Source organism: Sander lucioperca, chromosome 18 (assembly GCF_008315115.2).
Source record: "Sander lucioperca isolate FBNREF2018 chromosome 18, SLUC_FBN_1.2, whole genome shotgun sequence".
In the NCBI taxonomy this organism is placed as follows: domain Eukaryota; kingdom Metazoa; phylum Chordata; class Actinopteri; order Perciformes; family Percidae; genus Sander; species Sander lucioperca.
In genome coordinates, this window is record NC_050190.1 from 4,544,122 (window position 1) to 4,614,006 (window position 69,885).

The following is a 69,885-nucleotide window of genomic DNA, read 5'->3' on the forward strand; positions in this document are numbered from 1 at the left end:
TCCGATCCGCAGCCCTTCCGCAGTTGGTGGAAATTGCGGGTTACTGGGAATATATTGCTTTCATTTGTAGATAAGTAACACTGTTTAGGCCAAATTCCTACAGTACCTATGTCATGTAACTTAAAAAACAGAAACATCAGAGCATTTTTGCCTCGTTTGAGGTTGCAGGAGTAAAATAAGTCTTATTTGTTGTGTTCTGCTTTCAGAATGATAAAAAGACACTTAGAGAACAGTTAGATATAAAACAGGATGTCGGCTCTTTTATATTAACGACCATCCTTTACATTCAAACCATTGGCAAATTAGTTAATACAAAGCTAATTAGGCCTAGTGGCTCCACACAACTCTCTGTATTTCTCAGTCTGGCTATGTTTAGAACATGGTGTAGTTCAGCGACATTCGTGCGCAGAATCTCGATTGATGCGTTTTATGTCCGACCGATAGTATATATCCACGACGTTCCATTTCCGGGATTGCTCCAGTGCCGCCGGATGTCCCTCATTTCTTCCGGATGTCCGTTACCTTCCTCTTTCTTATTATTAACAATAATTTGGAGGCCCCTCTGCAATGACTCTGAGGACCCACTAGGGGTCCCGGACCCCCTGTTGAAGATCTCTTATACAAATGCAATCAATGAGCATGTTATGGGTTAAATAAACAAGCTGCTGTAACTGGTACATGAGCATCCTGCAGGTTATAGTTTGACTGTGTCCTCACAGGAGCAACAACACCGACATTTAGAACTCACTAATTTGTTTCCTTGTTTATCGCTTAATTAACTTCCAGCATTTCAGCCGCAAGTCTTGACGATCAATATAAATCACTACTGCGGACGGAGACCCGCTAATGAGATCAGATTAAGGAACGGAATTACACCCGCTGCCGCCACGAATGATTAGGAATCACTAAGTAGCCCTCTGTGCTATTAAAAGGCCATTTAAACAGCGTATTTCTGTCTGTGGCAGTGCCGTAATTACAGTATGTCGGACACGGATGAATGGCTGCCTCCCCCTATCTCCTCCTGCCCTCTCGCTTTCTGCTCTTCTACTTACTGTGTAGTTCATCCTAACACAGTGTGTGATGATTTTTTGTTTGCAAGTTTTACACGTACAACAGCAGCCAGTCGGAGTTCATAACATGTACAATGCTGATTGTGTTTCTATTAGAGGCTGAAACCTGTAGTGGTGTTACAGATGGCTTTAAGCTTGTTTTAGCTACAGGTGGATTTAAAAGACAGCACAATCACTACATTTACACAATCATTAGCTAAATAAAGCAAATAGAAACATATATTGATAACATTAACATCCCCCTCACCAGTTTAGTGCCAAAGGAAAGCTGCTATAAACAGATAAACCTTTAATACTGGGAGGATAACAAACAACTATCCGAAAAAGTAAAGTGGACAACAATCTGCTCAACATGCTGGACTGTCAGTGGGCTGTGGTTGTTGAAATGACACAAGAGAGCAGTTGTAGAACAGAGAGGCAATGAAGAAAGAGTCATCCAAACAGACTCTAGGGCTCCATTTGCATGGACATATAAAATACCTGAAACAATAGGCAACTACGGGCCATGTTTCTGAAGCTGGACTGGAGTTATCTCTCCGTATTGCCAGTTGCAGTGATCCATTTGTTTCTCTTTGCTTCTCTGTAAAAATGTATGCCTGAATCTATAATATTTTGCACATTACATTTTCACCATTTTACCCTGTTTTATGTTTTTCTTCCCACCATGCCGATGCGATGCCTTACTTTCTATTGGTAAAGATGTTACAGTTATAGTAAGTGTAAGAGCCAATTTGTGCCCTTGGTATAAATAGGAACCAATCTTTGGTTCCTCGGGTGCAAGCCAGAAGCACGTACAGTTTTTGACCACACGCACACACACCAACACACCACTACACAGGCATACATACAAGCAGTGATTTGTCTGGAAACCCAACTAAGATCTCATGGAAATAAATGGAACCAAAGGTTTCAATTACAAATATGACTTGGACTTTCATTGATCAAAAAGGTAAAAAGTGTGTCAATTACTCTAGAGTAGAAGAGAGAGTAGAAGAGTCCTTTTGTCTGACACCCTTATCAACAGGACGACATCATGTGTCAGTGCCTCCAAAAAACTTTACGGATCGCTATTGGCCACAGCAGGAAAAGCACAGGTGTGAAAAAGGAATGATGGCTGAATTCCATGTAGCTGCTTGGATTTCAGGTCCCTCTCACTGGAGCACTTGAATAGAACAGAGCCGTCGTTAGTGTTATTAGTAACACCTGTGCTTTCCCCACTAGGACAAGTCAAAAGGTCTGCTGGGAGGAAGGCAAATAATCTGGAGATATAACACTGTTTTCTGAACTGACACCACTGCACTCTGTTTTCTGGCTCGTTAACACTGTCACACTGTTTCCTCCTTCGGTCCAGACAGACAAGAGTCTCACAGGGCTTTGTCACTTGAACGTGAACATGATTTGGGGGTATTTGCAAAAAATGACTGATGCTGCTGGCTTTATTGGGAGAACAGTTTCCTGGAAGGCTGTGTGGAAGCATATTGGGAATGTGTAATGAACAGGCTGCAGCTTAATGTAAGTTCTGGCACTTGCAATCTTCCAGTTCTCTTTATCATCCTCCTAGCACAGGAGTACATTCAAAATGCAAAATCAGACCAACTAAACGGAGCATTTAAGCAAAAGATATTTGAGCTCTCCTCCCACAGTTTATGATCTTACAGCAGAGATCCATACGGAGTCAAAGCAACCTGCCAATGCAAACTTGTAGATATATATCACTACAGTAAGGTGTGAAGTCATGTGTAATATTACTGTGAGCTTGTGTTTGGTTTTAATGTGAGAAAATGTAAAGATGGTGTGAAACGCATCTCTTCCAGTGTTTTGAATAGACTTTATTGGCATTGGGGTCCAAGACGAGATAAAGTCAGCAGAGAGCAGAGAGGAAAATGTGCCAGTATGTGTGTTTACTGAATTCTACATAAATGTGAGATATTTTAATGCTGTTAGGATTGCATTACTCTACTCTTGATAGCAACAGTATTAGTTACTGTCACTGATCCACGAGATCTCGTTAGTTTTATGGTCTTTTTTTCCCACCGAGGCCTTTTATACTTTGGACCTGAGAGCTCAATGCACTTCAGCTTAAGAAAACATCCACAAAAAGCTACAAATTATAGCTACAAAACTGTCTTTTCTTTAGTTGCACTGTCTGCACTCCTGGTATGTCATGTTTGACAAATCTTGTCATGATGCATTATGTTACGTATCAATGTGTTCTCATGATCGGGTCTGTATGATATAGTACGAAAATGTATGCACACCAATACATATGATATCCTACGAAACTTGTCTGCCGGCTGGTCACGTGACGCCAACTACAAGGCTCCGTGACGCCGAGCGGCAGTTGCTAGCCGAGCAGCAGTTGCTGGCTGTGTTTAGCCGCCATAGAGCTCCATGACGCAGGCTACAGAGCTCCGTCATATCAGTGGCAGTCAGTAGTTGAGTAACCTGAGAATAGGGGGCTTTGAGCCAGGTACAGAGCACCGCGGGCTGCCGGTCGTTTCGGCGAACATTATGGTTAAGTTCAGGCGATAAAAAGTATGCGATCGACGACAGTTTAGTCACCAAAACAACTAGTTAAGTTTAGAAAAAAAGATTGTGTTTTGGGTTAAAACACTTTGAAGAAACACGCATTTTACCTGGGTGAAAGTCCTTTGTTTTACCCAGGAATGAACTCCCCAACTTGGAAGCCCTGTGTTTTATGATCCACCCATCCACTGTGACCTCCTCCTTACACGGCTCACAGCGTTCCTATACAGCAGCAATGGAAAACATGGAATACTTACGAATTTCAGTGCTTAACTTTTTGTAGCTATGTGTACATATGATTCATGAGAACAGCCTGTACGTGTAGTTTTATCACGTTATTTTCTGACGTTATGCAAGTCTACATGAAAGCAGTCAGAGTCAGAAATTGGTACAGTGTTAGACCTGTGAGGACCTTCAGAAGGTGATTTACACCCAGCCAGGGAGTGGGAGAGGTGGAGATACATATCTGTTGAGCAGGAAGCGCGGCTGCCCTCTAAACATCCTGCTCCCACATTATTAGAGATCACCTCGTACACATTGTCTCCGCTTTTATCACCCTCACGCCACACCGAGGCCTCTCTGACCTTGTGTCTCTGTCAGCCTCCTTTTCCGGCTCCAGGTAAGGAGAGCAGTTGTGAACTGACGCCAGGAAATGAGAGAGAAAGTTCTCACATAGATAACAAAGTTTACTCTGGGAAGAAATGTTTTCATTGACATCAAAACGGGAAAGATGGGGCTATCGGCTGTGATTAAAAAGAGTGAAAACAAACACAGCTATGCGGCCTGAGATGCTGCAGAGGTTAAGGGCCGTGTTTCTGAAACCACATCACTTGATATTCCCCTACAGCCCTCTGTCTGTCCAAAATCACACCCAAACATTCATACGCTTAGTATCTATGAATCTCATTGTTTTTAGGCTTGTAACGATTAATAAAAGAACACATAAAAGTAGACTGCGGGAAACAAACTATGGGCTTCACACTCAACCCAGCTGGACACCAATGGGAGATTTTGGAGTGATGTAGAGTTCCATCTTCACAGCGCTAAGCTCTGGACGCAGCGACGGTGGCTCTCCAGTAGTCTCAGGAAGAAACTTGTTTAGGTGGAACATTTACACCCCGCAAAAGAAAATGGCGCCACCAATCGGTCCCAAAACGTCCCAGTTAGATAGTAGATGCCGTAAACATATTCTTGGTAAATGTTTACAATCATTCCCCAAAAGAACCAAGCAGACCTGCCTTGTTGCACAGTCCAAATTTTCTTCAAAACTTTCCATTTTCAGCGTGTAGCTTGCTAGCTCGGAGTTTGTTGTTGTTTCCCGTAGTGAAAGGATTTTGAGAACGGCAACACACGGGTGGTGGGCTTTATTCTGCAAATGTAATCCCGTTGATCTAGACTATAGAGTTCCACAGACTTGGATAATCTATACCAAGGAGCAGTAAAGCTGCTCTGGAAGCTTGTGGTGGCAGCACACCTTAATAAGATTATTCTCGTTGTTTGTCACCCACGTGAAAAATTGTTTCACTTACAAAACTTGTTTACAGTAAATGGTGTAAAAGGTCTTAACAGAAGACGTAGACAATCATTGCTAATTGAATGCAGGTGAAGGTCCAGCCTTGCAGGTGCAGTGAAGTTGCATTTATTAATAACTTGCCCTATTTTAAAAAGCTTCCTCACAGAGCGCTCTACATCAGGGGTCATTAACGTTTTTAGGCCTAGGACCCCTTAGCTGAGAAAGATACTGAGTAGGGACCCCCTACTACACATAGGCTACTGTATAAAATTGAGTTGCATTAAACTGGGCCAGATGGATGAATATAAATTGCGGTAAATCCTTAGACTTAACCATAGTGGCTATCCTACCTATAGTAAGCTTATATTCATTGTGTAAATTAAATGTTATTTTTTTCACAAAAAGGCCAAGTTATCTTTGCTATTAAAGTGTAAGATTCATTTTAATGTATATTTTCAGACATATTCAAATTTTTGGAAAAAGAAACTTCCTAAACATTTTTTAAACATCATTTGGCGGCCCCCCTGCACTAACTCTCAGGACCCCTGTTGAATATCTCTCTACAGTGCAACAAAAAACATGAAGCTCATTGGCTTTGTGCGAGAAGTCACAGATGAGTCCTGATCCATCACAGAGCTTCCTGCCAAAGTGTTGGAGGGTAGAAGGAGGGAAACACGGCTTGGCTGTAAGGACTAAAGAAACCCTGCAGTATCTCAGCTCCTCTCTGGCGTCCGAGCCCAGAGACAGCTCCATCCCTGGCATCCGGACTCAGTACCTGGCTTTATAAGGCCTTGAGCCATGCCAGAATCTGGCTATTCCTGGAGACGGTTCCTCAGTGCTACATACCCAGAGAGCTTTGTTTGGACTGAGACAGAGTAGGAGGTGTATTGCCGCTGCTGCCACACAGAACCCCACCCCCCCCACCCCCCCCACACACACTTCAACTGTTAAATCTTTATTATCCACACAGTCCAGTGCAGGGGGTGGGAAGAGGACACACTTTTCATTTTGATTTATTTTCCTGTGATGGGGACAAAGTCAGTGTGGAAGATTACCAGTACAGAACGTTCCCGTTCTCTGAGTTTGGAAAGTAGTTGTAAATAATTTGGATGGTTTGTTTAAATCAGCAAGGAGTACCACATGGCAACTAGGGGTGGGAATCACCAGAGGCCTCATGATACGATATCATCACCATAATGTCAAAATACGATATTATTGTGATTTTAAACATGTTTCAAAATTCTGCGATATATTGCAATTTATTACCTTTTTTCCCAAATTCAAATGTTGTCCCAATTTCAAATGATGTCCCCAAAAAGAAACTTTATTAACATCTGTTTCATCTAAAAAGATACATTTCTCTGTTTGTTCATCTCACCTCAATTGTATTGCTGCAAAATGGGATTGTCAAGCAGACAAACTGACCAACACATATATAATAATAGATCAATACTTGGCGTCCGTGTATCGATACAGTATCGCCACAGAAAATATCGCGATACTATGCTGTATCGATTTTTTTTCCCCCACCCCTAATGGGTACAGTTTACTAAATCTGCTAAGTCCAGATGGATATAGTCCCTAAAAGGCTGAATATTTTCAGTTGAGGTTCTTTGCTGCTAAATATGACTAACACAACATGTCAGACACGCTCATAGACACACATTAGACTTAGACAACGCATCAATTGTAAATTAGGAAACAGTGCTTTTAACTTTTACGCTCCTGACAGATTTGGGTGACCAGACGTCCCGAAATCCAAGCAGTTGTCCCGAATCCTGAATCCTGTCCTAATTGTCCCGAAAATTAGAGCAAAGTCTCAAGAGCAGACTCTCGAGTAGTTATAGTCTGATAGAACATTAAAAACTGTTCATGGTGATTGAGTCGTCCTGCAGCCAGCTCCCGGTCCGGCAGATGGTCAGGGGCGCTCTGCCTGTGACCCGCTTCCAAAACGTTCCGAAAGTCCTCCTCGTCTCCAAAATAAAAGCCCCCATCCCCGTTGGGAGACAACGGGGTGGCATCACAGCTGAGGGACACCACAGTCTGGGGTTGAAATACTTAACCAAAGGTTAATAACAAAAAATACAACCTTTTTGTCCCCTTTTTATGTTATAGAGTAGATGAAGTTGCAGCCATGAGGCCAGGGAAAGTGCACGTGCAGGCAGCCACGAGAAGAAGGGATTGGATTGGATGTTGCTGATGTTAAAGCGTAGTCATTGTTTGTTTTATTTGTATGTATATGTACTGTCATTTTGTGATTGTTTCTTCATGAATTTTTTACATGTTGATATGATCATGATCATATTATTTATTTGCACTAAAATTGAGATTAGTAATTGGGAGTTTTTTTCATTTGTGTTGTAATCGGGGCGTCATTGGAAAAGAGAGTCTGCTCTCAATGGCCCTCCCTGAGAAAATAAAGGTTATAATATAATAAGGTTATTGTTTTTTTACCCAGCTTTTGTAAAAGAGCACACCATTTTAACTCTTCATCCAGATTGTATGTTGCCTCACATCCAATAGTTTTCTCCTGCAAGAAGAAACTCCCTGCAGTGTAGAGTAAATAATGTGCACCTCAACATAGTGAAAAAAAAAAAACTGCATTCCTCATAATTGCACATATCAGTTGTATTTTCATGATCTAATTGGTTATTGGTTTGTTTGTTTTATCAGATTTTACATTTTTATTGAATTAAAAATAAATACAGATACATTCCTGAATATGTTTTGCTTTGAAAAACTAAATACATTCACAAGTGTGTACATATTATATTAAAAAAAATTGACCTAAAGATACATTTTACCTTTTGTTCTTTAGTTTAATACTTATTTCTCATTCTTTTTAATCTCATTAATGTGGTTCATACTGCATGTAGAATACAAGTAAACCCATGAAAAGTACTTGAAAACGGGACAAAATAATCGTAACCAGTTTGTGGTCCTTGAGTTGAGATTTAAAATGTTGTCAAATTACTATTTCCAAGATCAATGAATGAAGAATGAAAGTTAATCATATTATTTTTTGTTTGTGTCTCTGTTTTTAATTGTCAAAATCAAAGCAGCAGAGGCTGAGAGATCCTGACTTTAGTCTCGAATGGGTCAAGCTCCAAACTCACTGCACCCTACAATTCCCATCATGCAATTTCAATATTTAGACCCCCTGGTAGCCTGTTAAATGCCCACATCTTTCAAACTCCATATGCAATGTTTGCAACAAAGGCTTTTGGTTAAAACTTAACTTCTTAAACCCAGTCCGAGATAACTGTTGATATTACCAGGGTCATTTTTTCAAACTTTAAAAAGCTCCCTGGAACCACAAAAGCCCCTAACCCTAAAGACTAACCCCTAACCCTCAAAGGCTGTTTGAGACTATTTTGCAGAGGCACCGTGGCTCCGTCCAGCTCTTAGCGCCGCCCAAGACGATTGTGATTGGTTTAAATAAATGCCAGTAAACCAGAGCACATTTTTCTCCCATCCCGGAATGCTGTGTGGACTAGCCAGACCTACAAGGATAAAAATGGACAGCAAAAATAATCTCAAGACTTGTTACAGTTAAGCCACCAAACATCCTGTCTAACCCAGCCTTTAAAATATTTGCTTCATCGTTATCACGATAAACCTGTTAGCTTCCCATTCGCAACATTTACCAAATGAACATTTTTTAAGGCTCCACATCTCCAGTTGCCCATCGCAGATCTTTGTGATGACACTCCAGCTAAAGGGGGGAGAAGTGATTTCCCCGTTCATGACAAAATATGATTTGCATACACATGTCTGTGTCTGATCCGATAGAAGAACTGTGATGGATTCTCCATCAGGCTCATAGAAGCTTGTTTCTGGAGGACATCTCCAATGTGGGATGGGATGGGATGGGACGGGCCTGGGCTCAGCTTCTGTTCAGCCTCAGCTGTTGGATGGCAGGATGGTATGGCCGCCCGCCAAACAAAATGTTTACACTAACACGCACAACTGTTTGGCACGTAGTCACGGCGGAATAACGATCCTGAGAGCAGGCGCTGTGCGCTGCTGTGATTTTAGCGAGACAGGTGCTTGGTGCAGCAGTGGGAAACAGGGAGGTGGGAAGACGGTGGGGGGGGGGGAGGCAGGATGGGACCTGATCTACATTGGGTTGCCACGATTGTAATAAAAACACACACAGTCACCTCAGGCCCTGGTGAATACATTTTACAGCGGCGCTCTGCTCTGTCAGGCCCAATAAAGAGTCTTACATGGAGCTTTCTTTACTTGGTTTCAATCAAGGGTGTAACTTTGGGTTCAACATTGGGGGGGGGGGGGGTTGAGAGCTCCATCTTGCTAGGGCGGTCCCGGGACATGTCTGCATGTGTTGAGAAAAGCGACAAAAACATTTAAAAAAAATGTCGAAAAACACTCAAAAAAGCGACAAAAACTTTGAAAAATGTGTCAAAAGAAAACCTTGAAAAGGCAACAAAAATGTTGAAAAAGCCCAGTTTTGATTTTTGGGGGGGTGGGATTTGTCCCTCTCTAGCTTGCTCAACCACGTACCACGCTCACAGTAACATCAAAACATGAAATGGATTATGGATCATATATTCTATAGTTTGTAGCTGACTTTACAAGCTGACATCGCTATCTATTGGCTGTTGAAACAGGAGACGTCCCTTACGTTCTAAAACCAGCCACTGGAGACTTGACAAACTGAGTCGCAGCGACACCATCAGCTGGTTTGAGTCGAGCTGAGACGGGCCGGTTCTGCAACTTTTCCCTGCAACGCTCTAAAATAGTTTAGTCTCGTCATGAATCTTTGGTCTGATCTGGGCTTAAAGGGAGACTTTTGCTTCGGTGTTTGACGCTGAGAGCCACTGACCAAGGGTCAATATTTGACGAGTTGGCAAGGAGAACGGGTTGGCACTGTACTCATGACTCATGTACAACAACATTTATGTACTCATGAGACAACAGTACATACAAAAGTAAAAAGGTGATGAATGTCAATGTTCTGCTCCACTGCCAAAAATCAGTTATTGCTACATTTTCTTAACCCTTGTGTTGTCTTCCTGTCGACCTGCAACTTTGTGTTTTTCTGGGTCGAAATTTCAACATTTTGTAGTTCTTTTTCTAGACTTTTGTCGATTTTATTCCAATTGTTTTTGTCACTTTTTTAACAAGTTTTTCCAATGTTTTTCCCAATTTTTTGTCACCTATGGTGATGTTTTTCATGGTTTTTTCAAGTCTCAGAATTAGAAACTTGATAGGGCACATGTTTGTGGACATGTGTTAAGATTGTGTGCTCTGAACTCTGACTCATGCTGCAGGTGAGAAACCGTGCAAAACATCGCTGTGAAACAGACGTGGTTGAAATATGAAAAAGGTTTTGTTTTTTTTCCCATGGTGCCGCAGCAGGGATGCTGGCTCCCGGTGACGTGTGTCTGCTCTCTGTCACAGCCACCTAAAAGCTTATGAGAGAGAGAACGGCAAACAGGACCACAGAGCTCTGCCCCGCAGCGACTTCCTCTCTTTTGCTTTGAGCTGGATTTTATTCTCTTTCTCTGCACAGGTGTTCAATTAAATGTCAAAATGAATGTATGCAGGTCTGTCTCAGGCAGACATTTACATCGCTACGTTTCAGTTTTCAAGCGGAGTTTTGAGCCAAAAGCGATCTCCGTGCACACAAGTGTTTTTTAGCTTCAGTAGAAGAACTAATCTCCGTTTAAACTAACACATCCAAACCGCATATCTCATTGACATTCATGTATACTGGGCATGTGTGTGCCGGGGTAAACAGGAGGCAGCATGTATACTCCGCTGTTGCTGGTAGTTGCCATGGTAACCCTAACCCTAACCCTGACCTAACCCTCATGACCGAGAAGACCCAATCAGGCGGTGAAACGTTGGCGTCAGTGTCGGTGTTGCAGAAGGTCTCCGTTTGCGGCCGTTGAGACTGCAACACAACCCCGCAGATTCCAAAACGGGGTCAGAAGTGTTTTCAAATGTCTCCGGTTTAGGGGCTCAGAAACACCAGAGCAGTGTGAATGCAAGGTGTAAATGTAGCAAAAGATATTCGTTTTTTAAACCAAAACGTAGCAATGTAGATGTAGCCTCAGAAGCCGCACTGACAACAATCTCTGAGATATGAGGCTGCAGCAGCAGCGTCTCCAGCCCGTCTACTGTATCGATCCGCATGAGGAGAAAGCCGCTAATGAGCACAGGGCCGTTGTTTCAGGTCTCCAGGGAGCCCCCGCCGCTGTAATACATTCAGCACTTAACCTAAATCTTAACCTCAACTGCCTCATTAAACATCCAGCTGTACAAACGGGAAAAAAGGGGTTGAGAATGTTTGCAGTTCTGGGATTTTCTTTTTAGGAAAGTGCCTGCAAAAAAGGAATCGGTTCCTGTGATTTTGGGGAGTTCAGGTGAGGTCAGTGCTGCAGGACCAATCTGGCTTTCATCTCTCCTCGCTCTCTTCCACAGGCAAGTGCTTTCGTATTGGAGATCCCTCTTTTCAGCGTAATGTGAATGATTTTGTCAGTGTCGAGGCGTCGCCGTTGCGCTTGACAACAGCCACAGAAAAGAGCAACAAACGCTACCTTTAACGGTTCATTTAGCATGACATATTTAACTTAACTTTCCAGATATTTTCTTTTGGAGTTTGCATATGACATTTGCTTCCCAATTGTAGGCCAAAGAATCATTCATTACAGTTGGAGCAGAAACAATGTAGCAGCTCTGTGCTTTGCAGAAAATGTTTCTCCAGGTTGGAGGCAGACCAGATAAGCTTATGAAAAGGGAAATGAAAAGAAGAAGATAGCCACACTTTCTGTAGTCCCTCCACTAAAAAACAAAACATGTGTAGGAGCCCAGTTTGTGACCTTTATCACAGAAAAAGAAAAGACTCGCCCACTTTTCGCTGACCCTGCCTTCAAAGGTCAGCGCTTGTTTTTCATAGATAAACTCTGAACAGAGCTTTATTGTGCAGTAACAAATGAAAAAAAAACCTTACGCTTGGAAAACAGAAGCTAATTAAAAAAGTGCAGCAGCGGCAGCCTGTTTTCTCCACCCTGCCCAAAACCATCTCCCCACCAATCCACAACAACCGCTCTCTGTTGGCTTTTACTCCTCACCGTGAAGTGGAGATTGTGTGTTTTTAGCCTTTATCGATTTAACTCTTGTGTTGTCCGCGTCAAATTTGACCCCTTTTCGAAGTTTTTTTATATCAGAAATATGGGTTTCTTACAACCAAATTGCCCCAAAATAACATGGATGCATGTTGTATGGATATACAACGTTCTTCGCAGGTAAAATGAATGATTACTTCCATTGAATCTTTGGGTGTTTTATTCAATTTTATGGCATTTGAAAAAAAAAAATGTAAATGGTTTCAGAACAGTCTCCTGACTAAACTTTGACATAAACCTGGGATCCACTCAACATCCTCTGATCTTAACTATTAGTCAAAATAATTCATCATTTCTGCCCTTAAAACTAATAAATGAGGTATAATTTCATATTAATTAGGTCTATTGACCATGAAAAAAAAAAATGTTGAAAAAAGTGACAAAAAACTTTCAAAAAAGCGTCAAAACAACATATTTCCTCTGAACGGTGTGCAGCGGCTTTGAGATAGAGCTGTAATCGGGCCTTAAAAGTTAGGCCCGACAAGGCCCGAGCCTGACAAGTACATTTTGATTGACAGCTTTTTAACCCTTGGGTTGTCTTTGGGTCAAATTTGACCCGTTCTCAAAATGTCTATCTCAGAAATATGGGTTTCTTTTTAACAACCTAATTTTAATTACTCAGAAATAACACGGATGGTTGATCCCACACAACGTGCTTCGCGAGTAAAACAAAAGATCGGATCTCTACTTTCATTGAATTTTGGCTGTTTAATTACATTTTTTAGCATTTGAAAAAAACAATTGAAATGTTGTTGAATGTTGACCCTTCTGTGGTTATCCTTCCTTTAATATTTGTCTAAATAATTCATCATTTCTGCTTCTTTAACTCAAGAATTAGGTATAGTTTCCTATAAATGAGGTTTTTAATTGACCATGAATTCCCAAAATAAGTGTGAAACTATAGTGGTAGTACGTTGGTGTAAGTGATGTTTATACATGGTAGTGAAAGCGCTAAATATAAAAAAAAAGCGCCAAAAACATTGAAAAAGGCGCCAAAAGTGTCGAAGAAAAGAGACCAAAAATCAGAAAAAGTGTTGATTTTCAGACAACACAAGGGTTAAAAGCCTAAACCTGTTTACAGCCCGACATTATTCAAATGTGCGCACGCACACAGCTTTTGCCTTTTGTCAAGAATGAGTCATTTATAAATTTTTTAACATCATTTATTCATGACTAACGTCGGCTATAGGCCACTTGGAAGTTGGAACAAAGAAATAAAATAAGTCCTCCAGAGGCCAGCCTCCGTTACACCTCCTCAGCATCCATTTTCTCGCTAATCGGAACGCATCACCTGACCGCTCATTTACCCGTCGGATCTCGTCGGGTTCGGGCAAAGATCTTCAGCTCTACTTTGAGATATGTTTTCTCTAGTTGGGTGGGTGTGTCTCTCATTAATTGGCTGTGTCCCAGGTGATACCCAATCAGCAGAGACATGTCCGACTCGTGGTAATGAAAAGGCAGAGCGCACACAACAGGGTGTTCAACGCACCCCCGTTTCACTTTAAAAAAAGGTGTTGCTACGTTTTGTCAGGGCTGAACATGGCAAAGGGTTAAGGAAAGTTCACTATTGTTCTTTTTGAGCATTTCACTCCTCATTCATCTGTGGAACTGACTCTTATCCTGCTCTTATACAGTATACAGATAGCTAACCTGAATCTAAAAAGCCCAACGTTTTTCTTTTTTCACATTATTTCTTGTCATAATTTGAATAGTTTCACGTCCAAAATTCTAGGAATGTAATAGTGTTTTTTTACATTAACAACTGAGAGAAGATTGTGTGAGGAAGCACCAACTCTTGTTCACTCAGCCCCCCACACATGGAACATGTTGCAAAAAGACTGGAAATTGACTGAATTACTTTCATTGAACGCTTTTAAGTCCAGATTGAGAGCACTTGAGTCGATCCTTTGTAATTGTTTTTCATAATGTATATGTAATCGTATTGTATGCTTATAACTTTTTTGCTGCTTCTTGGCCAGGACTCCCTTGAAAAAGAGGTTTTTAATCTCAATGGGATTTTTCCTGGTTAAATAAAGGTTAAATAAAAAATTAAAAAAACTCGGTCACTATTTTGTTAATAAATGTAGACACTAGGTTTTCTTTATTCTCTTAATTTATAGTTCCTACATCAATAAACTAAGACAAATAGTTGATTTGTTTGGATGAGTGTTAATTATTGAATGATGTACAGCACCTGATTACTGACTTGAGTAGTGACCTGATTGGCCAGTTTGAACTGGAGGGGGCGGGCTCTCATCCTATATATCTTAGAGGAGTGAGAGAGCATGCACCAGAACTGTTTGAGTGGTGGAAGGAGGAGTTCCCCTCTTTGTTTTCTCTGCTTCATGGTTTTTAAAAGACTGAAAATACAAGTCTACCAATTCTTCCCAGCAAACCTTCCTGCCAGTGTGATGTTTTGCCCCCCTTATGTTTCCTCTGAGCTACAACATACCCTATCTTACTACAGACCAAAAAGATAGTAAATGACTTTGAGGTATAAGTCAGATACAAAATAATTAAAGTTGAAATTGCGAAGAACTACAGTTGAGGACAAAATGATTAACCTCCCAGGAATTATGGAACATTTTCCTAAAATTCCTCCCAATGTTTGCAGCATTGATAAAACTTGATATAATCAAACATTCACCCGTGCTATTTAGTAGCTTTTGGTACATTTTGGAATATAAAATACATTTTTAGGCTTGCTTTATATCAAATATAGTGGAAAATGGGATGGTCAAAAATATTAGCCCCCATGTGAATATTGCTTTCAAAACACACCTCAGCATTCAATCAGCATAAAAGGACTCCAAGGAACAGGGCAACTGAACACATTATTGAGAGGGACTACTTTTACTCACTGTGCCAAAGACAAAGGAAATCAGTCTTAAGCTCAGAAAGAAGATAGTGGAGGCTCACGATAAGGGCAATGGAAGAATGGGCCAAAATCCCTCAGGAGACCTGTGCCAACCTAGTAAATAACTGCTCTAAGAGGTTGTTGTCAGTTGTGGCTCAGAAAGGGTACACTATTGACTATTAATGGCCAGGGGCCTACTCATTTTGGACGTCTCATTTTTGCCCTTTCTTGTTTCAACTCAGGGTATCAATAAAATATCCTAATCAAACTTAGTGGACATTTTGTCTTTGTTATTTTGGAAACAAATACACTATAAACACTTGTTAATGGTCATTTCCATGAAGAAATGAAAAGTTTTTTTCTAATTTCATAAGGGGGGCTAATAATGTTGGCCTCAACTGTATTTTCAACTAGGTGTTGATGATCTAACACAATCCTGTTGCCAAAAAGTTCTGTTTATATAGTATACGACCAATATGCAACCACAAATGTATGTTTTAAGAAATGTAACTATTCCATTTGTTTTGTTCGGCTTCTACATTGTCCACTCTTTGGAAAATAAAGCATGATATTGTTAGACAGTCACAGCACTTGGTTAAAATTATGGAAACAATAAGAGAAGTCAACAGTGACTTGAAGCACAAAACAGGACATTTTGACTTTATTAACATTTAACCGAAATCACAATCTTTATCCAACCAAAGTGCTGTTGTTGCCTCAAGATGCAAGCCCCGTCTCTGTTATCGAAGTCCCTTGCTATTTATTCTCACCATCCATCCTGATCACCTCCCTATAACACTGTTTTCTGTGAAACCGGTAAAAAATAAATAAAAAATCATATATATTTTCACTTTGAACTGAGAGCCAACTCGCTGCCTCTGTTTTCCAGAACCCTTTCAACGACTCTTTGAATTAGGTGTTGCAGACCTACAGTTCAGCACAATGCAGCAACGCCTTAGAGCCCTTGCACACTGGCTGCGTGGCGTGAATGTGGCGTTTCCGTTGCGTGGCGGCTGTGTGGCGTTTTCTATGTCTTTGCACGCCAGAAACGTGTCTAACGCGGCGCTGCTGCTGCTAGCCTTGTCTGTACACATGGATGTTTCCCATTGATTGTAAATTTACTGCACTCAAGCAGTAGTATACTTCATGTTAAATATATACTGATTTGATTACAGCACAGACGTCGGCAGTATTGACGGCAAAATAGGCTACAGAATATTTTGTTCTGTATTGACAGGTGAAATATTTGAAAATCGATAATTATTATTTTTTTAAATTACATTTATATCTGCATTTATGTCAAAACCTAGAGACTCTCAAACATCAAAATGTAATTTATTAAATGTATTTGTGTCAAAATGACATATAAACTTTTTCTCCTATTCTATTTTGCCTGGAAACGCTTCCAACACGCTTGCGTGTCACGTGAAAAATAGGCGTAGGTCCTATTTCTATCATGCACTTAGAGCACCATCTTAGAGTTTAGCAAATGAGGCAAAACAATTATTTTTTAAAGCAGGCTACCACGCAGCCAACTCACAGCAACCTGTTTCACAGCCTGAATATAAAAACTCTCTGCTTCTGGGGGAATTTGTAAATCTCAAAATGAGAAAATCTGCCAAATTCTGCTCTGAGTGTCGCGTAATTGCAGGTTGAAAAACATTTTCCCATCTTTTTGGGTTTGGCGCACAACTTGATTATTTATTGTGAACCGGATTGAAACCTGCTAGGGGCCGAGTTCGTCCCGCGGGCCTTGAGTTTGACACGTGTGTAAGGACTAAGTGCCTTGCTCAGGGGCACTTCTGCGGCACTGAAGTTGCTGCAGTGGGTGACCCAAGTAATTTACTGGGGGGTCGATGTGCTCGGCCAATGCCCCCCGCTCTCTGCAGCTGTCCATGCTGGCAGCGGATGCCACCAGGCCCTGCCAGTCAACAGCACTGTCAGATCAAGTCAGTAACGATCTCCTGGAAGCTGTTCAACAAGCCAAAGCCATCAGTCAGGGAAACAAAGGCCCGCCCACAGCATGCTCTGGCCCAGAATGCAGCCATTCATCGCGAGGGAGAAGCCAGAGAGCTGGCCAAGCCTTTCATGGACAGGGGAAAAAGGGATCTGTAACAAAACCATGCTCAATTAAGGCTCTGATTCGCCAGGGTAGATAAGGTGTAATCAATCATCGGTGGCCAGGCCTTGTGCAAACAACGTCAGGATGTGTCAGTCCGGCCAGAGCTGGGCCAAAGTCAGCTGACGACTCTCAGACAAAACGTGTGAGGGCTTGGCCTGTCAGACACTTTCACACAGAGCTGCTGTGTCAGAAAACAGCTCTTCGGAACAATAGCGCTCTGTGCCGACCCCGGTGGGTGAGTGTAGGCTTATCATCGGCTCATTTGTACAAGTGGTCATGAATATACAGTAGACTGACATTTTAGTTATTATCTAGATAAAACTATCCAGCGCTCTTACCTCATGTGTGCAGACATGGGAACAGTTTCCATCAGCAGAAGCAGCCACTGATGTTTTCTAAAATCCCTCGCTGACAACTTCAAACTGTAATCTAGCTGAGATATGTATTGTTTATTGAATAGGTCCACCCCTGGAGAGCTTTATGATAAAGTGACGGTGAGCTAATTCTATTTCTAAAGAGAATGAGACAGCTCTATACCTGCACGATTAGAACTTATCAGCAGGTTTGGAAAAAAAAAACCATTTGGATATTAAATGAATGCGTCACAATCAATTATTTCTCCCTTCTTCTATCTGAAATCATGTTCTATCCGTTGCACCATATAACTGCTCGGCTGAGTTCAAGTACTTTAAGGTACAGAAACAAAAGAATATATATATATATATATATATATATATATATATATATATATATATATATATATATATATATATATATATATCTGTGTGTGTGTGTGTGTGTGTGTATAACTTCTGGTGTTTGACTCTTGGAGCGGTGTTCCATATAAACCAGTCTCATCTGATCCCTATGTGGGCGAGTGAAGAGCTTGAAACAAGTAGGCTACATACTGTCGAGAGGAAATGCAAATAACTTGACATAGGGCTTGAGAAAGTCTCAACAAAGCTCAACAACCATAAAAGCAAAGACTAAAATATAACAAAGTAAGAACAACACCAATAAACATTTATTCATGTATTTCTAATTGACTGGTTTGTATCAGGATTATCTAAAATCTTAAAACTAAACTTGAGCCTTGGAAAGCGTATCCAATGGCGAAGTATTTGCATTGAAGGTTTCGAAGAGGCTTGTGTTGATGCAAATGATACATAAAAACAACTGCTTCACTGTTATTGATGCAAGTACAGTGAAGCATCATAGAAACCTTTCTATTGTAGATTTAGTGGTGTGATATATTATCACCTTTATACTTAAATAGATACAGTAGATAGACTTTTTGTTAATCCCAAATTGGAAAATTTCTCCATTACAGCAGCAAGTTACAAGGATATACACACATACTCCCTCACACACATACAGAAAATACTGGAATATACTAGAAATAATAGATAACATAAATAAAATAAGATAGCAAAGATAAAAATGCCAGAACTACTGAAAAAATATATATAATTAGAGGAATGAAAAGAATGTACATGTATATACAAGTGTAGAATAAAATGTACAACCTACATACATAGTATATATAACAAAATAAAATATGTATAATATTCAATATTATACCACTTAATCACTTCAGTGTTTTTCTAAATGTTGGGTTTTAACAGGGTGAAAAAACAAAAAAAGTCATTTTTTACTTTATTTTTTAAACTTGGAACAAAGGAAAATCACTTTTCAATGGGAGAATCTCTCAATCAACACAGGTGCAACATTTCACTAGTGACACGTGTGTTGATTGAGAGATACTCCCATTGAAAAGTGATTTGTCTATTGTCCTACAACTTGGGGACACAGAATGGGAGAGGCGAAATGTATTTAAGCCTGGTTGCGTTTGTTGTTTAAAGTACTCTTGATGAAGGAACCGGAGGGACTGAAACGTTAGTTTTCTGTTAGTCCATATCCCCGACGTTCCACTTTCGGGATTGCTCCGTTGCCGCCGGAAATTCAGCCGGATGTCCTTCTTTCCGGCCGGATGTCCGTCACCTTCTGCTTTCTTTGTTTTAGCGTTCTAAACTCCGGTGGATTTCTGAGGACTATGGTTAACTGCTCCTCAGATCTCTGCAGGGTAAATCCAGACAGCTAGCTAGACTATTTGTCCAATCTGAGTTTTCTGTTGCACGACTAAAACAACCTTTGAACGTAGACACGTTCCACCAAGTTCCTTCCCAAGGCTATTTTGCAGAGGCACCGTGGCAATTGTGATTGGTTTAAAGAAATGGCAATAAACCAGAGCATGTTTTTGTGTGGACTAGCCAGACCCACGGTCTGGCAAAGCGAGACTAGTTTTCTGTAAATAAACGGTGATGCTATTAGTAAGAACAGAGTGCAGGATAATTTTCCAACACACCTGCACAGAAGAATTTTTGGATGTGCGAGTTGTTTCTTCAAAAAAATGACTATTTTTTTACAAATACAGCTAATTTCCCAACTTTCTTATATCACTCCAGTGGATGCAGCTCAGCAAAAGCTTGTCTCCATCGTTGCTGGTATTGCTCATTGCTGTGGTGTTATTAGGCTGTGCTGTGATGTCTCTTTCAGCGAGGCGTGACTCTCCGTGGATGGTGCTCTTTTCCCGTTTTCCTTTCTTCTTACTCTTGGTTGCTATCACTTCTCATGCAAACTTCTTCTTCTCTTTATTCCGAGTAAACCAGACACGTTAAGTGTCTCATGTTCGGGGCAACAGAAGGATTTTCCTGGGAAAGAGCTACCAGACGTTGCGTGTTCAGACCACAAATGTAAAAAGCTTTCATGAACTGGCTGCAGGTTGAATCACTGGAAACTTTATTTATATAAACCTGTCGTGCATTATTACTTTTACTGTTATAAAGTTGAAAAAAAAAATGTCACTGCTCCTTCTTATTCTATTCACATGGGCATGCTTTCCAACCCAACAGACGCGTAGGCGCAGTATGTTTTAAATGAGTCACCGGCAGTTGGGCACCTTTTCAACCGTTGCCTGCTGGTTAAAATATCCACCGTTTGTTTCTGTCACATGGATGAGATCTCAGAGGAGACCACAGAGAGCGAGCAGAAGGCGGCGTCTTCTCTCTGTGAATCATCATCCACCATCTGCCTGCTGATTCTGACACCTAACTCAACTCTGAGAGTTTGTTTCCTCCACCTCTCTTTTCCAGCACACACAGTCAGGGTGCGATTTTTCTGGGGCGGGTGTGTGGGATTTCCCCCTTTTCCGGTCTACATATCCCTGCCTCTGCTGAATAATTTTCATCCCCTGGGGCCAAAATGTACCCCCCCCCCTCCCTCTCAAAGTGATCAATGCCACTTCACACATAAGCGTAATTTGCACACATGCACATAGTCATATACGTCTGCACACATACAGCAAAACAAATCATAGAAATCAATTCACTGACTGAGGCCACAGCCTACAGAGGGAGGTCAGGGCTGCATTCAGGGTCAGATCAGTTCCTGTGGTTGTCGGGTACACTGTGTTATGAGTTGTCTTGGCTGATTGGCCCGGAGCAGGAAGTCTGCACAGGGGACCAAGAAGCCTTTTCACATCAGCCATCATCCCATGCTGCTAGCTGCTCTGAGTCTTACTGGCCAGAGAACTCATTGGCTTGTCATCTGAGTTTCAGAAATGACAACTCTACAGTAGCTGGCTTTTTTCTTCTTCTCTTTTCTCTTCACGTCTCCTCTTAGAGAAATTCTTAGCTGGGAAAAAAAGATCCAGAGGAATGGAAGAACGGAATCAGCTTGCACAGATAAGAAGAAGCTGTTACTTTTACTGTTGCTGACTGTGGGCTTGCTGCCACTACTGCTGCATGTCTGAGAAGACATTTGGGGAATATCTAGTTATGCTTGTAAACAAAAAGCATCCGAAAATATTCATAATTTAGATCTAGCTGTTTTCTAGTGTTAGCGCTCCATCACAGCAGGATTTAAAATGGAACAGTTTTGGACTAAAATCAAATCATATCAACTGAATTGCTGCTGCAATCAGAGGACAGAGAAGACGTTTAGATTTGGTGAACTTTGACACAAATATGCACGGTTGACCAACTGCAAACTTTATGACTGATTATGACTTTTATGCTGATATTTGAGGGAATGAAAAACTGGAGAGTTAAAATGTAGAGTAAGCTATTACATAACTCATTTTTGGTATGTGGCAAGTTGAAATCCTGTCCACCCAAACACTAAAATTCAAAATATGTTGATGTTGGAACTTGGGGCAAACCTCTTGTTTACAGTTCGGTTATGAATTAGGCCTTTAAAATATATAATATATACATTTTATTTATTTATTTTCCACTGTAAGAAATATCTCCCCTATCCTATGTCAGATAGGGACGGGATGAATTTATGCCAGGAGACCCAGTCCTTTGTGCAGAGGATGAAAATCACATCCCAGTTTACAAGTCCGTTGATAGAAGCCTGATTGGCTTTAAGTGGACAAACTCCTACTTGTTTAAAGGTCCCATATCATGATCATTTTCAGGTTCATACTTGTATTTGGGATTTCTACTAGAACATGTTTTCATGCTTTAATGTTAAAGAAAACACATTATTTTTCCTATACTGTGTGTCTGAATATACCTGTCTTCCCCCTCTGTCTAAGACACTCCGTTTAAGCGCCTGTCTCTTTAAGACCCCCCTCCCGAAAAAGCCCAGTCTGCTCTGATTGGTCAGCGTTTCCGGGTCTTCAGTATCTGCGCTCTCGGAGTCTCTGCACCATCATTGCAGCCGGGGAATGACTGTAACAACACTGTAGCGCCACTTTCTACCTATATATAGTATAGTTGTGACATCACAACAGTACGGTGTCCTGATGGCTCGTGTAAAGGCAGAATACAGGCTGTGTGCATTTCTCTGTGGATTGTTTTTTTTAATACTTTCACAGTATTTATATAGCACCTCGACTGGCTTTATAATAAAAACAGACATGGAAATCTCACTTTTTGCTTTTTCACCTCTACTTTACTTGTGCCATTGTTCTCATTTTGGTATCTAAACTGTAATTATGCACGGTGTGCCACCACTACAGTAATAAGGTAGATGTGAACTCTGCCCCCAGCCACCCCTCCAACTATCCTCTGCCCACTGCGCCAACCAGTCACCATGGCAACTGGCACAAAACAAATTTTCCTGAAATTTGACGATGGCTTTTTTGAAAAGAGCAACAACGAAAAAAGAACAGTTGTATTTGCTGTACACGCTGTGAAAACACATCTTTCATACGGTGCCAGAGAGCCTGCATGGCTTTGTCCTCTGTACAAATATGAGTGGCAGCTTCTTTGCTAGCCCTGAGTAAACATCCCAGGCCTCATCCTCCTCCTCATCGCTCGCTGGGCTGAAGGTACCGTGGGACTGCTCTCTGTATACGCAGGGTAAAGAAAGGGCCGGTGGCACTGGGATTGATCTGGCTTTAATTAACCATTGTACGATGATCCATGACTTCTGCCAAACAGCCGGCATGATTTACGGCCCGCTTGTGGTTGAATGTGGTGTAGGAGGTGGCTTCAGCTGGGCCTGTTGTGCTCTAGGCTCAGTTAGCACCACAGACATTGATCTGATATCTAAGACACCAAATAGAGACATTTTCATTCCCCTAAAATCTGCAAGATATTTTCTCCAAAACAATGTTATTTTTTTATCAAACAACAAATAAACTTTACCTGGTACCTTTCAAACTGCCTTCCACTCTGTGATAAGTCATACTTTATTGTTGGATATAATGGACTTAGTGATGTTAATTAATGATTAATTAACATTTAATGATACTTTGTAGTTGAGTAATAAGAGTTGGGACAAAATCATTGTTTTGCAAGTCTAAGATGAATTATGAAGTCCTGGGTGAAGTTTCAAGTCAAGTCCAAGTCCCAACATTTAGTTTTGATTCCTAAACCAGTCATTATGTACCCTTCATTCATTTTAAACCTTTTAAACGAAGTAGCAGTTAGTATAATACATTTACAGAAATAGTGCATCTTTTTTAAACTCTGTAGCCTATATATTACTTCCAAATAACATTTTTATCAGTGATGTACTTTCTGATAAATGCCATTCACAAGAGTGATGAGTTTCTCACTAACTAATATGCCATCAAGGAGAGGGGATACACACTTTCACAACCTGGCAACTAAAATGTTTGATATTTGAACCTTTATGAAATTATTTATTAACCCTCAGGGGCATCAGACTGGGGGGAAAGGTGACTGAGTACACAGGGCCACCATGTGAGGAGGGCCCAAAAAGATGCTAGAATGAATAGCTGTGGATGTGGGGAGGGGCCTATAGACAATGCCTTTCTACAGGGCCCAGAATTCTGTGTTCTGTTAACGCCCTGTTAACCCTTAATAGTGTGACCTTGAGTCACTCATGTGTCTTGTTGTGTCTTTAAACACTCACTTTTATGTGTACTTACCTTGAGCCTTTGTAAAAAGGGACAACTCTCTCCTGAGTGCACTGTGACTGTCCGTCTGTCAGCCGGTTAACCAATCCCCTGTCACTACCACAGATTCCTAAGTGGTTTCTTCTTTCAGGCCATGGTGAAGGAAGGAGAGTGCAAATCACTGACTAAGCAGAACGCTCTAAACAACATCTCCTCCGTCTCTCAGCGTACCAGGCCGAGGATCACGCTGCACTCGCATTGCTTCCAGTCGATACATTAAAAAGGCATGTAAAAGAGGACGGTATTAGCATATCAAAGGCCAACATTAGAAACAGCCCTGCCTGTCTGCTTGAACCTACAGTAAGTGGGGGTGCAGAAGAAGGGGAAGGTTTGACTGTAGGAGGAGGAGGAGGAGATGGGAAAAGTGAATGTCCGCCGGTCGAAGCTCAGCAAGGGTTTTACCGCTGCTCGTCAGTCACACAAGGAGAGGTAGTCTGCACCCACAAGGACGGGATTAGGAGGGAGCCGACGTTAGAGATGAGAGCTCTGCTTTCTGCCTCGGGCTCTGATTAAACCCACCACACTCACACACACCTACTAGAGTTTTAGTGTGAACAGTCAGAGGTCAAAAGTGTAAGGGTGAGAGGGAGGGTGGTCATTAGAGTGGGAAGAATAAAAGGAAGAAATGAAGAGAGAGAAGGGAAATGTCCAACCCAGTCTCACTGCAGTTCATGAAATGTTCACGTAATTTAATCTATTGATTCGTGTACACGGACACATTTATCTTTTTTTTTTGTGATGTTCAGCACGTTTTTTAAACTAATGTATTTCAATGGGAAGCTGATCACAGCACGATTCTTTCTGCCAGTCGGGCTGCAGCAGAGAAGCTGTACACAGCTTTGCTATTACTGGTATTTTTAGCCCTATAACGGCTGTTTTAATCAACATTTATTCACCAGATCTTATCATGATTTATATGTATTTCTTTTAATGTTATTATTTCGGTCTTATTGCCAGAGAAGCTGGATTGCTTTGTTTATTGATATTTATCAAACTATAACGCTACATCATCATTAATTTCTTTATTTAAATAATATTATTTCTGTCTTATTACCGGTGAAATATTACAGTATGCTTTAAGACAGAACACTACGATATGAGCCGAGCTGGCCGCATTCAAAGCCGATATCCCACAATGCAATGTGGACATTCATATCAGAGAATCGGACAGCGATCAGCGGGTCTTTAACGACAGTATCGCTTCAATGAACGTATTTAATCAGTGGTTTTGTCACCAGCAACAACACGTTGCTCAGCTTTGTTCCAGTAAGTTATGCACCGTAAAAACGTTTAAAATGTATTGTGATATTTGATAATTTTAATGTGATATTGTTATATATTGTTTTATTTCCCAGTATGATCCCAGGTATAAACTTACCATTAGATACAAAAAGCACTTTGATTTCAAACATGAGAAACAGCTAGCTTGCAAGACAAAACAAGGAAATGGATTGTATATGCGAAGGGGAGTTATTAAATCAAAATAAATCTGTTATGTACCCTAGCAACAAGTCCTGCAAACCATAACACTATAAAGGTTGTTTATTTCTACCCTTTAATCCTTTAATAAGACCAATATGAGCGTTTCATGACTCAGTGCCCCCTAGCGGTGGCAGAAAATACAACCCAAAGTAGCGTTTTCTGCCTTCATCTTCTCATGAACCCTCCGCATAGCTACAAAAAATAATGCACTGGAACTCGTATGTATTTCACATATTTTTTACTGTATGCAGCATACTGACTGCTGATGTGTAAGAGCGCAAAGCGCCATGAAGAGAGGTCGGGGACGATAGGTGGGTCCTATAACACATGGCTTTCAAGTGAGGGAGCGGAGTTTGTGTCCTGGAAAAAGTTAAGGGGAAATCCCAAGACTTTCACCCAGGAAACAGGTGTTTGTGTCCCGGGAGTACTACTTAAGGGGGTCAGTGTTTTAACCCAAACCACAATCTTTTTTCTAATCTTAACTAGTCGTTTTGTTGCCTAAACTTAAATCTCGTCGTCGCATGATGGTCACCTTCTGTCAGCTAAACTTAACTTAACGACTGCTGAAATGACCGGGTCCTCACAGTGCCCTGTACCAGGCTCACAGTCACCTTTTGTTGAATAAATTTAACTATAAAGACCGCCAAACACCGGCTGGTTTGTCGTAATTGAGTAGGATGTCATACAAATTGTTGTGCATACGTTTTTATACAACATCATACGAACCTGTTCATGAGAATGCGTTGGGTTTTAAACACGTCATCAAGGTTGTTTGGTTAGGTTTAGGCACAAAAAATACTAGGTTAGGTTTAGAAAAAGATTTGTGGTTTGGGTTTAATTAGTACATCTGTTACGTTAGCTCACTTTATGCAATCAACGCAGAAGTGACATAGTTCTGTTCGTCCCCTTAAAATTTTTTCTCCTATCCAGGAGTGTATGCTCCTGTAGCCAGACCTTCCTCCGCAGCGCTGTGGAGATACGCCTGGCAATGCGAGACTAGGTGCTCTTACGCTTTGGCTACATTGAATGCGGACTGTTCACGGAGCGTATGTCCCGCGTAATGTATCTTTTAACTGGCTACACCTGCTGGGCACACACGGCGTAGGATTGTGTGAGTTACAGGAGACACTGTGAGCTTTTGCTTTGGGATTGTTGTTGTTTTTTGTTTTTTTGGGCCGGCACAGCGCTGTGAAAACATCAATCTACTGTCAGCTGTTATCAGAATACGCAGGGGAGGGAAACTCAAAATGAATCATTAAGTCGTTTCCTGTATATCGGTAGTTTAATTTATAAGACAGACACTTTATGAACCACTTCTCTGTAAAATGGCCGCACACACCTCGGTTAAAAAATAATAAATAAAAGACTGTCCTATTTTTACGCTTGTATAGCAGATCTCCACGGAGCATACGCACAACGACACGCTGATCCCGTGCCCAGTGTAGCCAGTTTTATTGACTATAGTGAAAGCATAGGGTTGGAACGTCCACTCCGAATACGTTACGCGTGGAATGTAGCCAGCCTGTTTCACTTCATTACCTTACTTCCTGCTTTGCTTCCGTCATAATCACTAAGGCCATTAGAGGGCACCACCACTCTAAATGTTGCTGACAAAGCTATGGGAGCGTTTTTCAGGGGAGAACAGTCTCTTATGTAGAGACTACAAGTATACAGTCTTAAGTGCACCACTTGCACCAATGTGGCTTATTCTAGTGCTCTGAGAGAGAAATGAATGAAAAGAGGGAAAGCAAACGGTAGGCCTATACAATGCCGAGAGGCTGGGTGAAGCAGCGGGCAGGTGACGGCATATATGGCATGCAGTTCAACAGGTGCTGTTGTAAAAGGCAGCGCTGACAGACAGGAAGAGAGATGAATGTTTGGTGTCAAATCCCTCCTCTGGCTTCTGTCCGCTGTCAATGAGGTGAAGACAACCAGAAGAGAGCAGAACACTGAAGAGAAAATACAGAGAGAGAAAAAAACTAAAGAAGAAAAAAAGATTCTTGGCCGGGGATGCAGGACTTAGTGTATTACATCTGTATTTAATAAAAGGCTCAGCAGCATTGATCTGAGTGTGGGGAATTTCTCCAAACATCCTGCAGAGCTAAAAGGCCAGTGGGATCCCTGTGCTGGTCTGATTGAGGACTTCCTGTTTTAAGCACTTAATGAGGACCTGGGGAGAAATTTAACTTCCAGGTCTCCCAGCTTGGATGCTTTCCTGCAAATAATTTATCCGGTTCACTTTGTCTGATATTACCAATGTTCACCTGCCACTACCACAGTACATTTGTGCAAGTGTATTAGATTTTTAAAGCTGCTATGATAGATGTTGGCCTCTAGGGGGCAGAGGAACTCTGAAACAAGCTGACAGGCAAACAGCCGTGACATATTACATTATCAAGTTGTTATAAGCAGATTGTAGCCTATACTGTACTTTCAGCACCATATTAATATATCACCCAACTCTATTTATGACCCTCAACCAAGTCAATCAAGTTTATTAATCATTTAGTGTAATTTGTATTTAAGCAATAATCTGATTATATTTAAACCAAAATAACATTTCATCCCTGTAAAAACATAGATATTAGATTAAGTGTTGAATTTATTAAAAGTTTTTTTTTTCTGCATTTAAAGTAGTCTATATCCACGACATTCCCCTTCTGGGATTGTTCGAGTGCCGCCAGAAATTCCGCCGGATGTCACTCTTTTCGCCTGGATGTCCGTCACCTTCTGCTTTCTTTGTGTTGCAATCCGGTGGATTTCTGAGGACTATGGATAACTGCTCCTCAGATCTCTGCAGGGTAAATCCAGACAGCTAGCTAGACTATCTGTCCAATCTGAGTTTTCTCTTGCACGATTAAAACAACTTTGAACGTACACACGTTCCACCAAAACAAGTTCCTTCTCGAGGCTATTTTGCAGAGGCACCGTTGCTCTGCCCGGCGCTTAGCACCGCCCAAGACGATTGTGATTGGTTAAAAGACATGCCAATAAACCAGAGCACGTTTTTCTCCCATCCAGGACTGCTGTGTGGACTAGCCAGACCCTCCTAGGCAGTGCTGTGGAGGAAGGTCTGGCAATGCGAAACTACTAAACTAATGAGATTCATAGATACTAAGTGTTTGAATGTTAGAGTGTGTCAGAGAGATTTTGGACAGACAGAGGGTTTTAGGGGAAAATTAAGTTATTGTTTTTATTTTATTTACCTTTATTTAACCTGGAAGACACTCTTTTTCAAGAGTGTCCGGTCCAAGACCTGAGTGAAGCTGGCCCCCCATGTCATCCAAAAATTATTAAAAACACTGCTATTCATTTGTGCCGGTTTGTGCCGTAAAAATTATCGTTTGTGCTGTTAAGGGTTTTCAGTAATTAAACTTTACATTTTCTGGCCAGTGACGTCACCCAGCCCCCCATTAATGTCCAAATCTCCCCAAAATGGTCTCAATCATGCTGATTTGTGCTGTTAAAAAAACATTTGTGCTACTATGTTTTTTAAGTTATAACGCTTTATAGGTTACACGCGTGACATCACCAAGCCCGTATTAATATCCAAATTTTCCAAATATTCAATCGTTCATTATCGTTCGTTACATTATCAGGCTTTATTTCATCAATTCAATGTTATGTTACATGTTCCATGAAAGCAAATTTGTCATTAAAATGTATTTTCCTACACAAAGCCTTTTCACACCTGATGTTTCTTTTAACGCCACAAATCAGCACAAACGTAGCACAAACGAGACCAGTGATGAACCTCAGAGATCCACGGTATACAGTGTCCAGTGCATGTAAAACGTGTGAGGAGTATCAGAATTAAGTAAGTTATTTGCAAAGCCATGTTGCCTTGTTTGCCCTGAAGTGATTGTGAGCCATCTCATTTCACTTCAGTAGGACGTTTCATTAACTAACCTGTCCATCTTTGACTCTGTATCAGCGAAAGGGCAATAGGGTGAAGATCTCTGCCTCTAAAAATCTAAAGAAAATAATCTGCAGATTTTAACAATGACCCGATTAGATATGCTTTTAACATACAGATCAGGTCACTGCAAAAACTTTACAGAAACTTTAACACAGTAGCATTTTATGTTTCTATTTATTTCCCAGGGAGGGGCAGTGCACATACCTGTAATTAAAATTTAAATATGAATGTGTCATGTGAGAGTTAGTCATCCCTGGGCAGGTCTCTAGAATAACTATGATGTGGATGACTAAGAACATTCACAGCAATGTTATAAATACAGTACACCACAATACAATATGATACATTACAAAACAGCAAAATACATTAACAGGGGCGGAGTGGGACCACAAAATCTACCGGGAAATTTCGTAGGCCACTATTTCTAAAGCAACACGACAATGTCTAAAAGGCTCCATTACCTTGTACCTCATGTTATGGCTCCGTAGCAGACGTTTTTATAAAAATAGGCTAACAATTTTGTCATAACCACGCGACTTACTGTCGCATAGTAGAGGAATTACCGTATAGTACAGGAGAAGCTCGCAGGCAATTTCGACTTACATTAGCTGTTTAAGTTTAATTACTAATGTTAACTAGCATTTTAGTTCGCAATAATTAGCCTGTGCCTATGTTATCTCCTTACATATACCTACGCTCTCCGTCTCTGCAAGATTGGGAATGATTGAGATTTCTCTTGGCACAGCTACCAGAAGACTTATAACTTTCAGACAGGTTGCTCACGTCACGTTTGCGTCGTCTCTCTCAGTTGGAGGCTGCGCAGTAACGCTCTGCGCTCACCGGAAAAGTGCTTCTAATATCCTTCACTGGTCTCCGTCCAGAGCAACGGGATCTGTTGGTCCATTATATAATGTCTATGGTTGCCCTGTGTGCGTTGATGCGCTCATCTGTTGACATTTCCGAATGCCTTCCTACAGTTTCTTAACAAAAGTGGGCTTTCCACACAAACAAACGTATGTCATTAGTATGAGAAAAAAATGAGATTTTAACTGTGTCGGGCTCGGACATGAATATCTTAATGCCTGTCGGGCTCGGGCCGGGCTCGGTTACTGCTCTGTCGGACGCGGGCCTGGCTCGGACAGAAAAATGCGGCCCGATCCGCACTCTACAAACAACGGTCTATTTTTTACAGCGCACACAGACCAGCTGCCTCCAGCCCCTCCCCTTTGTGAAATTGCGTGCCGCGTGCATAAGAGCGTCAATGTTGCACTTGCTCAGAGAGCCTATTGTTATGTTAGTAGTAGCATGCTGCTGGTGGACTTGCAAAAATGCAATGGGATTAACTGTACTAATAAAGCCGTAGAAACAACGCAGCCGCGCTGCTGTGAAAGCTCCCCAAACGTCATTTATCAGAGTCTGGTTGTTACCCCTCTCCCCCGGCAGTCTCCTCTGCTCCATATCTATAGCTATAGTCAGCTAGTTAGTCGGAGCTGACTATAGCTAACTGCTAATCAGAGCTAATCGTTGCTAACCGAGCCTTCAGTTCTCCGTGCCTGTATCCATTAACTGTATTTATGGACCCGACCCAGAATAAAACCCTTAAGTTTATTAAGTTGGCTGTAAAAGTTTTAAACTACAACTCAGAGTTGTTTGAATGACAGTAATCTGCTCAGATGAGATATAAATGAGTGTAACAGGACATGTATAGAACAGAACAGCGTGTTTAGGATCCCCAAATCACGGATTAATACACTTCAAAAATAATCTAACCAACAGAATGAACAAGAATTAACTTTAGATAGCCCTAGTCATATATGGTTTAACAGGAGTTAGGAGGGAACAGTGTTAATAATATGTAACTTTCTGTATGGATCATAGTATAGAATTACAGGTATTTTATCTGCTGAACCATTAACATTTGGCAAAAAAAAAAAAAAGATTTAATTGACAAAGCACATCATGGTTACACTTTTTTGTCATTTGTTTAAAATGTAACGAGCAATTTGTTGTATTTTAGCAAAATACTGAAAGCAGCAGAAATGCAGAACTGAGTAGGCTACATTTTAAAATGTTATCACAAGTTATATAATTATCACAATATTCAACGTTAGGGCATATCGCATATTTTCCTCATATTGTACAGCCTTAATAAATACCCTGAAATTGTGTCAGATGCCGCATAGTGTATTTTCATTTTCACGCATATTTTCATCTATCATCTTTTAGTCTAATTTGTTTAATATGTAAATAGTTATTTCTTTCTAAATGATCTGATAATGTTATGTAGTCATTGTTTTCACCTTCGTTTGACTAGTTTATAACTGAACCCATTATTACTAAACCCAGCCATTACGCGCTGCACCGTCACATCCCACGCCACACACCACCACAAATACATTCTTAACCTGTGGGAAACACTGACTGTATATTGTGTTGCTATTTTTGGAAACTGTTCATTGTAAGTAAGAAAGACTTTACAGAGAAATGAATATGTTTAAATAATGTTTTGTTTATTTAAAGCATATTTAAGAGTGTATATGTAAGCTTTTGTTTATACTATTTTTGTTAATGTTCACCTGAAAGCGAGTAATTGTTGTAATTGTGCATTCAAATATCTTTTTGCATTTATTTTAAATACAACAATTCTTGGTGGAGCTACCGGAGAGAAAACATCGTTTTCTGAGTGATCATTTCTATCTCGCATTTCCAGGCTGTTACATTTGCATTAGGCCATCTCTTAAGTTTCTGTGTCAAGGTTAGGTAGTTAAAGCTTTATCTTAAACCAACTGGGAGACTTTTCCAGCAGTAGCTGGCTCTGACTGAGAAGATTGTTTGCTCAACTTTGCTTTGTCATGCAAAGGCCTGAGTGCACCTACTGACCAGCTCACGAGAAATGAAACTTAGTCTTTGCTGCTTTATTGCACTTAGCACCGCCTAACAACGCCTGGTACAACTGGTACAACTGGTTACATAATGTGTACTTTGTGCTTATAATTTGTCTTTGCATCTTGTGTTTGACACCTGTTATCAGGTGAGCACTTTCGTTTCTGAGACGTAAGCACACTTAGGTTTCAGTCTCTGGCAGCATAAATTGGCTGCAGGTCCCCGCTACTCTTATTGATAGATGAAGAACTGAAGAGATGGCTCCAACAAGGGTAAGTCTCCTGCTACTGAGCTCTGCCGTCAATGATGTTCAAAATAATAGCAGTCCAATATCATTAACCTCATAAATAATTTTTTTGGTAGAAGTGGTATTTCTATATGGCAAATAATTTACTAGTAAGTGTTGTAGAGTCAGAAAACCAACAGACCCAACAGTCATGACATGCATGCTGCTCATTCTGTGTAATTGAATCTGTAATTGAAAGGGGCATGTTCAAAATAATAGCAGTGTTGTGTTCAATTAGTGAGGTGATTGATTCTGTGAAGAAACAGGTGTCAGTTATGGCCCATATTTAATATTTTTGCATGCTGGTTATAGTGCATTTCACACTGAAATACTCAACAAAATGGGTCGTTCCAGACATTGCTCTGAGGAACAGCAGACTTTGATTAAAAAGTTGATTGGAGAGGGGAAAACATATAAAGAAGTGCAGAATATTATAGGCTGCTCAGCCAAAATGATTTCAAATGCCTTGAAATGGCACCCGAAGCCTGAACGACGTGGGAAAAAAACGGTCAACTACCATTCGAATGGATCGAAGAATAGCCAAATTGGCAAAGGCTCAACCAATGATCAGCTCCAGGAAAATCAAAGAAGTTACCTGTGAGTACTGTTACGATCAGAAGAAGGCTATGTGAAGCAAAGCTATCAGCTAGAAGCCCCCGCAAAGTCCCATTGCTGAAAAAAAGACATGTACTGAATAGGTTGAAATTTGCCAAAGCAGAAATGGGGCAACATTCTGTGGACTGATGAGAGCAAAACTGTTCTTTTTGGGTCTAGGGGCCGCAGACAGTTTGTCCGACGACCCCCATGCACTGAATTGAAGCCACAGTACACTGTGAAGACAGTAAAGCATGATGGTGCAAAAATCATATTATGGGGATGTTTCTCATACTGTGGTGTTGGGCCTATTTATCACATACCAGGGATCATGGATCAGTTTCAATACATCAAAATACTTGAAGAGGTCATGTTGCCTTATGCTGAAGAGGAAATGCCTTTGAAATGAGTCTTTCAACAAGACAATGACCCAAAACACACCAGTAAGCGAGCAAAAAATGATGTTATGGAGCCCAATCCCCAGACCTCAATCCCATAGAAAACTTGTGGGGTGACATCAAAAATGCTGTTTCTGAGGCAAAACCTAGTAATGCAGAGGAATTGAGGAATGTAGTTCAATTGTCCTGAGCTGGAATACCTGTTCACAGGTGCCAGAAGTTGGTCGACTCCATGCAACACAGATGTGAAGCAGTTCTCAGCAATAATGGTTATGCAACTAAATATTAGTGCAGTGATTCAAAGTAAAGCAGACCCTTGAGACATTTTTCAGTTCATACAGTAAATGTTTGAGTTTGTCTGCTATTTTTTTGAACAGCCTAACATTCATTTTTCTTCACTTTCTGTAAAGGTATAACAAAAACTTGATCAATTTTGGTCATGTTTTGATTTGGAATTGAATGTGCAGTGTTCCCAATGCAATGATATTATGGAATTAAAAGCTATTCTAAGGATTTTGAGCATTATAGCATAATTGAGCAAATAATAGCAATGATTCTCTGCTGAGGTCATTGATACCTCACACAAGGGTCTACCTGAAACGGTACAAATGTTATGAAAGGGGCGTGGTTTAGGCATAGGGGGCGGGCCAAACCATAACCAATGAATAAGGAACGCTCTGCTGAGTTCAATGATACCTCACACAAGGGTATACCTTAAATGGTTCAAATATGAAAATGGGCGTGGCCTGAGTAAGTGGGCGTGGTTAAAGTATAGGGGGCGGCTCATTACCACATGTAGACCACACATAAGTTTCATGTAAATCAGATGATGTTTGTCATATAAGGCACATTTCCTGTTGCCAGCGGGGGGCGCTATGACCAAAAGTCAATATTGGCATGTAGATGTCCTCAGGCCTGGACCCTTGTCAATCCTGAGAAATTTCGGGCAGATACGACAACGTACACTCAAGTTACAACAATTTCTTTGTTCATCACTAAACACTCAAAATGGCCGCCACGCCCACAGAAAAGTTTTTCTTTTAATAACTTTTCATCTTTAAGGTGTTGGGATGATACAGACCAAGTCCATCCGATGAAATCTCTAGGAGGAGTTTGTTAAAGTGTAGCACCTTGACTTTTAGGCCTACTTCCTGTTTCCACTAGGGGGCGCTATGACTTTAAGTAAATATCGGCCTTTATTTGTCCTCAGGGTTGGACTCTTACAAATCCTGAAAAGTTTCGAGCCAGTTGGACACTGTACACTCAAGTTACAGCCACTTCCTGTTTTGATGGCGAAATGCACAAAATGGCCGCCCCACCACGGCCACGTCCTATGACGAAAGTTTTTCTTTTAACAACTTTTCATCTTTAATGTCTTAAGATGGCACAGACCGAATTTGAAGTTGATCGGATGAAATCTCTAGGAGGAGTTTGTTAAAGTACGACGTGGAAATGGCCAAAATCGCACTAATTTCGAACGTTGAATTCAAAATGGCGGACTTTCTGTTGGGTTTAGGGTATGGTTCTAATGACATCTTTTGTATGCCTTGACATGATACATAAGTGTACCAAGTTTCGTGAGTATACGATAAACGCACTGCAGGGGCTCAATTTTTTTAACTTTGTAGGGGGCGCTAGAGAGCCATTATTGGGCACCTATTCCCGAAACCCTTAAAATACGTAAATTTTCAGCAGACTTGATGCGACCGCCAAATTTGGTGAGTTTTTGAATATGTTAAGCCCTTCAAAAAGCCAATTTACTTGAAGAAAATAATAATTCCTTCAGTTTCAATAGGGCCTTCGCCGCTGTCGGCGCTCGGGCCCTAACTAGCATTTTAGTTAGCAATAATTAGCCTGCGTCCATATTATGTCCTTACATATACCTACGCTCTCCGTCTCTGCAATATTCGGAATGATTGAGATTTCTCTTGGCACAGCTACCAGAAGACTTACAACTTTCAGACAGGTTGCTCACGTCACATTTACGTCGTCTCTCTCAGTTGGAGGCTGCGCAGTAACGCTCGGCACTCACCGGAAAAGTGCTTCTAATATCCTTCACTGGTCTCCGTCCAGAGCAACAGGATCTGTTGGTCCATTCTATATACAGTCTATGGTTGAAACACGCCCCATAATCACAGCCCAATGGAGCAGTATCAGACTCATATTCTGACTAGAATCTGAGTATGACAACGTCAGGCTATGTTAAAGTAATAATCCTGAAGATTTTCATTTAAATAAATGTCTGTTAAGCCACTATATCGCCGAATTTGGTAGCACAATGTTAATTGAGCCTAAGGTCAACTGATGAAAGCCCTTTCATTTGCAGTATTACGAACTGGGTGTCTGTGTTGACATTCAAAAGCAGCGCACATTTAGCGACGCATTTTCCATCACCCAGCAGCAATTGGTCCTCCAGAGAGTGTATCAACCGCCTCGCTCATCAACTTACAACTGACTGAAGTCACACTGTTTGTATGTCTGGGAAGCGAGACCCAACATTTTGAGTTTGCAGTTTTGTCCACTGTATCAGAAAGCTGTAGCAGAAAAAGTTAACACCTGTTTTCTGGCACGTTCCTGATTCAAAAACAGACAGGGATACTCGTCTACTGGCAATAGGAAAGGAGTCTATTGGCTATTTTCGTGGGTTTACCTGTTTGGAAAACCTTCCTATAGAAGCTAATTTTGCTGAAATAATGGGTATAACTGTCAATCACCCACATGATCGTACACATGGTCAAAAACTCCAGGGGGTACCTGCGGTACTGACTACACGTGAAGTTTATTATTTTTATGATTTATGTATTATAATTGTTTTTCTTATGATTTTAGTTTAATGCAAAGCCCGGAGACCTGATCGAGATCGACCGTGGGATGTATCAGCACTGGGCCCTCTACATCGGTGGAATGGAAGTTGTTCATTTGACTACTCCAAGTGAGTGAAATGTTGCATTTACTACCTTCATCTTGGAAGACCATCTATAACCTTTTGCCTGTCACTCTCGTTTTGTTGGTAATTATGTTGTATTATTATGTTATGCTCAGATTGACATTATCAACCAATTACATGCATGTAAATGTAAAATAATAGACAAAGACAGAGACTTGATGAATAGCAATTTATCGTTTGTCCCTCTAAATCCTTTTCTCTATACCTCTTTTCTTTTTATTCTAACTTCTTTCCTATTTGTCTCTTCTATAAAACACACATAGATGAGGATTCAGGCTCTTCTGGTTTTGCGTTGATGGTCCTGGACAGCCCCATAGGAAAGGTGAAGCGTGAGAAGATCTGGGAAGTGGTCAGCAACGATAGTTTCAAGGTCAACAACCTCCTAGATTACAAGCACCAGCCTCATGAGAGTTACATCATCGTGAAGGAGGCCTGTAGCATGGTGGGTCTGGAGCTGCCGTACTCTATCTTCACTAAGAACTGCGAGCACTTTGTCACAGACCTACGCTACGGCAAGCCAGAGTCTAGACAGGTGGGTATCCTGTGGCTTTTATACTTCTGTTTGCAGGACTGCTTAAAGGGACAGTTTACCCTAAAATCAAAAATACATATTTTTCCTCTAATCTGTAGTAGAGCTGTAATCGGGCCTTAAAAGTTCGGCTCGACAAGGCCCGAGCCCGACAGAATTCGGCCCGAGCCCGACAAGTACATTTTGATTGACAAATTTTTAAAAGCCCGAACCCGTTTACAGCTCGACTGTACAAAAGGCCGTCTATCAGCAGTGATTAGAGTGTCGGAGAATAGCGCGGACACGCGCTTCACACAGCGAGTGGGCACACGCACCACTCGGCGGAAAAGGGAGAGAAAGAAAAAAGAGACTGCGCCGCACGCACACAGCTGTTTTGTCTTCCGTCAAGAATGAGTAATTTATACATTTTTTAACATAATTTATTCATGACTAACGGAGGCTATCGGCCAGTTGGAAATTGGAACAAAGAAATAAAATAAGCCCTCCAGAAGCCAGCCTCTGTTTCACCTCCTCAGCATCCATTTTCACGCTAATCGAAACGCTTCACCTGACCGCTCGTTTACTGCGCAACTCGGAGCGCAAGCCCGAGCCCGTGTAACATGATAGAAGTGAAGACCGAACCCGACCGAACCCGTCGGGTCCCGTCGGGTCCCGTCGGGTCCCGTCGGGTCCCGTCGGGTTCGGGCAAAGATCTTCAGCTCTAACCTGTAGTGCTTTTTAAGAGTTTAGATTGTTTTGGTGAGAGTTGCCCAGTGTGGGAGTAATCTGCCTGCTATCCATTATAATGCCGCCAGCTGGCACTCGCATTGTGGTGCTCAAAGGGCCACAAAAAATAAATGTATTTAAAACACACTACCCGTTAACTGTATAATTATGCACAATCACTTCAATTTCTTCTGCGTTGTGATACGATTGGGGGGTGTAGTTTGGTGGAAAGAAAATAGTTCCTATTTGAAACTGCTCACACCCAGGTAGGTGAAGTATCTTGAGTGGCCAGGTCATGATTTCTGGAAAGAGACTTGAGTCTGTCATATGTATTTTTTGGCTCTTTGAGCACCACAAGCCGAGTGCCATCTAGTTCCAATATATTGAAGTTTTCGAAGAAGGCAGCCATCTCTCTGGTCGTTATATCCAACACTGGGCAATTTGGACCAAAACAACCTAACGGTAGATTGATAAATAGCACTGCAGGTAAGAGGAGAAAATGTTTTTTGATTTTGGAGTGAGCTGTCCCTTTAACATGCAAACGCTGGTCCTTTCTAGGACAAATGGTAAAGCTTTGATATGACTGATATGATTGGAGAGAGCCTTAAGTAAACATTAAGGCTTCTTTCAATGAGATACAACTACAATTAGCAAAGTAGTTTGTTTGTAGATCATTAAAGCCTGCATTGGAATGGCTACTACTATATAGTGAGGTAGTATTTAAATGTAGATACACTTAATGTCTAGTGCAGAATAAGGCTGACGATTAATACCATCAGAAAGGGGATTGGGAAAATAATTAAAATATTCATATAACTTGACTGGTTTACAAATACCAAGTAGTATATATTCTCTTGAAACATTTCAATTCTTAATAATATTTTTTTTCTCCCAGAAAAACAGAGAAATGAAAGTTATTCAGATGTTGAACTATATTTTATTGATATTTCAGTGGCAAATCCCTTTATCAAAGTGATACACAGCTGTGTGTGTGTGTGTGTGTGTGTGTGTGTGTGTGTGTGTGTGTGTGTGTGTGTGTGTGTGTGTGTGTGTTTAATTATATTTCAACTTTAACTTGAAACTTAGTTGTATTCTAGTACAACCACAATTAAAATTATTAAACACATCCTTGACCTTGAGACCGCCACTTATTTGTCTTTCGCAGGTTATCAAAGCAGCTGCGATTGGAGTGGCAGCTGTAGGGATTGTAGCTCTGGGTGCTGCTCTGTTCGCATCCTGGCTCAACGATGACAACAAAGAAGAAAGGAGAGAAGAAAGAAGAGAACCAAGGAGAGAACCAAGGAGAGAACGAAGGAGACATTATAATTGGCAGTAATGAGACAGCAAGATGAAAGAAAAGATCCTGCCATTGTTTGAGTCAATTCACCTGCCAGTGATTATGATTTAAATGTTGTGAATAAACTATTGTCTTTGTTGGTGTATTGCTATCAACACACACACACAACACACACATATACACACATACAAACACACACACACGGGCACACACACAATACAACTTTGGATAAGATTAGGCAAGCTTTTGTGGAGAAAAATGAAGTTATAGGTAAATCCATGGCTGTTATGTCTGATATTAGTGCTCGTTGGGTAGGTTGACCCCATGGTTGTCTGTTTAATGTCTGAAATGTATAAAATTATTAATTTGGCGTATAAGTGAAAAGTGAAGTAATCTTATTTAGTACTAGAATCTTGAACTTGCTTACTGTATTGTTTGATCAATTATCATATTGTATTGATTTGTGTAAAAAATAAACATTTCTTTTTCACTTTGGAGAACCTTTTTTATTTAACATGTCATGTTCTCTGTGTACTATTAATATGTACTTGCAGAAAAAAAACGATGTTTACAGTTTTATTAATATTTTCTATATTGTAGTTAAGATATAATCACTAACATTACACACATGCAGTTGGTTGTGTTATCCTAAAGACTCAGAATACAAACAAATATTGTGTGTAATTAATAATCCCTGTTTTCTTGGCAACAATCCTAATGGACCGAGAGGTGAAAAAGTAGAGGGCATACGGGGGGTAAAGGCAGACGGAGCAGCACAGAGGAACAGGAAAACACTGAGTAATGTTTTTCTTACGGCCTAGTTAAGAGCTTAAGAAATGAAACTTAGCCTTTATTGCTTTATTGCACTTAGCACCACCTAACAGTTCCTGGTTATATAATGTGTACTTTCTGCTTATAATCTGTCAATTTGCATCTTGTGTTTGACACCCGTTATCAGGTGAGCACTTTCATTTCCGACACGTAAGCGCCCTTACGTTTCAGTCTCCGGCAGCATAAATTGGCTGCAGGTCGCTGCTACTCTTACTGATAGATGAAGAACTGAAGAGATGGATCCAACAGAGGTAAGTCTCCTGCTACTGAGCTCTGCTGTCACTGATAAGTTAGTGTACATTTAAAGCTGCTTCAGTTTAAACCCAACATTTTGAGTTTGCAGTTTTGTCCACTGTATCAGAAAGCTGTAGCAGAAAAAGTTAACACCTGTTTTATGGCACATTCCTGATGTCAAATGTGACTCACCAATAACAAAAACAGACAGAGGTACTCGTCTACTGGCAATAGGAAAGGAGTCTATTGGCTATTTTCGTGGGTTTACCTGTTTGAAAAACCTTCCTATAGAAGCTAATTTTGCTGAAATAATGGGTATAACTGTCAATCACCCACATGATCGTACACATGGTCAAAAACTCCAGGGGGTACCTGTGGTACTGACTAGATGTGAAGTTTGTTATTTTTATGATTTATACATTTGAATTGTTTTTCTCATGATTTTAGATTGATGCAAAGCCCGGAGACCTGATCGAGATCGACCGTGGGATGTATCAGCACTGGGCCCTCTACATCGGTGGAATGGAAGTTGTTCATTTGACTACTCCAAGTGAGTGAAATGTTGCATTTACTACCTTCATCTTGGAAGACCATCTATAACGTTTTGCCTGTCACTGTCCTCCATTATAGTTTGTTGGTAATTATGTCGTTTTTACGTGCATGTAAATATAAAATAATAGTAAACACAAGACTTGATGAATGGCAACATATTGTTTGCCCCTCTATATCCCTTTCTCTATGTCTCTTTTCTTTTTATTCTAACTTCTTTCCTGTCTGTCTCTTTTATAAAACACACATAGATGATGATTCAAGCTCTTCTGGTTCTTCGTTGATGGCCCTGGATATCGATGTAGGACAGGTGAAGCGTGAGAAGATCTGGGAAGTGGTCGGCAATGATAATGTCAAGGTCAACAACCTCCTAGATTACAAGCACCAGCCTCATGAGAGTTACATCATCGTGAAGGAGGCCTGTAGCATGGTGGGTCTGGAGCTGCCGTACTCTACCTTCACTAGGAACTGCGAGCACTTTGTCACAGACCTACGCTACGGCAAGCCAGAGTCTAGACAGGTGGGTATCCTGTGGCTTTTATACTTCTGTTTGCAGGACTGCTTAAAGGGACAGTTTACCCTAAAATCAAAAATACATAGTTTTCCTCTAACCTGTAGTGCTTTTTAAGAGTTTAGATTGTTTTGGTGAGAGTTGCCCAGTGTGGGAGTAATCTGCCTGCTATCCATTATAATGCCACCAGCTGGCATTCGCATTGTGGTGCTCAAAGGGCCACAAAAAATAAATGTATTTAAAACACACTACCCGTTAACTGTATAATTATGCACAATCACTTCAATTTCTTCTGCGTTGTGATACGATTGGGGGGTGTAGTTTGGTGGAAAGAAAATAGTTCCTATTTGAAACTGCTCACACCCAGGTAGGTGAAGTATCTTGAGTGGCCAGGTCATGATTTCTGGAAAGAGACTTGAGTCTGTCATATGTATTTTTTGGCTCTTTGAGCACCACAAGCCGAGTGCCATCTAGTTCCAATATATTGAAGTTTTCGAAGAAGGCAGCCATCTCTCTGGTCGTTATATCCAACACTGGGCAATTTGGACCAAAACAACCTAACGGTAGATTGATAAATAGCACTGCAGGTAAGAGGAGAAAATGTTTTTTTGATTTTGGAGTGAGCTGTCCCTTTAACATGCAAACGCTGGTCCTTTCTAGGACAAATGGTAAAGCTTTGATATGACTGATATGATTGGAGAGAGCCTTAAGTAAACATTAAGGCTTCTTTCAATGAGATACAACTACAATTAGCAAAGTAGTTTGTTTGTAGATCATTAAAGCCTGCATTGGAATGGCTACTACTATATAGTGAGGTAGTATTTAAATGTAGATACACTTAATGTCTAGTGCAGAATAAGGCTGACGATTAATACCATCAGAAAGGGGATTGGGAAAATAATTAAAATATTCATATAACTTGACTGGTTTACAAATACCAAGTAGTATATATTCTCTTGAAACATTTCAATTCTTAATAATATTTTTTTTCTCCCAGAAAAACAGAGAAATGAAAGTTATTCAGATGTTGAACTATATTTTATTGATATTTCAGTGGCAAATCCCTTTATCAAAGTGATACACAGCTGTGTGTGTGTGTGTGTGTGTGTGTGTGTGTGTGTGTGTGTGTGTGTGTGTGTGTGTGTGTGTGTGTGTGTGTGTGTGTGTGTGTTTAATTATATTTCAACTTTAACTTGAAACTTAGTTGTATTCTAGTACAACCACAATTAAAATTATTAAATGTTTTACACATCCTTGACCTTGAGACCGCCACTTATTTGTCTTTCGCAGGTTATCAAAGCAGCTGCGATTGGAGTGGCAGCTGTAGGGATTGTAGCTCTGGGTGCTGCTCTGTTCGCATCCTGGCTCAACGATGACAACAAAGAAGAAAGGAGAGAAGAAAGAAGAGAACCAAGGAGAGAACCAAGGAGAGAACGAAGGAGACATTATAATTGGCAGTAATGAGACAGCAAGATGAAAGAAAAGATCCTGCCATTGTTTGAGTCAATTCACCTGCCAGTGATTATGATTTAAATGTTGTGAATAAACTATTGTCTTTGTTGGTGTATTGCTATCAACACACACACACAACACACACATATACACACATACAAACACACACACACGGGCACACACACAATACAACTTTGGATAAGATTAGGCAAGCTTTTGTGGAGAAAAATGAAGTTATAGGTAAATCCATGGCTGTTATGTCTGATATTAGTGCTCGTTGGGTAGGTTGACCCCATGGTTGTCTGTTTAATGTCTGAAATGTATAAAATTATTAATTTGGCGTATAAGTGAAAAGTGAAGTAATCTTATTTAGTACTAGAATCTTGAACTTGCTTACTGTATTGTTTGATCAATTATCATATTGTATTGATTTGTGTAAAAAATAAACATTTCTTTTTCACTTTGGAGAACCTTTTTTATTTAACATGTCATGTTCTCTGTGTACTATTAATATGTACTTGCAGAAAAAAAACGATGTTTACAGTTTTATTAATATTTTCTATATTGTAGTTAAGATATAATCACTAACATTACACACATGCAGTTGGTTGTGTTATCCTAAAGACTCAGAATACAAACAAATATTGTGTGTAATTAATAATCCCTGTTTTCTTGGCAACAATCCTAATGGACCGAGAGGTGAAAAAGTAGAGGGCATACGGGGGGTAAAGGCAGACGGAGCAGCACAGAGGAACAGGAAAACACTGAGTAATGTTTTTCTTACGGCCTAGTTAAGAGCTTAAGAAATGAAACTTAGCCTTTATTGCTTTATTGCACTTAGCACCACCTAACAGTTCCTGGTTATATAATGTGTACTTTCTGCTTATAATCTGTCAATTTGCATCTTGTGTTTGACACCCGTTATCAGGTGAGCACTTTCATTTCCGACACGTAAGCGCCCTTACGTTTCAGTCTCCGGCAGCATAAATTGGCTGCAGGTCGCTGCTACTCTTACTGATAGATGAAGAACTGAAGAGATGGATCCAACAGAGGTAAGTCTCCTGCTACTGAGCTCTGCTGTCACTGATAAGTTAGTGTACATTTAAAGCTGCTTCAGTTTAAACCCAACATTTTGAGTTTGCAGTTTTGTCCACTGTATCAGAAAGCTGTAGCAGAAAAAGTTAACACCTGTTTTATGGCACATTCCTGATGTCAAATGTGACTCACCAATAACAAAAACAGACAGAGGTACTCGTCTACTGGCAATAGGAAAGGAGTCTATTGGCTATTTTCGTGGGTTTACCTGTTTGAAAAACCTTCCTATAGAAGCTAATTTTGCTGAAATAATGGGTATAACTGTCAATCACCCACATGATCGTACACATGGTCAAAAACTCCAGGGGGTACCTGTGGTACTGACTAGATGTGAAGTTTGTTATTTTTATGATTTATACATTTGAATTGTTTTTCTCATGATTTTAGATTGATGCAAAGCCCGGAGACCTGATCGAGATCGACCGTGGGATGTATCAGCACTGGGCCCTCTACATCGGTGGAATGGAAGTTGTTCATTTGACTACTCCAAGTGAGTGAAATGTTGCATTTACTACCTTCATCTTGGAAGACCATCTATAACGTTTTGCCTGTCACTGTCCTCCATTATAGTTTGTTGGTAATTATGTCGTTTTTACGTGCATGTAAATATAAAATAATAGTAAACACAAGACTTGATGAATGGCAACATATTGTTTGCCCCTCTATATCCCTTTCTCTATGTCTCTTTTCTTTTTATTCTAACTTCTTTCCTGTCTGTCTCTTTTATAAAACACACATAGATGATGATTCAAGCTCTTCTGGTTCTTCGTTGATGGCCCTGGATATCGATGTAGGACAGGTGAAGCGTGAGAAGATCTGGGAAGTGGTCGGCAATGATAATGTCAAGGTCAACAACCTCCTAGATTACAAGCACCAGCCTCATGAGAGTTACATCATCGTGAAGGAGGCCTGTAGCATGGTGGGTCTGGAGCTGCCGTACTCTACCTTCACTAGGAACTGCGAGCACTTTGTCACAGACCTACGCTACGGCAAGCCAGAGTCTAGACAGGTGGGTATCCTGTGGCTTTTATACTTCTGTTTGCAGGACTGCTTAAAGGGACAGTTTACCCTAAAATCAAAAATACATAGTTTTCCTCTAACCTGTAGTGCTTTTTAAGAGTTTAGATTGTTTTGGTGAGAGTTGCCCAGTGTGGGAGTAATCTGCCTGCTATCCATTATAATGCCACCAGCTGGCATTCGCATTGTGGTGCTCAAAGGGCCACAAAAAATAAATGTATTTAAAACACACTACCCGTTAACTGTATAATTATGCACAATCACTTCAATTTCTTCTGCGTTGTGATACGATTGGGGGGTGTAGTTTGGTGGAAAGAAAATAGTTCCTATTTGAAACTGCTCACACCCAGGTAGGTGAAGTATCTTGAGTGGCCAGGTCATGATTTCTGGAAAGAGACTTGAGTCTGTCATATGTATTTTTTGGCTCTTTGAGCACCACAAGCCGAGTGCCATCTAGTTCCAATATATTGAAGTTTTCGAAGAAGGCAGCCATCTCTCTGGTCGTTATATCCAACACTGGGCAATTTGGACCAAAACAACCTAACGGTAGATTGATAAATAGCACTGCAGGTAAGAGGAGAAAATGTTTTTTTGATTTTGGAGTGAGCTGTCCCTTTAACATGCAAACGCTGGTCCTTTCTAGGACAAATGGTAAAGCTTTGATATGACTGATATGATTGGAGAGAGCCTTAAGTAAACATTAAGGCTTCTTTCAATGAGATACAACTACAATTAGCAAAGTAGTTTGTTTGTAGATCATTAAAGCCTGCATTGGAATGGCTACTACTATATAGTGAGGTAGTATTTAAATGTAGATACACTTAATGTCTAGTGCAGAATAAGGCTGACGATTAATACCATCAGAAAGGGGATTGGGAAAATAATTAAAATATTCATATAACTTGACTGGTTTACAAATACCAAGTAGTATATATTCTCTTGAAACATTTCAATTCTTAATAATATTTTTTTTCTCCCAGAAAAACAGAGAAATGAAAGTTATTCAGATGTTGAACTATATTTTATTGATATTTCAGTGGCAAATCCCTTTATCAAAGTGATACACAGCTGTGTGTGTGTGTGTGTGTGTGTGTGTGTGTGTGTGTGTGTGTGTGTGTGTGTGTGTGTGTGTGTGTGTGTGTGTTTAATTATATTTCAACTTTAACTTGAAACTTAGTTGTATTCTAGTACAACCACAATTAAAATTATTAAATGTTTTACACATCCTTGACCTTGAGACCGCCACTTATTTGTCTTTCGCAGGTTATCAAAGCAGCTGCGATTGGAGTGGCAGCTGTAGGGATTGTAGCTCTGGGTGCTGCTCTGTTCGCATCCTGGCTCAACGATGACAACAAAGAAGAAAGGAGAGAAGAAAGAAGAGAACCAAGGAGAGAACCAAGGAGAGAACGAAGGAGACATTATAATTGGCAGTAATGAGACAGCAAGATGAAAGAAAAGATCCTGCCATTGTTTGAGTCAATTCACCTGCCAGTGATTATGATTTAAATGTTGTGAATAAACTATTGTCTTTGTTGGTGTATTGCTATCAACACACACACACAACACACACATATACACACATACAAACACACACACACGGGCACACACACAATACAACTTTGGATAAGATTAGGCAAGCTTTTGTGGAGAAAAATGAAGTTATAGGTAAATCCATGGCTGTTATGTCTGATATTAGTGCTCGTTGGGTAGGTTGACCCCATGGTTGTCTGTTTAATGTCTGAAATGTATAAAATTATTAATTTGGCGTATAAGTGAAAAGTGAAGTAATCTTATTTAGTACTAGAATCTTGAACTTGCTTACTGTATTGTTTGATCAATTATCATATTGTATTGATTTGTGTAAAAAATAAACATTTCTTTTTCACTTTGGAGAACCTTTTTTATTTAACATGTCATGTTCTCTGTGTACTATTAATATGTACTTGCAGAAAAAAAACGATGTTTACAGTTTTATTAATATTTTCTATATTGTAGTTAAGATATAATCACTAACATTACACACATGCAGTTGGTTGTGTTATCCTAAAGACTCAGAATACAAACAAATATTGTGTGTAATTAATAATCCCTGTTTTCTTGGCAACAATCCTAATGGACCGAGAGGTGAAAAAGTAGAGGGCATACGGGGGGTAAAGGCAGACGGAGCAGCACAGAGGAACAGGAAAACACTGAGTAATGTTTTTCTTACGGCCTAGTTAAGAGCTTAAGAAATGAAACTTAGCCTTTATTGCTTTATTGCACTTAGCACCACCTAACAGTTCCTGGTTATATAATGTGTACTTTCTGCTTATAATCTGTCAATTTGCATCTTGTGTTTGACACCCGTTATCAGGTGAGCACTTTCATTTCCGACACGTAAGCGCCCTTACGTTTCAGTCTCCGGCAGCATAAATTGGCTGCAGGTCGCTGCTACTCTTACTGATAGATGAAGAACTGAAGAGATGGATCCAACAGAGGTAAGTCTCCTGCTACTGAGCTCTGCTGTCACTGATAAGTTAGTGTACATTTAAAGCTGCTTCAGTTTAAACCCAACATTTTGAGTTTGCAGTTTTGTCCACTGTATCAGAAAGCTGTAGCAGAAAAAGTTAACACCTGTTTTATGGCACATTCCTGATGTCAAATGTGACTCACCAATAACAAAAACAGACAGAGGTACTCGTATACTGGCAATAGGAAAGGAGTCTATTGGCTATTTTCGTGGGTTTACCTGTTTGAAAAACCTTCCTATAGAAGCTAATTTTGCTGAAATAATGGGTATAACTGTCAATCACCCACATGATCGTACACATGGTCAAAAACTCCAGGGGGTACCTGTGGTACTGACTAGATGTGAAGTTTGTTATTTTTATGATTTATACATTTGAATTGTTTTTCTCATGATTTTAGATTGATGCAAAGCCCGGAGACCTGATCGAGATCGACCGTGGGATGTATCAGCACTGGGCCCTCTACATCGGTGGAATGGAAGTTGTTCATTTGACTACTCCAAGTGAGTGAAATGTTGCATTTACTACCTTCATCTTGGAAGACCATCTATAACGTTTTGCCTGTCACTGTCCTCCATTATAGTTTGTTGGTAATTATGTCGTTTTTACGTGCATGTAAATATAAAATAATAGTAAACACAAGACTTGATGAATGGCAACATATTGTTTGCCCCTCTATATCCCTTTCTCTATGTCTCTTTTCTTTTTATTCTAACTTCTTTCCTGTCTGTCTCTTTTATAAAACACACATAGATGATGATTCAAGCTCTTCTGGTTCTTCGTTGATGGCCCTGGATATCGATGTAGGACAGGTGAAGCGTGAGAAGATCTGGGAAGTGGTCGGCAATGATAATGTCAAGGTCAACAACCTCCTAGATTACAAGCACCAGCCTCATGAGAGTTACATCATCGTGAAGGAGGCCTGTAGCATGGTGGGTCTGGAGCTGCCGTACTCTATCTTCACTAAGAACTGCGAGCACTTTGTCACAGACCTACGCTACGGCAAGCCAGAGTCTAGACAGGTGGGTATCCTGTGGCTTTTATACTTCTGTTTGCAGGACTGCTTAAAGGGACAGTTTACCCTAAAATCAAAAATACATATTTTTCCTCTAATCTGTAGTAGAGCTGTAATCGGGCCTTAAAAGTTCGGCTCGACAAGGCCCGAGCCCGACAGAATTCGGCCCGAGCCCGACAAGTACATTTTGATTGACAAATTTTTAAAAGCCCGAACCCGTTTACAGCTCGACTGTACAAAAGGCCGTCTATCAGCAGTGATTAGAGTGTCGGAGAATAGCGCGGACACGCGCTTCACACAGCGAGTGGGCACACGCACCACTCGGCGGAAAAGGGAGAGAAAGAAAAAAGAGACTGCGCCGCACGCACACAGCTGTTTTGTCTTCCGTCAAGAATGAGTAATTTATACATTTTTTAACATAATTTATTCATGACTAACGGAGGCTATCGGCCAGTTGGAAATTGGAACAAAGAAATAAAATAAGCCCTCCAGAAGCCAGCCTCTGTTTCACCTCCTCAGCATCCATTTTCACGCTAATCGAAACGCTTCACCTGACCGCTCGTTTACTGCGCAACTCGGAGCGCAAGCCCGAGCCCGTGTAACATGATAGAAGTGAAGACCGAACCCGACCGAACCCGTCGGGTCCCGTCGGGTCCCGTCGGGTCCCGTCGGGTCCCGTCGGGTTCGGGCAAAGATCTTCAGCTCTAACCTGTAGTGCTTTTTAAGAGTTTAGATTGTTTTGGTGAGAGTTGCCCAGTGTGGGAGTAATCTGCCTGCTATCCATTATAATGCCGCCAGCTGGCACTCGCATTGTGGTGCTCAAAGGGCCACAAAAAATAAATGTATTTAAAACACACTACCCGTTAACTGTATAATTATGCACAATCACTTCAATTTCTTCTGCGTTGTGATACGATTGGGGGGTGTAGTTTGGTGGAAAGAAAATAGTTCCTATTTGAAACTGCTCACACCCAGGTAGGTGAAGTATCTTGAGTGGCCAGGTCATGATTTCTGGAAAGAGACTTGAGTCTGTCATATGTATTTTTTGGCTCTTTGAGCACCACAAGCCGAGTGCCATCTAGTTCCAATATATTGAAGTTTTCGAAGAAGGCAGCCATCTCTCTGGTCGTTATATCCAACACTGGGCAATTTGGACCAAAACAACCTAACGGTAGATTGATAAATAGCACTGCAGGTAAGAGGAGAAAATGTTTTTTGATTTTGGAGTGAGCTGTCCCTTTAACATGCAAACGCTGGTCCTTTCTAGGACAAATGGTAAAGCTTTGATATGACTGATATGATTGGAGAGAGCCTTAAGTAAACATTAAGGCTTCTTTCAATGAGATACAACTACAATTAGCAAAGTAGTTTGTTTGTAGATCATTAAAGCCTGCATTGGAATGGCTACTACTATATAGTGAGGTAGTATTTAAATGTAGATACACTTAATGTCTAGTGCAGAATAAGGCTGACGATTAATACCATCAGAAAGGGGATTGGGAAAATAATTAAAATATTCATATAACTTGACTGGTTTACAAATACCAAGTAGTATATATTCTCTTGAAACATTTCAATTCTTAATAATATTTTTTTTCTCCCAGAAAAACAGAGAAATGAAAGTTATTCAGATGTTGAACTATATTTTATTGATATTTCAGTGGCAAATCCCTTTATCAAAGTGATACACAGCTGTGTGTGTGTGTGTGTGTGTGTGTGTGTGTGTGTGTGTGTGTGTGTGTGTGTGTGTGTGTGTGTGTGTGTGTGTGTGTGTGTGTTTAATTATATTTCAACTTTAACTTGAAACTTAGTTGTATTCTAGTACAACCACAATTAAAATTATTAAATGTTTTACACATCCTTGACCTTGAGACCGCCACTTATTTGTCTTTCGCAGGTTATCAAAGCAGCTGCGATTGGAGTGGCAGCTGTAGGGATTGTAGCTCTGGGTGCTGCTCTGTTCGCATCCTGGCTCAACGATGACAACAAAGAAGAAAGGAGAGAAGAAAGAAGAGAACCAAGGAGAGAACCAAGGAGAGAACCAAGGAGAGAACGAAGGAGACATTATAATTGGCAGTAATGAGACAGCAAGATGAAAGAAAAGATCCTGCCATTGTTCGAGTCAATTCACCTGCCAGTGATTATGATTTAAATGTTGTGAATAAACTATTTTTTGGTGTATTGCTATCAACACACATACACATACACACACACACACACACACACATATACACACATGGCTGTTATGTCTGATATTAGTGCTCCTTGTGTAGGTCTAGTACTAGAATCTTGAACTTGCTTACTTTGTTTGTTTGATCAATTATTTATCATATTGTATTGATTTGTGTAAAAAATAAACATTTCTTTTTCACTTTGGAGAACCTTTTTTATTTAACATGTCATGTTCTGTGTGTACTATTCATATGTACTTGCAGAAAAAGACGTTGATGTTTACAGTTTTATTTATATTTTCTATATTGTAGTTAAAATATAATCACTAACATTACACACGGACAGTTAAGTTGTGTTATCCCAAAGACTCAGAATCCAAACAAATATTGTATGTAATTAATATCCCTGTTTTCTTCACAATTCTAACAATCGTAATGGACCGAGAGGCACTGAGTGCAAAAGTAGAGGGCATACGGGGGGTAAAGGCAGACGGAGCAGCACAGAGGAACAGGAAAACACTGAGTAATGTTTTTCTTACGGCCTAGTTAAGAGCTTAAAGGGTGTTTATCCCCCGTCGTCTCTGTGCCAGCATTGTGCTGCATCACAATCCACCACTGTTCACATGTGGACCCCCGCTACAGCCGGGGCAGGTGGGCAAGAGCAGATTCACATAAGACCGTATGTCATCTCCATGCTGTGTGTGTGCGTCCTCTCGTTCGTCTATCTTTGTGAGGACCAATGAAACTTTCAGAGTGACATCATTTAGTAAAAATTGGGACATATTTTGGACATTGGGGCAGTTAAAGAAGTTAAAAGACTAGATCTTGGAGTTGGGCATGTAGCTGTGATGTTTAACGTTAAGGACTAGGGAATGTATTAAGTCAATTAGGGTCCTCACAAGTATCAAAGTATGAAAAGAGTGTGTGCATTTGCAGCTGATTTATTTGTGTGTGTGTGTGTGTGTGTGTGTGTGTGTGTGTGTGTGTGTGTGTGTGTGTGTGTGTGTGTGTGGAATGACAGCTGAGTAGGGATCACTGTTACCCCCCCACACACATGCACATTCTCTTTCTGAGGCTCCTCCTGCCCCAGCTGGATGCCCATGAAGAGACGGACAGCCTTCGCTTGAAAAAAATTTATTTGCATCCTGTCATTTAATATTCTAAGTCTTATTCAACATTTAAACTATATTTAAAAAAAACTAAAAGTAAACCAATACAGTAGGAAATTATTGCCATTTGCAGTATAAATTCATTTCAATACTTTTCTGAAAACAACCCACGTTACAAGTGCGGTCATATGAACTAAGAAAAGAGACCATATTTCTCCTGTATTAACTTCTCTGCATTGGCTTCCTGTAAAATCCAGGATTGAATTTAAAATCCTTTTCCTGACCTACAAAGCCCTTAATGGTCTAGCACCATCATATCTAGAAGAGCTCTTAGTACCGTATTGTCCCACTAGAGCACTACGCTCGCAAAACTCAGAGCTACTTGTGGTTCCTAGAGTCTCTAAAAGTAGAATGGGAGCCAGAGCCTTCAGCTACCAGGCTCCTCTCCTGTGGAACCAGCTCCCCGTCTGGGTTCGGGGGGCAGACATTTAAGAATAAACTGAAAACCCTCCTCTTTGATAAAGCATATAGTTAGGGAGTGAGGAGATGCAGCGTCCGCTTAGCCCGGCCCACCTGCTTCTCTTCATAGTCGTCAGATTCATCTACCATATAATCAATAATATAATTAAAGGAAGAGTTCTAGCCCGACCAGGCTCCTCTCCTTAACCTGTCTCTCTTAGTTATGCTGTTATAGTTCTAGGCTGCTCGGGGACTTCCTTCTTTCCTTTTAGACACTGAGCTGCTCTCTCCTCTCTCTTTCCATTTGTTTCCATTTGTTGTGCATCCTTGTCCCAGAAATACTTGTTACTAACCTAGCTCTGGGGAGTTTACACAGCTGTCGCCGTGGTCCTGCTGCACTCCCTGCTACACCCTGCTACGCTCTGCAGTGCCCTGCAGTGTCCTGCTGAACCCTGCTGCGTCCTGCTACGCCCTGCAGTGCCCTGCTATGAACTATGCCATGAACTACTACGACTACCATTTGTAGTCACTGTTCCATTATCTTTATTGTGACTATTATTGCCACTGTTCATCACATCCCCAAACGGCACCGTCAGACACCGCCTACCAAGAGCGGTTTCTCCCTAAAAAGGAGTTTTTCCTCACCACTGTCACACTAAATGCTTGCTCCTGGGGGAATTACTAGAATTGTTGGGTCTTTGTAAATTATAGAGTGTGGTCTAGACCTACTCTATCTGTAAAGTGTCTCGAGATAACTCTTGGTATTATTTGATACTATAAATAAAATTGAATTGAAATTGAAGTTGTTTTCCTTACTCAAACCTTGTAGCAAAAAAAAAAAATGTCATTGGCTAACTTTGCAAACTCAGCCAACTGCACTAACTCATTGATCTGAATTGGTAATTTGACTAAATATGGGTGGAAAAATCTAGCCTGGCTCCGCCCTGCTATGTACTTACGCTCAATTTTCATTTTCCTTTAGTACTATGTCTGGGTTTGCGGTATAGTCTTGGGTCTTAACCGGCCAATCTTTACCGGTCCAATCAGCGAACAGCGGAGTGGCTGAGAACGATGACGTTGAGGACGTGCACTAGAAAGAATTCGGTCCGTTGTGGCAACGCTGCCGAATATCCAGAAGTTAAAGCCCGAGCAAGAACAATCTTTGCTGAGTTTTGTTGGTGGCCATGATGTTGTGGCCCTCCTCTCCACGGGGTTCGGGAAAAGTTTGATTTTCCAACTCGCTCCGTTAGTGGTGAAGGATTTGGCTAAGGCTAACGCTAGCGATGCTATTGCTAAATATAAGCCGATAGTTGTTGTCTGTCTCCCCTCTTGTTGCACATGTGCATGACATATGTCACGACCAAACGTTAGCGATTATTTATGGCAGATCAAGAGTGGCTCTGGGCAGATCCAATAGTTTTAAACTTCAACAGAGTACCCGCCTTCAAGGAAGTTAACACAATGGAGAGTGGCCAGACTCTCTGTACACATGAAATGTACGAGAGTCTGGTAGGACCAGGCTAGGAAAAATCACCTTTAAATCTTTAACACAAAAACAAAGTCTGTTGATGAATTGGATGTTTTTTGCAGTGTAAAGAACATGCCTCGGGGCCCATGGCCAGGCCAGTAAAGCTGCTAGCAGGTGGGCTCGCTTGGTCCCCAGAATGAGCACAGCACCCCACATTGTTCCTGAGGTCATCGCCTGAGAGCTCCATGAAATCCAGAGTGGGCTGCAGAGGCTTGGGTCGTGGGACCGGCTCCAGAAATAATAAAAACCTCATACCCTCCACGTTTGGGGAGTCGGAGAAGATGGCTTATCATGGCTGATCATCATCCCTAATTTCCGGGCTCATGGCGTGCCACGCGAGCAATCGCGGCCATTCAAGTCAATGTTTGATATTCCACCAGCTGCGCCACGGCGCGTCCCAGAAGCGTGCGTGAATCGGCCTGCTAAATATACGCGCCAGGTCTATTTTCATGCGAGCCACGGGCCGTTCAGACAGCCGGGCAGGCAGCGAAACAGCGAGACTATCCAATCAATTTACCAAAACACACCCCCAAATATTGTTTTTGTCTCCTTTACAACACCACGGACAACGAGAGATTCATCTTGGAGGTTGAAAAACATAATAGGACAACACCAGAAAAGAGAAGGCATGGAGTTTAATTACAGGAGTGCTTGGAGTGGAAGGTAGATACTAGTTTAATAAACATGCAATTGTTCTGTTAAGTACAAAGTAGAGACAATATAATTTGTGAGTCGGGCAGCAAGACGCTCCGCTTTTGAGATGCGCCCGGTGTGCAATGGCGCGGAGGACGCAGCACAGACGTGCCCAGTGGCCCAGGCTCAGAAATAATCACCATGTATAACAAATGTGTAGCAATGTCATTGGTGGCCCTGGTAGAGAGACGTATTGGCAATAAGGCAACATAAACTTTGATTGACATTTGCATGTAGTTTTTAGCTCTTCTGTTTTCATCACCACCAACATGGCCTATTCCTGTGATATCAGCTGCATTTGGGAATTTGGCAAGAATCTGAATTCAGCCCGTTGCCAAATATAATCTGTGCCACCATTACAGTCAGTAATGACTGGCATTATGGCACCAAGTACAGGCAACTGTCCCATTTTAAAGGAATAAAGTATTAGAGGGAAAGAAACATACAGTCCCGAATTGGCTCCAGTCTATATGACCACTTTTTAAAAGGTAAAACCAAGGTGATAAACTCACTCATTTAGTTAAGATTCTGGTGTTCCATCTTAATTTTACAATTGTCTTTGAGCTGCATTCCTCCCAGCTGTCAATTGTAACATCTTCTTTTTTGGGAAATGGCAATCCGGCTTGGTTTTCCCATGCTACACAAATCAGGGTCTGCTCTACTACAGTCCAGAGTGTGAAGGTTGGGTCACGCTGCTTTCTCACCCACACAGATCATTCAGTGATTGCAGTGATCAAGGATGAGATGAACAACACTTGCTTTAATGAAACAGGGAGAACGACAGCCAATTTCAGTGTAACTAAACCTGCTATTTCTTCAAGGCCCGTAAGGTTAGTCCAGTCCAGTAAGGCCTTTGTGATTTGCATGCAGGTTTTTTTCTATATATATGTTTATTGATAGACATGTGTTATTATTTGCTCACCCTCACTCTTTTCCTGTCACTCTTCCATCGTATTCAGAAGCAGATAAAGTAAGACAGGTATACTAGGGCAATACATTGCAAAAACACAACATTTCTGACAAGAGAGAGGGAATCACATCATAGACAAGCAGGCGGCAGAATTGCTACATCTGATAGCAACTTGTGGGTAGAGGAGGGAATAGAAACTTGGAAAGCATCCCAGTAGACATGAATCTGGGATATTGTCCTAAAAAGCTGCCCGTCAACACTGGAAATCACTTCCTTGCCAGTTCCGGCATCTGACCACACGTTCCACAAGCACCTATGATTCTTAGGTAGGCGATGGGAGTTACAGCCAGAACTTGAGTAATAAGAAATGGTTAGTGAATTGGGCAACTAATGTGCTCTCTCAATTACCAAATTATGTACTGTACGTAAAATGTTGGAGATTATTGCTTTGACGCCAAGGTTGACACGTCTTCCCTGATTAACAGGAAGATAAATTATTTCAAAGATGCTTTAACATCGATAGATCTTTGGACAATGGACAATGGTTAATGCATTGTTGTTAAGAAACAGGACTTGCTATTGTGAGTTTCTATTGTGAACTGGGCTGAGAGGCAACATGAATTACTACAGCCGCTAGGAAAAAACAGAGCAGCCTGAGATAAAAAACAAACAAAAGAAAAACAGCGTGACAGGCAGCCATGGAAGCCAAAAACCAACTACCTTTGGTGTTTGGGACACTTAAGGATATATGGCTTCCCCCCCTCTCACAGCTAATTTCTCACGTTCAAGTTCCTCTAAAGGCAGACGGAGGAGGGGAGGTGGTGCAGGCCACGGCCAGGAGTGCTGTTAAACCCCCCAAATGTCTTCCATTTGGTACAAAGATGTCATTGAGCCTTGTCTTTGCACCTGCCTAAGTCAGAGGCAGAGGCTCTTCCTGTGTGTCTAGAGGGACTAGGACAACAGTCCACCACCTCCCTGCTGCAAAACAAGCCCAACGAACACTGTTTAATGATTATTTCTTTTCAAAAGCAGAACTGCCGCCAACTGTGCCAGATAAGTCAACAAATGAGGGCCAGTGAAACTTTGTTCATCATGTGAGGGGCTTTCTGTGAGAGAAGAGGAAAGGGATGGTGGGAGGTGGGATGGGGAGGTGGATTTGGGACCACATAAAGAGGAGAGCCAAGAGGACGTGGTTTGGAGATGGCGGGTTGGACCACCCTAAATGTAAGGTCCTCTGGACGCCGATGCCAGCTCAGGTGGCAGCATATTGAAGCAGCCACCGCACCACCTTCATCCCCCCCCCCTCCCACCGGGCACACAATGAGGAAACTGTTTCAACGAGACGAGGGTTCAGCCTCCGAGGCCACTGACAGAGAGAGATTAGAATAACAATGGGCTGGGTTAATGATGTTTGTGCCGTTAAGGCACAAAGTCGTTACTGAAAAAGCCATTAGGCATTAGTTAAAGAGAATGAAAGGAGTGTTTTTTTTAACACTGATTACTTGCAGTGCATTCTAAACAGAACAGTAATCAACACCCAAAACACCAGTGGCTCAATGTTCCATTGTTTTTAATGGCAGGTTCTTGATATTTTTTCATGCCGCTTTACCATAACTTCTTTTTAGTATATGAGATAGAGGCATGCAGAATTAGCTGCAATTCCTTTCAGGCTTTTTCACCCAACTTCTTCACTCTGATCCACTCATCATGTCGAGGCAGCAGGCAGAGCCAAGTTGGAGCTGGCAGAAGGGGGCAAAAAAGTCAAAGAGAAAAAGAACAGAAGAAAAAAAGAGAAGAAGTCTTTGAAGAAGACTGAGCTCGCAAAGCTGTATTTTAAAGTTGGATGGCACATCAGAGGCACGAGCAGCTACAGTGGTGCCTTTTTTAAGGGATATATACGCTCGTACTGCAGCATCCAAAAAGAGCATTCTCTTTAAAGACGAGCGGACTGAGACCAAACATTCACCGCCATGCTCCGAGGCCTAATTATCCTCTGGATCACAAACAGAGAGCTGGTTTCAGAGGAGCAGAGACGAGCAGAGCATGCCTATATAGCATGCCTATATCTGAAAGTAATTAAATGCGACGGGATTTCAGCTATAGTTATTTACATTCACATTATAGGCTGACACTATCATTTAGAGTGACTTAGTGCAACACTAAAATAAGTTGTATTTCCTTTCCTTCCTGTGTCCTTGAAGCTCATGTTTAATAGAGATGTGATCGAAAAAGAGAAAAGAAAAGCTGGGCCAAAAGAAGAGCTGAAAGAACGCCTAATCATCGAAAGTTCAATTCAATTCAATTTTATTTATAGTATCAAATCATAACAAGAGTTATCTCGAGACACTTTAGAGATAGAGTAGGTCTAGACCACACTCTATAATTTACAAAGACCCAACAATTCCAGTAATTCCCCCAAGAGTAAGCATTTAGTGCGTCAGTGGCGAGGAAAAACTCCCTTTTAGGAAGAAACCTCGGGTGGTGAGGAAAACTTCCTTTTAGGAAGAAACCTGGGACAGATTTAGGCTCTTGGTGGGCAGTGTCTGACGGTGCCGGTTGGGGGTGTGATGAACAGTGGCAATTATAGTCACAATAAAGATAATGGAACAGTGAACATGACCAGAAATAGTAGTTGTAGTAGTTCATGGCGTAGCAGGGCACTGTAGGGCCCTGCAGGGCACTGCAGGGCACTGCAGGGCACTGCAGGGCCTAGCAGGACGTAGCAGGGCGCTGCACGTCATAGCAGGACACTGCAGGGCATAGCAGGGCGTAGTAGCACGTAGCAGCGCTCACCAAGCAGTCACGCACGGACGCGTGGTGGCTGCTCTGTGCACCTGCTGCTTAGATTCATACACGCAGGTGCCATTCTTTGTTTGATTCTCACTCAGCTGCCTGTACAACTCTTGGTTGGAGCGCAAGGACTTATATCTTGCGATTGGCAGTTAATATCTTCACATGTGAAATAATATAATTTGTTTATCACGCTCACGACATTACATAAATCTGATGCCATGAAGCAGGGTCAACCTAAAACAGACTCAGAGCAACTTCAAAACAACAATAAAATAAACTTAAACTCCTTGTCGGCCAGCAATATAAGCAAACAGTAGTGAGCAGCATAGGGGTCAAACCAAACAATAGATGCACCAAATATTCTCATTCAAATATTTATGTTTGAATCCCCATGTCTCTGACATTACATATATCATTGCATATTTCAATTTTCGGAGTCAGCGCTGCGTGAATCGAGACAGTAGATGTAACAAACAGCCGGGCTGAGAGAAACAAGAGCCGGGTGGTGAAAGGGGTTTGTTATGGAATACATGCAAAAAGAGAAAGAGAAATTAGGGTGCCTGTTTATGAAAATGATGAAGTATGACATGTGCTCAACCCTCTATCTAAACGCTGAGCGCCTCCCTCCCACATAGGCTTGAAGAGGTGACTGGGGAGAGAGGAGCTGAGGAAATGCCTGTGGCCGAGCCTCTTATTTTTCCATGGCAGCGTTATAAACATATAGAGCAATAACATCTCCTGTATGCAACCCCTCTGTCCGCAGAACTGTGGCTGGCCTCTCAAAAGCAGCACTATGTTATTATGCTATGAATGCCTTCTGTGTGTGTGTGTGTGTGTGTGTGTGTGTGTGTGTGTGTGTATGTGTATGCATACATGTTTTTATGCGCTCCTGCTCTGCTCACACGTATGTCTGTCTGAGCACATGTTGGTTTGCTCCGAAGAGGAATGCAACATATAATGAGTGCAAATGTTTATGTCCTAAGGCTTCCTGTGTAAATGATTCCGCTCGGCCAAACACAGGTAGATTCACAGAGGCTGACACGTGGGCGTAAATATGTCACAGAAATAGACTGGAGGTAAATGGTGGAGATTGTGCGTCAGCTGAATGGGCCAGACTGTCTCAGAAACAGGAATAAATAGGTCTCTGCGTCCACAAATTTGCAGCTTAGCCTCCCCCCTAACCAGCAGCAGTAAAGCAGTAAAGCCGAACAAGTTTAACTGTTTATGTACATTAGGACTTTGATTATATACAGTATGACCTTTCAGAGAAGAAGAAATCACAACCAACACGCTCATCATTCAATCTTTGTATAATATTAAGTTCAAGTTTCCAAGAGTGCTGCTGTTTCTGTTTAGTTTTTCCCCATCATTGAAAAAATATGATAGTTTTAAATGTTATGCCATTAATTATAATATTAGACTACATATGACTTGTTTGGGGAAATTCATTTTTGTGACATACAGTACCTGTACCGGTTCCTTTCAAACTGTCCAAGTCTCCATACCTAACTGACAAAATAGATTGCTTGTCTATGCATTACATGTGTGGTATGTTTTACCCAATGTTTTCCATATTTACACTCAGTCGCCAGTGTATTATAGCCTGGTCCTACCAGACTCTTGTACATTTCATTTGTACAGAGAGTCTGGCCACTCTCCAGTGACAAGTGTTAGCTTCCTTGAAGGTGGGTACTCTGTTAAAGTTTAAAACTATTGGATCTGCCCAGAGCCACTCTGGTAGCCTGGCTCCGCCCTCCTAGGTAATGTCTGGTAGGACCAGGCTAACAAGAGGGGAGACAACAACAACTATCGGCTTAGCATCGCTAGCGTTAGCCTTAGCCAACTCCTTCACCACTAACGGAGCGAGCTGGAAAATCAAACTTTTCCCAAACCCCGTGGGGAGGAGGGCCACAACACCATGGCCACCAACACAACTCAGCAAAGATTGTTCTTGCTCGAGCTTTAACTTCTGGATATTCGGCAGCGTTGCTACAACGGACCGCATCTTGGACCTCAATGGCTCTTGGAAAAAAGCTATTGAGGTGGCGTGAGGTCCTTGTCCTCATCGCCCTGTACCTTCTTCCTGAGGGAAGCAGCCTAAAAATGTCACTTGCTGGATGGGACTGATCAGCAGCAATTTTAGCTGCCCTCTTCCTGACTCTGGCCTCATACAGGTCAATTGGGTAGACAGTCTTAGTATAAAATACATTTTACTATTTATCCTCTTTACTTGTACTTGAATTGTTTGTTTAACTGTGTCTTGTACTTTTCCCCCGATCCTTTGCTGTTGCAACAGTAGCTAAGTTTCCATCCACTTGTCAATCGAATTATCTGAAGTTCGGTAAAAAAACTCATGCGAATAAAGCTGGTGAAAGTGTGTTTCCATCTAACGGCTTTAAAGTGAATAAAAACCTGTGCGTAATGACGTCACATGCTGTTTTGCGATCAAATTGGTATATCGAATTGATTTTAGACATTTTAAGGTGTTTCCATTCATTTTCGCACTGAATCGCACAACATTCAAGCTAACTTTTGCTAGACAAAATGGATCATGCCATCTACCAACAAATGATCAATATTGCAAGTTGTAATAGTGCTTATGTGCCAGCTGATAGCGACATGTCAAGCTATAATAAGAAAACAACGACGCTATCAACACATTGCTATGATGATGCAGATGCAGATGCACGTAAATGCCGACGACAACGGAGGCGGCCTGTGGTGTGGGAATGACAGCGCTCCAAACAGTTCACGGAAACCCTTTGGTTGAAGCATTTTCGGATGACCAAGACAACATTTGACCTGTTGTGTAATTTTTTTGGCCCGTCCCTTTTCCCAGATGTCGCAAGCTATCGCCCTCCCGTTCCAACCGAGAAGCGTATCGCCTCTACAAGCTGGCTACATGCGCAGAGTACAGAGTGATATGCGAAACATTTGGAGTCAGCAAAACCACCGTGCACCGGTGTGTTTACGCTGTGTGCAACGCCATACGAACGAGGATGATGCGAAGGTATATATACCTGGAGTGGTTAAGGGGCATGATATCTCGCTGCGTAACTCCAGAGCGCACCTTGTGCCACAGGTGTATGGCCAATAGACGGGACTCACGTCCCCATTAGACCCCCTGCTGAAGGCTACAGGGATTTTGTCAATAGAAAGGGCTGGCCATCAATCGTACTACAGGCTGTGGTAGACGATCGTTGCATCATAAGGGACATTTGTGTCGGCACTCCCGGTAGTGCGTCTCCTTGTTCGTCCACTTCCATCTGTCTTTGTTGACACCCGCCATGTGTGCAAACAGAGCGGAAATACTGGGCGGAAATGAGCTAAAACTTCTTGTTTTGTGGCGGGTTGCAACCATAAAATTTAATCGCAATTCATTATTTATTCGTCAAATAATGTTTCCATCAGCGTTTATCGCATAAGCCGTATATCGATCAAGATAATATCCGATGAGACCGAACGTATTTCATTTGAGTCGATATTCATGAAATTCAATCGAATTTTACTGTTTCCATAAGGCATTTTTCATTCGATATCACTTAATTCGGATAAAAACGTGTGGATGGAAACATAGCTAGTGTGAATTTCCCCATTGTGGGATTAATAAAGGATTGTAACAATTACAACAAGCTCCAAGATTACCTTCAATTTGAATCAAGGGTCAAATTGTTTTAACAAAAACTTTCATCAACTAACCTTGATGAAAGTAAGATAAAAAAATTTCATTGTATTAGACAACATTAGCTTTAGCTAGGTAAAAGGCAACGACATTACCGCAGTCACGCAAAGAAGATGTTGCAGAAAGACTACCACGCGCCCTGGAAGAGCGTTTAACCTTTCCACTGATTTTGTCCAGTGGCCATTCACTGTATTGAAACAGAAAATCCCCCTGCGGCCCAAAAAGGCTTTTCCCAGTAGGCCACCATAGTAACGGAGACGTCTGTAAAACTGCTGCCAGGTTCCCTCGAACTGCCAACAAGGTTGGTTATGACTCTTCTCTCTAGCTGAGAAAACCTGTGACGCCACTACAATGTACATGGGCTGAGCAGGAACTTGCGGGCGAGGCCAGCGAGGAGAAACACTACTGCGCGTATTCAGTGGGCTGCAAATGACGAAGTAAACGTTGAAGCTCACCAGGCGAGCAACTCCATTGAACAGAATAGGAGCCATTTTGGAATCCCGTATCCAGTTAATATAATACATCCATGGAGACTACCCGCCAAGTAGAAGTCCAAAAGTCTTCACCCTGGCCTGAGTTTTTCAAAAGCTCCATTCACAGTGACCTAAAATGCTGTTTGTGTGCGGACCAAAGGCCAAAACGCATAGAAAAAGCCAAGTTTTTAAAAATACCCATGTATGTGTGGGCTAGGTCTAAGTTCAGGGAAAGACCAGCGTTGATTGACGGTTGGTAGGAGAATAGAAATGCCCTCTGGAAATGCCAAATCCCCAAAAGTCAAATGTCTCAAGCCTAACCATCCTCCCAAACACATTTTGTTCTCCGTGCATCTTCCAGCAGCTAAATCAGGTGCTTCTTAGCCCAAGGACAGCAAAAGGGAGAAAAAGAATAAGGACATCACACTTACTTTGGTTCATTTGGAGGGTCATTTTAAGCCTTTGAAAATAAACAATCAAAGCAATTTTTAGGACAAACTCATTTGTCAGCGCAGGAAATACCTACATACACCACTACACCTGTCAGCACTCTGTCGGCATGGCTCATTTCATTCCTCCGTATGGTGATGAAATCACAGGCCGAGCAGCAGCAAGAAAGACTCGTTTTGACCCCAAGACGTCTGATCATATTACTCACCTGAAAAACTCTTACTCTTACTTTGCAAAAGACATCCATCCTCATCCCCTCAGACAAAGACATGTACAAATACGAAGCGAAAAGGCTGTAAAAATCTGAAATAGTACTTCCGCTGCATATGTGATGAAGGGGAGAAAGTCTCTTTAGCTCAGTCCTCCTCCTGCCTGGAAATCCCCTTTTATAAAGTCCATGACAAACATTATGGGTGGCAAAAATACAAAAACAAAGCAGGCTAAAAGTAGTTGTCTGCATGAGACCTTTGAGTCAGGGACTGTGTATTGTGTTTTTTTCTCTCTCCTATTTTTACATTTCAAGCCTCCTGCCAGTATATAATCATATAGTGTCAACATATTGTGCCAATGCACTGCTTCTTATTTACCACTTGTTTGGGATTTTTTTCAGTAGGTTTTACCAAACTAAAATACTTTGAGGTGTTTCTGCATCCTTCCTGCCTCAGTCTGGACATCACATGTCGTCACACTTGTCATCTGTCCCTATTTATTTGTGGAACTACAGTTCTGTCTGTCGACAGCAGGAATATATTACCTCTATCATCTTTACATGCTGACAGACATACACAACAAAACAACATAAATTGATGTTGTGATATCTAAGTGTCTGGTATTGTCCTTTTCCTGTTTTTGCCTCTTTTGTTGTCTGTAATTACATGTTCTCATATGAAAAAATACCATAGGAATACTACTTCTTAAGTTGTTTATGATGTGTTCTTGTCTTAAGAGTGTGCTACCTCTTCGTGCATTTAAAAAAAAAAAAAAACTTTTACAGGAAAAACACATGCCATCTAAAATGTGGAGTTTGGATGGGATCTCCAAAGTTGGAACAAGTGAGCGCCCTGCTTGCATGATTTCTCAATAATCCAGATGCGGTACATGATATCAACACGCCAGCCTAAAACAATGTGTACGTTCCACTCGTCTTTGAGCATTTCTTCACAAATTTGCTAGTGAAAAGATAAGATAAGATAGGATAAAACTTTATTGTCTGTTCACACAGAAAATGTTATTGCATCGTCTGCTCCAACAGTCAACAGGTAACATTAAAAAACACACAAACATAAAAAACAAACATCTGTATGTTCACCCAACGTCTGACACACCTTCAGTCACACGCACGCGCGCGCACACACACACACACACACACACACACACACACACACACACACACACACACACAGTAAAAAGCAGTAAAGGAATGGAAGATTGTCTCCGTGCAGTTGTATTCAGTTTACATCTCTGAGCTGATTTTGACTCAGTGACATACAGTGTTGTGATGAAGCACCAGCTGGGCAGAGCAGAACTCACAGTCTATTTCTTCTTTTTCACATCCTGTCTCCTGTTATGCTCTTCAGCGTCCTATAAGGTTTTAAGAATGTGAGTTGTCTTTTTATCCGATCTTATGTAACACATCCACAAAAAGCGAGACCAAAATAGCTTTTGAATAAAGGTAGCAGAGACCTTTGTATCTGTCAAAAACACTGGGAACAAGTATTTGTATTTCTTTGTATTTCATGCCAGATGTAAAACTGTATTATTTTCTTCTTCCCATTCTCTTGGGTTCTTTAACTCAGACAGCAAAAGTCGCAATTCACAAACTCAAGCTGCTGTGTCTTCACACAACTTTTTTGCTTCAAAAGAGTCTGCTGACAGGAGCTTCAGAGCCAGAGAGTCTTCCCTTTTCCGCACGCACAGATTCCCACACATACATTTGAGTTTTGTGAAACCGTTTTGGCGACGCGCGATGAGCCCCAGGGATTATTGTCATGGCCAACCCCGATATTATAGAATTACAGTCAGACAGAGCGACTCCTGGTGCTGCGCGGACAATTACTCTGCGGCCTGGATTTCAGTGGAAAAGCTGCATTAGAGAAAAAACCTCAGTCTATCAGATGCTGAAAAACAAGGAAGTGTTGGCAGATAATGTGTCAATACAAACCAAAGTAATCACAGCGGGGCTCAGAGGGGGTCTGACTCTGCTTTATTAGAAAGTTCCTCTCCAAGAAGAAATGCAACACCGGTGGGTTTTTACAAAATGCACATAGCTCTGGCCAAAGAAACATTTAGACTAGGCCTACTGTTTGCCTTTGTTTAAACACCATAAAGCGAGTTACTCGCACCGTTACAAGTCTTACTCTGGAGTCTGTGACTTAATGTTATCGGACGGCATACTTTAACTTCTTCAAAGACTTCCTGAATCTCCAGGAGCTGTCTGAGTAAAACCACACTTTCATATTTGATTTCCGAGGCAAAAGCATCCAAGAGTTTGATTGCTCTTTGGCTCCTTCATCCAAAGACATTGTACAGCAGAGTTTGGCTCTCTCCTGTGGCTGCCTCATCGTCTGCGCAGTCACTTCAGACTCCACACTGAGCAGTGAGCTGCCTCCATCTTGTGGTGAATGTTATATCCTACATAAAAACTCTGGATATTTTGAGAATAGCCGGCACGCTGGGATTTGCTACGGAACAAAAGGCAGCTCAAGGTGGCAGTGTGCCTCCACAGGTCATTTGATATCTGAGCCAGAGACAGCCAGAGACAGATAGAAAAGATTGACTTACACTGCAGTAGGCTGCAGTAAGAGAAACAGTGTCCTTATTTAGCATTTTTGGTCTCCATATGCTGAACTGTTTGCAGCCCTGATCCCAAGTCATTGTCTCAACCAAGGGCATAACTTGGGCTTCAACATTGGGGGGGTTGAGATCTCTACACTTCATTTTCTGCATTCTGGTAAATTTGTCTGCGACAATTTGTGGTGCAAATGTCTTTATTTATGTAAAGGAAATTATAATAGTTTTTTGGGGGGGTTGCACTGGCCAGTTGCACTGGCCAGTTTTGATTAGTTTTGACACTGTAAATTACACCTATGGTCTCAACAGAAGGTAAAAATGTCTGTTTTGTAGATTAGTAGTCTGGTCATTTAAATGATCATTAGGCTATTATTATCTTCATTTAATCAGGTAAATCCAACTGAGTTTGAGAACTGATTCTCAAACATTTATAAATACATCATTTCAGAAATCTAACAAGATACTCAGGAACACCCATATAGAGAACACTGTAATAAACGGCAAGGTACGTATAAGAACAAATCTACAATTAATAAATGAGTGAACAAATATATAAATGTTACATTAAAACGTAGACAAATTTGTCTCTTTTAGCCTATGTAAGCAATAGGACTTACAGTTTTTAAATGTTCTGCTTCAAAGCACCAAGAGAGTAGTCTGGCTATCACCAGACTAAGACTAAGCTGTGATAGGAGTCTGGGGAGTCTGCTCTGTATTTTCTACTGCACAAGAGGCGTGATCAACGGGCATAGTTCAAATGACTCTGTACGCAATTGGATAGTCCTTCACCCAATCAGACCAACGATCCGGGTGACGACAGCAGCGCTTCGGTGGCCGCCGTGTTGAATGTAAACAAAAAGCTGCTTGCCGTCGCTTCTCTATCGTCATTGTGTTAAACCTGCCAATAGCACGCCAGGTGGTTAAGCCAGTTTGTGATTGGTCCCCGCAGATTTGTAATGGAAGCAGGATAGAAAAATGTACAGGTTGCCAACCTGAGCTGCAGGGCGAAATCAAATCGCCGGGAGATCGGGCTGAGTTTACCCAGTCTACCAAGAGAGCCCTTTGACTGTCCTATCTCAGACTCATGGGCAAAAATAGTAATGTGGAGACTTTTCAAACTGCCATTTCTCCGTCATTTTTAACTTTATGTACACAAATTATACAACTTTATCTCTTGCAACGTCCTATGATGCTCACAGTGAAAGGATTTCAGTGATAAACTTATAGTTTTGGCGTTTTGATGTCTTGTTTGAGTAATACTTTGGCAGACCTCTCTGTGGGTTATTACCAGTTTTGACCAACAATGACTCCTTTTTAACTGTTAATAATTGTAAATAGTATACCATAATATATACAGTATATGCAGTTCGACCCATGCCGACTTCAAACCCTCAGCTGTTTCCGGTTACCCATGGTCCATTGATTAAACCCGCAGCAGTTTTTAATTAGTGTAAGATGTTTTTAACTTCAAAGGCTTCCAATTTTTTGAGCAAATTCATTTCACATTTCTTTATTGACAGCAATGCTTTGAAATGTATTCCAGCTGTTAGCATTCACACTGCATGTTCTGCAGGGAATGCCTTCTCTTGTACTCTGTTGTAACTTTGATTGTAATTAGCATTTTGTGTTGTAGCTGATGGATAACATCAAATGCATTATTGTTAGTTGGTTATGTTTTATGGCCTGCTAGGATTCGTCAGTTATTGTTGGTTCGGTGTCTCGTAGAATTGAACTTGTATTTACAGTTTTAAATACTGCACGCAGTGCTGAACACCAGATTCACTGCAGCCCACTGTCTGAGGACGTTCTAGTCGGTTGGTTGCAGCGGTGGAAGTATTCAGATTGTTTACTTAAGTAAAAGTACTAATACCATACTGAAAAATACTGTTAAAAGTAAAAGTCATGCATTGGAAATGTTACTTAAGTAAAAGTATGTAAGGATCATCAGGAAAATGTACTTAAAGTATTAAAAGTAAAAGTCCTCAATGCAGAAAAATCCTCACATTTTAGAAACTGGAAACAATCCAAACAGTTGTGTTTTTAATGGTCTAATCATTTCATCTGGACTTGTAGGTCGTTATATTGTTGGGTAGTTTAATTTATAATAAAACATTGTATTTTATAAACTACATGTGTTTTGTGTGCAAAAATCTTAATTTGTAAAGTAAGTAAAGCTGTCAGATGAATGTAGTGGAGTAAAAAGTACAATATTTCTCTCTGAAATGTAGCGGAGTAGAAGTAGAAAGTGGCATGGAAAGAAAAGACTAGGGCTGCACAATATATTGTTTTCTTATCGTCATCGCCTGGCCCAATAACCATATCGTGAAATGCTGCGACATATCGCCAAAGACACTCAGATTTATAACTGTCATTCTTTTTTTAGTGGTGCCTTTATAGTCAATGCAATGTTCAATTTGTTCAACAAAAGAATGTTGGTAATTACTTCCTTTCATTCGTTTTAATCCAACAAGCAATTTGTTGTATTTTAGCAGAATACTGAAAGCAGCAGAAATGCGGAACCGTAAACTTAAATATCTGTTTATTTATCGCAAGTTATATCGTTATTGCGATATTCAACAATGTTATCGCATCTTTTCCTCATATCGTGTAGCCCTAGAAAAGACTCAAGTAAAGTACAAGTACCTCAAGATTTGTACTTAAGTACAGTACTTGAGTAAATGTACTTAGTTCCATTCCACCGCTGGTTGGTTGTTTTTGCCTGGCTTTCTGCTTTCTCCCTCCAGGCCATGTCCTCTCCTCTCACTCTCCAGACCGGCCATCCTCCAACCGTCCACTAGATGTCCCCAGACTCTTTAGCCAGGTCCTGGTCCCCTGACATCCCCTCCCTCCTACACACCTGTTCCCACTCTCCTCATCAGCCCTGCCATTACCTGACCTTCCCACCTACTCTCTCACCTGTTCCCACTTTCCTCATCAGCCCTGCAGTTTATAACCGGCCCTTTTTCACACGTTCACCGCCACTTTGTCAATGTTGCCATGTGCCTAAATGTCTTTGCGCTCTAGCATCTGTTCCCTGTCACCTATCTGTCTGACTTGTGCCTCTCATGCCTACCATACACTAGAAGACTAGAGTGTGACACCGTCTCACATCTAAAGACAATCTTCCATAATGTCACTGAGTTTATAGTCACAGACTATAAGATAAGATTGTGCAGTGACTGGGAATCTTGCAGGTTCCTCGCTTCTTAGTTTACCATTTTGGAAAACAGCGGTCTTCCTTTTGAAGATCACTTTCAGTTGTTTTGTTAGTTTAACAATAAATGATTTGATTTATCTTGCACAGTTCCGCCTTCCCCTTGGTTTCCCCCCGGGTTTATTTAATTGTTAACCCTCCTGTTGTCCTCGGCTCAAATCTGACCTATTTTCAAAAGTTTCTACAATCAGAAATTTGTTTTGTTTTTCATACGAAATTATCAAAAAAAAGTAACATGGATGGTTCCCTACAATGCTCTCCGCAAGTACAATTACTGATCATTACTTTCTTTGTATTTTGAGTGTTTTAATTTTATAGCATTTGAAAAAAAATGTAAATGTTTTAAACAGTATCCTGACTAAACTTTGACATACTGTACACCAGTCTGATTATCCATCAATATACGTTCCTCTAATATTAGTCAAAATTATTCCTAATTTCCTTTTTTACCTGAATATACACAAGGTTTATTGACCATGAATTAAAAAAAAATAGAAACTATAGTGGTTAGAAGTTGGTGTTAGTGGAAGTGAAAAAATGTGTCAAACGTTGAAATAATCGACAAAAAACGTGACAGAAAAGGGACAAAAACATTGCAAAAAAAGTGTCAAAAAAGGGACAAAATGTCAGAAAAAGTGTAAAAGTCATCGAAAAAAGCGTCAAAATAGTGTTTTTGACCCAAGAGGACATAGTCGGTGGGAAGACCACACAAGGGTTAAGTGTCCTCCGCCCATAAACAAGAAGGGGACCTAACAGTCACAATTTGCTACAGACTACAATTAGAAATGAACCAAGCTACCTAGCTACCGCTAGCGTTAGCTGGTAAACTTGAGGGAAAGTTTGCAGATTTTCTGTTCTGCCGTACATGCAGATGAATGGCTCCATTGGGGTGACTCACTTCAGAAAGGTTTCAGAGGGAAGTTTTTGCAACATTCCCATAAAATCCCTGAACTGATCTATGGGCCTGCTTTTCTCTGTGTTTGGGTCCTTCCATTGTTGCCAGAATTCACCCTGTGACACCCACACCCATTACAGTTTTTTCAAGTTGCTAACACACTAAAATGACATGCATGGCACAATTATTTAAACTGACACACAGAGAGCAAAACCTCTTCTCAAGTCTCCAAAAGTCTAAATACATTTTCTGCTTTACACACATTTTGCAATTCAAAATGGCACTTGTTTAAATGCACTGAACACGGTTCTCTGCATAAGACACAACCATTTTGCCATTTCAAAACACTGCCATTCCAAATGACCCTACATGAGCTAATTGGCCAACATATGTGCCACCTGGCCAAACACCTCAATGGTTAATTGTCACCACTTCAATCAGGAAGTAAGCACTATGATGCCTCTTGTTTTTCTTGATATTATTTCTGCACAGTTTTTCTGCAATTTTCTATTTCAGTTTACTGTTTTTTGTGAGCATATTTTTGTTCAGCCCAATGTAAATATATCTGCTATGCATATGTTGCACTGACTTGTTTGGTGAAAAATAAAAAAAAATAAAACGTTTCAACAGCATGTGTGTGTGTGTATCTTTAAATATTTCTGTGCATGTGAACAATCTGAAGAATTTTCTACAATTTGAACTATTTTAGCATTATGGCAAAGCGTACTAAAGATGAGAGTGCTTTTCATTATGCCCAACAGTGTGTAGTTGGTTAGACAAAAATCTGGTAAT

General features: G+C 41.0%; 4 protein-coding genes across 5 annotated transcripts; all 4 read left to right on the forward strand.

The window, feature by feature from the left end:
* The first annotated feature begins 32,077 nt into the window (after positions 1-32,077).
* Positions 32,078-39,086, forward strand: LOC116036782 (phospholipase A and acyltransferase 4-like). Its single transcript, XM_031280414.2, has 4 exons — positions 32,078-32,231; positions 36,067-36,169; positions 36,448-36,716; positions 38,584-39,086. The coding sequence occupies exons 1-4, from the start codon at positions 32,217-32,219 to the stop codon at positions 38,752-38,754; spliced, it is 558 nt and encodes a 185-aa protein (XP_031136274.1). The 5' UTR covers positions 32,078-32,216; the 3' UTR covers positions 38,755-39,086.
* Positions 39,087-39,549: 463 nt separating this feature from the next.
* On the forward strand, positions 39,550-42,639 carry LOC116036783 (phospholipase A and acyltransferase 4-like). Its single transcript, XM_031280415.2, has 4 exons — positions 39,550-39,797; positions 40,228-40,330; positions 40,581-40,849; positions 42,131-42,639. Exons 1-4 carry the CDS (start codon positions 39,783-39,785, stop codon positions 42,299-42,301), a joined length of 558 nt encoding a protein of 185 aa, XP_031136275.1. The 5' UTR covers positions 39,550-39,782; the 3' UTR covers positions 42,302-42,639.
* A 458-nt stretch (positions 42,640-43,097) lies between these two features.
* On the forward strand, positions 43,098-46,176 carry LOC116036808 (phospholipase A and acyltransferase 4-like). Its single transcript, XM_031280469.2, has 4 exons — positions 43,098-43,344; positions 43,775-43,877; positions 44,128-44,396; positions 45,668-46,176. The coding sequence occupies exons 1-4, from the start codon at positions 43,330-43,332 to the stop codon at positions 45,836-45,838; spliced, it is 558 nt and encodes a 185-aa protein (XP_031136329.1). The 5' UTR covers positions 43,098-43,329; the 3' UTR covers positions 45,839-46,176.
* Positions 46,177-46,625: 449 nt separating this feature from the next.
* LOC116036830 (phospholipase A and acyltransferase 4-like) lies at positions 46,626-50,159 on the forward strand. 2 transcript variants are annotated; one of them, XM_031280494.2, is made up of 5 exons: positions 46,626-46,881; positions 47,312-47,414; positions 47,665-47,933; positions 49,824-49,924; positions 49,961-50,159. In XM_031280494.2, the coding sequence occupies exons 1-5, from the start codon at positions 46,867-46,869 to the stop codon at positions 50,004-50,006; spliced, it is 534 nt and encodes a 177-aa protein (XP_031136354.1). In that variant the 5' UTR covers positions 46,626-46,866; the 3' UTR covers positions 50,007-50,159. The 2 variants fall into 2 exon arrangements, with proteins under 2 accessions (XP_031136354.1, XP_031136353.1); XM_031280493.2 differs by having other exon boundaries at positions 46,628-46,881; positions 49,824-50,159.
* Positions 50,160-69,885: the final 19,726 nt, after the last annotated feature.

Coding starts and splice junctions, on each gene's coding strand:
- LOC116036808 (XM_031280469.2), top strand. Junction 43,878..44,127: donor TGTTCATTTGACTACTCCAA/GTGAGTGAAATG, acceptor AAACACACATAG/ATGATGATTCAAGCTCTTCT. Junction 44,397..45,667: donor GCAAGCCAGAGTCTAGACAG/GTGGGTATCCTG, acceptor TGTCTTTCGCAG/GTTATCAAAGCAGCTGCGAT.
- LOC116036830 (XM_031280493.2), top strand. Junction 47,415..47,664: donor TGTTCATTTGACTACTCCAA/GTGAGTGAAATG, acceptor AAACACACATAG/ATGATGATTCAAGCTCTTCT. Junction 47,934..49,823: donor GCAAGCCAGAGTCTAGACAG/GTGGGTATCCTG, acceptor TGTCTTTCGCAG/GTTATCAAAGCAGCTGCGAT.
- LOC116036782 (XM_031280414.2), top strand. Junction 36,170..36,447: donor TGTTCATTTGACTACTCCAA/GTGAGTGAAATG, acceptor AAACACACATAG/ATGAGGATTCAGGCTCTTCT. Junction 36,717..38,583: donor GCAAGCCAGAGTCTAGACAG/GTGGGTATCCTG, acceptor TGTCTTTCGCAG/GTTATCAAAGCAGCTGCGAT.
- LOC116036783 (XM_031280415.2), top strand. Junction 40,331..40,580: donor TGTTCATTTGACTACTCCAA/GTGAGTGAAATG, acceptor AAACACACATAG/ATGATGATTCAAGCTCTTCT. Junction 40,850..42,130: donor GCAAGCCAGAGTCTAGACAG/GTGGGTATCCTG, acceptor TGTCTTTCGCAG/GTTATCAAAGCAGCTGCGAT.